This window comes from Pinus tabuliformis, chromosome 7 (genome assembly GCF_031772625.1).
Source record: "Pinus tabuliformis cultivar Carrire ecotype Pingquan chromosome 7, CPIR1, whole genome shotgun sequence".
NCBI lineage: Eukaryota > Viridiplantae > Streptophyta > Pinopsida > Pinales > Pinaceae > Pinus > Pinus tabuliformis.
Window position 1 is genome coordinate 636,300,045 of NC_142293.1, and position 72,089 is coordinate 636,372,133.

Below are 72,089 nucleotides of genomic sequence, written 5' to 3' on the forward strand. Positions count from 1 at the left end.
GAAAGAGAGCGAAGTGACCTCACCTTCCAGTTGGGTTCTCTCCAGAAAGGGTTTCCCATAACATATCATGTGTCTTATGTGTGTGTGTGTGAGATTATTTTGTCATTGTATATTTTTTTTGCATAATTTCCATCTACATGTATGCACCAATTACAATTAAATCTATAAATCTTGAAGTATAATAAAACTGTAACAATGTAGAATTTTCAGATTTTTAATATAATATTATCAGACATGTTGTTGCGAACTATCTAATGGAATATCCACGGTAATTTATAGATCAATAGGGTGGAACTTTTAAAACCTTTGAGAAGCTTAGGATAAAGATATGAAAATATTGGAGGAAAAAGAGTTCAGGATGATAGGATGTGCTGAGATTTCTAGAGACTTTGGTAAGAAGAATTGGTTTTAATTTTTGAAGATATTTTGATGAAGTTAAGTGAATGGATTGCTGTAAATAGAGAAAAACATAGAATGAATATTGGTTTCCAAGGATTAAAATGCAGAGATACAATCCTAACAATAGATCGATGATCGCAAAGGAAATTGGAGAAAGTGTGTGATAGATGACGTGTTTCATTTAGCTAATTGAAGCTGTTGAAGTAGGTAGTTGGAAACGAAAGAGTGTAACATAAGATTTCATAGTAAGAATATTGTAAGGAGATTTTAGTAGAGACTGAATCAAAGAGAAGACAATGAAAATCCTTGCAACAACCTAGAGCAAGGAGTGCTCATTTGGTTCCAGAGAATAGGACTAGGAAGGTGCCAAAAGACTAAGCTCAGAGGAGAAGAAGCTTGGTGAGGTATCATGTGGCAAGAAGAGGAGAAGCTTACTACTAGAGAGGTTGGTTGCAACTCACAGTGGGCATGGAGAAGCTCATATAATAAAAGTTGAGGAAGATGACTGTAGACAATCAAAGAGGAAGTCCAGAAGGAAGACACAACAACAAGAAAAATGATACTAGAACAAAGGCTACAAGATAAAAGAAGAGTTGTGAAGAAAGAGAGAAAGAGTTGGGTGAAATGAAAGAAAAAATTAGTGAAATGAAGCAACAACTACAAGAGAAAACAAAGTGGTGGCAGAAAGAATTGTTAACATAATTGAGGAAATGAATTTATGTGGGAAAAATAGTAAGGTGGCCTGTCAGAGAATTGTTTGCTCATAAGTTAATACAAAGAGTAGAGGAGGAAGAAATAATTAGAGCATTTGAGTCACAGAGTGAAGGAAGTTATTTTTGAACTAGAGAATGGACCGATCCTTGGAGAGGAAGATGATAAACAAGTGATGCTAGAGACATCCTTTGAGACTAAACAGTATGATGATTTTGGTTTTAACTATTGGTGTAGTGGTTTATTTGCAAAAAGAATAGAAGAAATGGTGAAAGTTCCATAAAGGAAAAGCCATACTAGTGGAGAAAAACAAATAACAATGGAGCTTGGAGAAAAGTAGTTCTAGGAAACTATTATAGGAAGAAGAAATTATAGAAGGGTTTGTGATGAAACTCTTCAATTTTGTAAAATGAAACTTAGAGGTATGATTGGCTGGACTTGTTTATTTTTGATAATTGTTTATTTATTCATCCTTGAAGGAGTTATAAATCTTTGGAAAATGGGAAAGGAGAGATAGAATGTCTTGCAATGGAGATGGTGGAAAATGAAACAATAGGGAAACACGACTTAAGAAGATAGAAGAAGACAAGGACAAGGAAACAATAGGGAAGATGTGAGGATAGAAACTTGTGCCATCATGGGAGATGGTCAAGGAAGATGATGCATACCTGAAAGAAGTTTTTTTGAACAAAATTGGTTATTTAATGCAAAAGAAGGAAAAAATATTAAGGGATAGTTTCTTAGTAGTCTAATGGACTATGAAAATAGTTCAGATCAGTTTGGAGGAAAGGAAAATGAGGTAGCCAAAGGAGAATACTATATTTCTAAATTTGACTTTTGGTGTGTTTTCATGTTTAACAGGTGAAAACCAACAATTTAATGAAGTGCTTACACAAGTAGAAGAATAATTGAGAGTCATAGAGGAGGTAGTTGTAATGGAGGAGTTAGGTACGTATTTATTTGTTATTTTTGAAGTTAATAACATTGTTATAATAGAAGGAACTAAAGTAGAGAAGACCTTGATGTCTGTTATGAAGGAGGATGAAACAACATCATCTGAAGTAGCATGTAAAGACATGCTTGAGGGGAGTCTCATACCTGAAGAGGGGAGCATGAATGAAGTTAGGATCAAACCTTTGGAGGAATGGTTGGTAGAAGAACTAGGTGATGGATGTTGAATAGAGGATGAGGATACAATTCAAAGTGATTTTAAATTGTATGAAGAACTAAATTATTTGGAATAGAGGATAGAAACCCAAAGAATGCACATACATATTGCAAGGACAAATTGGAGGAGGAAGGATTTGTGTTAAAAAATAGTGAATAAAGAGTTGTCCAGTGTGAGAAACAAAGATATGAACAATTGATTGGTAAGAGTTTTGTAACTCTTATAAAAAAGGAGGATGTGCAACAACCTAAGGACAAGAATAGTAGCAGTGGATATTAACCAAAGATAAAGGTTGATAAGGTGATTGATGAAGTGTGTGAGTTGATGAGAAGACCATTTAAAAGGAGGAGGTACAACATGCAAAGGAGGATAGGTAGTAAGGAAGAGCAACTGAGAGAATAACTTTTCATCAATAGAGCAAGTGGGAAACAACAACATAATAGATGGAAGTTTGGAGAAGAAGAGACAACAGGGAAACATCACCATAACGAGGAAATAAACTAGTTATAGATTAAAGTTTTTGATGTAGGAGGACCTTCAGCAGAACATGAAAGCACATGGTTAGGATACCATGATATTTTTCTACCTTGGGAGTATGATGTAGGATCATTCCACTTCCAAGTCAAAATCTACTTTGACTAGACCTAGGGGTTTTGATTTATCAAGGAAGTTAGTTATCTAATTGAGTGCAATTATTTATCTAATTGTATTTTCTTATGTTCCCATGATAAATGGACATAAGTAATGAGAATGAGGATATTTTAACTAGATATATATTTTAGAATATAGATCTCGTTAATATTTGTGAGAGTTAGAGAGAAACGAGGGAAGTTAGATTGTTGAAAGATTTATGGATATGAATAACTGATTGGTAAGGGTTTTGTAACTCTTATAACAAAGGAAGATGTGAAATAGCCCAAGGACAAGAATAGTAGCAGTGGAGATCAACCAAAGATAGAGGTTGACAAGGTGATTGATGAAGTGTGTGAGATGATGAGAAGACCATCTAAAAGGATGAGGTACAATAGGTAGAGGAGGATAGGTAATAAGGAAGAGAAGATGAAAAAATAACTCTACATCAACAAAGAAAGTGGGAAACAAAAACACAAGATATGGAAGATTGGATAAGAAGAGACAACATGGAAACATCACCATAGCTAGGAAATAAACTAGTTACATATCAAATTTTCAGATGCAGATGGACCTTTAGTAGAACATGAAAGAACATGGTTAGGAGACCATGATACTTTTCTACCTTGGGAGTCTGATGCAGGAGCATTCCACTTCCAAGTCAAAAACTATTTTAACTAGACCTAGGGGTTTTCATTTATCAAGGGAGTTGGTTCCCTAATTGAGTGTAATTATTTATTTAATTGTATTTTCTTATGTTTCCATGAGAAATGTACATAAGTAATGAGAATGAGGATATTGTAACTAGATCTCTCTTTTAGAAGATAGATCTCGTTAATATTCGTGAGAGTTAGACTTAAATGAGGGAAGTTAGATTGTTGAAATATTTATGGATCTAGGAATTATAGAATAGGGGTTTAGGTGAAGATTTTGTGGATCTGAACCAAAATATAGTTTAGAATCCTTGTGTACAAATATGTAGCCAAAATAGGATTATGTGTGGGTGTGAAAAAGAAATTCGAGAGGATTTGAGTGCTGAGATGTTGAATTTTCTAAGTCTATCCATTAGAAAATTAATTTGTATTCTGTTGGTTTATTTCTTCTAGTTGTTTAAATTCGAACAAGTTATTTAATACATTTAAATACCAAAATAAACACAATACGGTCACAACATCTACAGATCAACAATTGAAAGAAAACTAGCACACAAGTGAAACTGTTATTTTTGGACAAATGTCCCTGGAAAAACCCAATGCGGGAAAACCAGTGCAACTATTATGAGGGTATATTATTATGCAATATTTCCTTGAGTACAACTTTGTGCCTAACCGACTCACCCGATAGAGAAAAATACATGACAACAATACCTCTATATTTGGAAACAGTTATTCAGAATACTTGTCCCATGAAACCCTCTCCGACATCTCTGAAGCTCAACGCTGGCCCTTCTAGCCTCTGCGTCAGCCCCAGGACCCTCTGTGTCAGCCCTTTGAAGCACTGCGTAGCCTCTGGGACCCTCTGCGTCACTCCAGTAGCCTCTGCGTGGATGACACAATCCCTCTGGCCTCTGCGCTATCTTTGCTAGGCTCTGCGTGGCCTGAACTGGCTGCTACTCTCGCTCTCCCTACTTTTGTGCTGGTCTCTCAATACTGTCTCTGCCTCTCTATCTAGTACTCACTTCCCCTCGCTGCTGATCACTGATTCACTTTTTCTTAGCAACCCTACTCTAGCAAAATGAATGACTGATCACTCTGGTGTATTCTCCAACTGACTCTTAAGCCTCCTCTTATACTTTTCTCGTTGGTCCTTCAACGACTGAGATTAAATCTCTAATCAATGGCTAAGATTATATTTGGCTTGATCCATGACTTTTGTAACCTTCTAACCAGTTTTATATTAATACCCATTAATATTTTATTTTTCCTAAGTCTAGACTTAGGAACTCCATTAAAAATATTAATTATTTTAATATCTCCCAAACCGGGTACAATCTGTCCAAACCATTTCTGGGTCTTGGAGATACTATATGCTTTAGCCTCTCCACCAGTTTTCATGGCTAGATAAAATCCAATGCTATCCCAAATCAACACGAGAAGGGCCATAAGGCCAAGAGAGGGCTTTTATCCATAAATCTGGATGAGAGGGCCTTTGTAACTATTATGTGTGGATCTTAACAGGGAAATACTTAGTTTGAATAAATCATGTTATTGTGTGGGATTGAGTCTTGTGATTATTTTCAATTAGATGTATTTCACATGTAAGTTTAGCTTAGGAGAGATAAATGTTGATCATTCATCAATAATGGATGAACGATCTGACATAATCATAGTGGCATACCAGAAGCGATCAAAGTGCACAACAGATGCATGGAACGACAATTTTTTCCCAAGAACCAATCCTTCTACAAAATCTTACATTTCATATATACTATGTTAATGCATTTTTCCAAACAATAGATCAACAATTCCTAGTTTAATTGATGGCAGGGATGAATGGGAGATCTAGTGCATATCCAATCTAGATGAGGCATGTAGAGGGGGTTGCAAGTGTGAAGGGAGCATAGAAGCGAAAGCATAAAAGGTGGCGAGTCTTCACAAAATTGAGCACTCACAAGACTTAGCTATTTTCTTATCTACATGAATACATCACTTGACGGATCATCAATAGACACGAACCGGTTAAGAGGGTCCCATTGGGGGTTCTACCTTGACAATTTCCATAAAGATATTTTCCCGTCAAGATGGGCTATTGTGAGCGGACCAAAGCATTCTAACCCAATGATTTCTTTTTCATGTGTTGCATTGGGCTTTGTTGAGCAGGCTCACGTGGTGGAGTGGACCTCGCTCATAGGGTTCACCCCAATAGATTTTGTAATTCCCCTTTCCATAGTGTTGATAAATAAGGATTAGGCTGACATGTAAATAATCACGTGGAAAAGTGAGGAATGGGCATCAATAGGAACTAATAAGTGGGGCCCTTGATGTTGAGTTATCCTGGCGGACAAAGGATTTTGCACAAATGTTAAAAGGATGGGATCCAAGTTTATAATAAGGTCATATGAATAACCTTTCGTTGCGCAGCGTTACTGAAAGAGCTTGGATCTAGTAGCAATTAGATAAAGAAAAAGGCAAAGCATGTACGATCTATTAAAAAAGACGAGATTCATATAAAGGGTCTGCTTTGATAGTTTGAATGCAGAACCCTTTAAGATCCTCCCATTAAATACTTTAAGCCTCCTATTGTAGTTTTATAAAATGGATTTATGTTTTGTAAACGAGTCTATGCACTTGTTTGAAGGAAGCACCTTTTTAGATTAATTTAGGCACCATGGGTTAAGCAACCAAGAATTTAGCAGGCTTATAATTGGGATTGCATTAAAATTAGAAATAATATTTCTAGAAATTAGAAAATTATTTTTTAATTTACAAGAAAATAAAAGTATTCAACATTTTCCAAAAAAATTGGTTAAAATTGAAAAACTCAACAAACTAATACAGACTCAACACACTTTGACTACGAGGTGAATTCTATAGTCTCCCTCCGCACAATTCTCCCACACACCTTCCTTCCACACAATAAAAGTTTTTAAACGATCAAAGCCACTTAATATCAATCACTCCACACAACATATTAATGAAAAATTACAATGCAGAGTGTAGAGAAATGGAGGAAGTTATGCAGAGTAAGAATATGCAAAAATAACTTCTTAGGATATCCAATTCAACTGTCAACGTCTTTACACTGACATAATTTAATGCTACAGTGTGTGACAATCTTTCACATATATTACTGATAATATATGTTTTTACAACATTAAGGATAAGTGTTTTAATTATGTGCAATACATACATACAATCAACGTTTTCATGGTGTTGAATGCGAGAGTAGAATCAAAACTTTTATTGTATGAAATGCTTCTCTACCTTCCCTTATCTCCACATATCTATGCTCTTTTTCACACCTTCGCACTTCGCACATGTGACTGCCCAAAAATGTGTCTTAGAATTATAACGGAATATCAAGATGTCGAGAATGCAGAGGTGCAGATTCATACATTGTACTGAACATAGTTAATAGTTATGCATTAAAATGAGACTTTATTTAATATTAGATACCAAGTCTTTGTTAAAAGTTGAAACAATTATTTGTATTATGTTCAAAGATTTGGATTTTTTGATACATTATATATGATGGCTAACTAATTGAGGTAATGTATGCGGAAGTACAAAATATCCTGAAAGAGAGTTTTTGTTCATTGATTTGGGAAACTCACTTGAAATTATTGGTTTTTGATTTCAATTGTGTGTGATCTTAGCATTTCTGTTACCAAAATAAACTAACTTGAATGCATTGAACATAAAGCTACTAAAATAAACTATTAATAGAGGATCTAACAATACTCCTAGCTTTTAAACACATTCTCCTTGCACAAGTTTCTATTTATAGTTATTATTGACAGTCTCTTAGCTAATCTGATTAGTATTGCATAATAAGTATTTGGAAACCTTGAACATAGTTTTTAAAACCACACATTGAGTCGTCAAATCATCTCTATATGAAATAAAATGTCTACAAATTAAATTTTATGTTCCTTTCTCCACGTGTTAAATTCGAATTTTGTAGAGTGCAGAGAAGAAAGCTTAATTCAATATAGTTTGTGCTCTACAAATTCCACCGCACACCCTTTCTCCTTCCACCACATATCACAAAATCAATCTCTATTGTCTAGAGATACGAAACATTACGATTGTGCTATATTCTTGTCTCCTTCTCTGCACTCCCTTATCTCCATATAAATTCACTCCGCACACATTCACGACTCCACACACCTGTTTTCCTACACAATGAAACCTAGAAAAGTTTAATATGGAAAAAATGTTTAAAAAAAATAAGAGGAAAACACACTAGTAATACCTGTCATAGTGTCAATGTTAGTGTCAGTGTCAGAGCACTTATTGATGAAACAACCCTCCCCCCGATTGCTTACGTAAAGGACCCGCCTGTGATATTTAACAAATTCCACCACACACCCTTCCTCCCACATATCGTTTCTCCTTCCTTTGCATATCACAAAATTAATATTTGTTATCCATACATATGAAACATTGGTGCACATACCCCTTCACTCACACATCCTTCACTACACACACATTCACGAATCCATGCACTTGTTCTCTTGCACAATGAAACCTAAAAAAAATTAAGATGTAAAAAAAGTTTAAAAGGAAATAAGAGAAAAATGCACTAGCAATATTTGTCATAGAGTCAGTGTTAGCATCAAAGTACTTATTGATGAAACACCCCCCTTGCTTATGTAGAGGACCTACTCATAGCAATCTCTAAATATCAGTGTTAGAGAACTTACCAATGGAATAACCACTCACAAAAATACATTTCCTTTTTTAAAATTTAAAATGAATTTTCTGGAACCGACAAATACAAAAAATAAAGCACCCTCCACTAGGGAAATTATGTCCCAACATAGCCCACTCAGCCAATTGAAAACTAAAATAACATTTTCAAAAAAATAAGAAAATTATATTTGAATTTATGAGAAAATAATATTCAACATTTTCCCAAAACTTTGGTTAAAATTGCAAAAATAAGCAAAATAATGCAGAGTCAATGCACTTTGACCGTGAGGCGAATGCTATAGTCCCTGGTGAGGCAATGACTAATAACAACATGTAAAGTAATAATGTCATGTATTCTCTAGTATGTAATCTTTTGAGGGAAACAATGGAAATTCTTGTACGATTTTGATAATTTTCGGCATAATTTTTTGGAAATCTAGTTTATAGTTGTTAAGCTTCAAGATTTTGGTGCCACAAGGACTTTTGATGGTGTTAAATCCATTTCCACCATCAGAAAAATGATTCAAACACTACTGTTAACACTCCAAGAAACTCTCCTAGGTTGTAGCTCAGAGATGCCTGGTAACATATAATATTCAATATTGTTCTCTGAACTATTGGAATAAATAGTGGTTTGGATCAAGTTAGATAACCATTTCAGCTTTGTTTTCACTCAAGGCATGCATGAAGGCTCTCACCAAGACAAGGCTTTAGATCACTAACGCTCAATAATTTATAAATTTAATGGATAGATGGAGAATACTAACTATACTAGTAGATTGCATACATAAACATAAATCAATGGCTAGCTACAGGCAACAAAAGAGAATACTGACTGTACTGGCAGATGCATATATGACCACATATGGATGGCTAGCTACAGGCAGCAAAGAAGCTTGCAAATCTAATTTATCAAAGCAGAGATAAGATGACAGTTATCTGGCCTTAGACACAAAGAAAACATGAACAAACTATTCAAGTGCAAGCATAGAACAACAAAGAGAATGGACATTGAACATATAATGGCAAAAGAATCTTATATTGCTAGAATGAAGATGAGAAGCTTGAAGGAACAGAGGAGGAATAATCTCCAGAAGTTGAACCTCTATTACATCTTACTTTCAACTATTTATAGCCTGTTTACAATGCTCCTGAGCCCTAAGAGGCTCGGAGTCTTAATCTGTCTGATCTGCCTTGTTAACTGATTTGATGCCCTCTAGGCAAGCATGGGCTCATAGTTTTCTGCTTCTGACAGCAGAATAACCACTTTCAGATATTTTTGATAGTTTGTTGTGATGTCTGGGAGTTCTCTCGTGCCAGAGATGCCCCATAATGTTTGTTGGTGTGGCTGTTGCACTGTCTGTGCTCCCTGATCTTTCTGTTTCGGGCTGCAGTGTACTGTGGCCCTTCTCTTTCCCTTTCTAGGCTCTGTTTCCCTGCAAACTGTCTCATGCGCTCTGTTATATGGTGGAATGGGTCTTTGGGCCTTTGTTTTTCCCTTTAAACTGCAAACAGTGACTGTTTCTATTACAAACAACGAAAACACTGCAACATTGATAAGTCCCGCCCATCACTGTTCATTTCGAACTTCAAAATTCCTAAAATATGGTTTAATTGTCTATTGGGTCCGGCCTTGTTGCCATCGCAAGTCGCAAAAGCCCTCCTCCTGTGTATTTCCCTTATATTATGAATTATGTGAAAACACTGAAAAATGCATAAAAAAATGGCTTTGGCGGACTTCAGTTATCAGATATTCCACTTCCCAGACCCCTTCAGGTCCGGGCTTCATCGCAATCGGCACTGGCTAAAGGTTCCTTCATATTTCGTTTAAACAACGAAAACACACAAAACTGCGAAAAAACATTGAAAATGGGCCTTCCGCGGACTTCAAAGATTATATATTTTTATTCAGGAAACCCATCGGGTCCGAGTTCCATCGCTATCACACTACTCATGTTTCCCTTTCGAAAATAGGCGTTCCCGCGAACCTGAAAACTTATCAAATATTGTATATACTTCCGTCGGGTCTAGCCCATTGGGTTGCACACATGCCTGTGCCTAGGCCCCGCCCCATAATATAGTGCCGATGCGATATAGCGATGCAATAAATCACAATCGCTAACCGCTCTCGGGCCTTCATATAATGTAGCATATGCTCCCTGCCGATCCGATCATCGGCGATCGCTAATCAACGATGTCATGTGCACACCTTTAAACTATCCCTTCTGCTTGTCCGATTACGATTAGCCTATTAGATCTGGGCCGTTGATCTGCCAGATCTAACGACTGCTATTCACTCCTCTGTTCAAGCCTACGATTGTGGGTTTTTCATCGTTTTCAAGCGTTTTTGCCTCCGGATAGTGTATTTATGCCCTTCCAAGGGCTCTCCTCTTGCACTGATTTTGATCATTGGATGATCTTTGAGCAAAAATTGAAGATTTCAAGAGCATTAATGGATCCATTGGCATATTTTAAAGCAAATTTAGAGACTCTAAGAGCCTATATGGATCCATTTTTGGGCCTTTTTCCTGCAAGGCTAACAACTACCACGGTCATATTTTTGTAAAAATATAACAAAATTATAAAAAACAAATATACAAAAATATAACCTTGGTAGACAACACCATAGCTTTTTCTTTAGTTGCAGATAATCTTTAGCTTTTAGGCCATGTGACCAATTAGTACACAACTGGCCTTTAAACAATATGTCCAATTATACTTTCCAAGGAGTTTGCTTTGGTGCATTCATTTTTTTCTTGGATCTTTATAAGAGTTCCATTCTCCTTGGTCCATGCATTTTTTCTTGGACTTTCGTCAAAATATCATGCTTCTATTGTGCTATCTGATTGAAGTGAGAAAGTTATTTCTGTTATGAAAGAGTTCAAAATCCAAATCTCTCCGGAGAAAAGTTTTTTAACCTAATGCAACGTTTTAAATTAGATGTTAAGATATTTGGAAGTATTTATATAAAAAATATAATATATAAGTGGTGAATAATATAAAAAGTTATAATTAGGCCGATAGGCCTTCCTATGCATCAACTTCTTTGTCAACACTTTTACCCTACTCCGTTCGATCAGGTGACACACTTTCAACTGTTGATTTGAACTAGAAAATGAAACAACGGAAAATCAAGAAAGCACGGAAAGTCAAGAAAGCACAAAAGCTCACAAGAAAGGATTCTATGCAGAAAATCAAGAAAGCCCACCCCTTTTCCTGTGGAAAAATCATCAATCCCATGCCTTTCCGCCATGAAGCACTATCATTTCCTATTATGGAACTATAGGAACATGTTACGAACAGAGGCAACTGTAGCTACTCATGTTTTACTATTTTTCTTGTTGTCAAATGATTTTGATGGAATACAAGTTTAGTTTATTAATTAGTCTCCACTGGTTGTAGTAAAATAGTTGACAACACAAGGAAAATGACTCCCGCCGTGAACAAGCTCGCCCTTTGTCAAAGCCTCCTTTAAACACCATACTCCCACATACAATTCCACTCTGCAGTTTTCATGCAATTGACGACATACTGGCTGTAGCCACTGTGTAATAAGAGCCTTTTGAAGATCCACCCTTAGATATTCAGATTTAAGCCAAAAATGGCTTTGAGCAGCACTGCGGCTGATACGGATGGATCGGTTCATTCAACTTTTGATTCAAGATATGTTTAGGAATCCTTGCCTCGGTACGTCTTCCTTCCTTCCTTCCTTCACCCCCATTCTACTGCTTTGCTTTTTCCAAGGATCGTTTTAATTCGACTAGCAAATAATGGGTGCATTCAGGATCTTTGCCATCTATCTAGTCTGGTTTGAATGTGTGCGTTCTCAAGTTTCGAATGCCGGATAGGTCCATTACCAAAGATGCTGCTTATCAAATCATCAGTGACGAGCTGATGCTGGATGGGAACCCCAGGCTCAATCTTGCCTCTTTCGTGACTACATGGATGGAACCTGAATGTGATAAGCTCATCATGCAGGCCATCAACAAGAACTATGTTGACATGGACGAGTATCCTGTCACTACAGAATTGCAGGTAATGGAAGTTCTTGTGATAAACTTCTACTTTTATTATTTCTAGATCTGAAATCCGCTCTCAGATCTGTTTTGATCATTTAGGCCCTCAAAATTTTCTAAAGTTTTGGGTGCTTTCCTCTTTTTTTTTTGGTTTGGAAAAGAATCGATGCGTGAACATTATAGCCAATCTGTTTAATGCCCCACTCGGCCATGGAGAGGAAGCTGTTGGCGTGGGCACGGTTGGATCTTCAGAGGCGATCATGTTGGCAGGCCTTGCATTCAAACGCAAATGGCAGAACAAGCGCAAGGCAGAGGGGAAGCCATGTGACAAGCCAAACATTGTTACTGGTGCAAATGTGCAGGTAATATCAAGTTTTGAGGTCACTGTTGTCTGGTACATATATTATGTTCCTAAATCTGACCAAACCATCTACTATGAGATAATAATCCACATCCTGATCACTTGTACCCTGCTATAACCTGTGCATAAGCTCTAAGTACATGTCATCCTGTTGACCTACCTATGAGATCCAATCCTGTAAATATGTCCCATAAGAACTCATAGGTGCTATGTGGTTTACCTATATCCTCCTGCTAAGAGAATCTGCAACCTTGTTCTCTTTTCCCTTGATGCACCTGATCTCAAATTTAAACTCACTAATCATGGCCAACCATCTAGATTGTTTGGAATTCATATTTGGTTAGTCAAACAAATATCTCAACCCATTGTGATCACTCATCAGTAGAAACCTCCTACCAAGAATATAGTGTCTCCACATCTTCAATGCATGGATGATCGCTGCCAACTCAAGATCATGTGTCATATAATTCTTCTCATGCTCATTTATTTTTTGTGATTCATAGCATACTACTTTTCCTTCTTACATAATAACTCCACCAAGTCCTCTCTTGCAAGCATCTGTGCATACCACAAACTCTTTGTTCGGATCTGCAATCTTTAGCATTGGAGCATTTGTCAACAACTACTTCAATTATTCAAAATTGGCTGCACATTCATTATCCATTCAAACTTCTTACCTGTTCACTGTGATGACGTGTCAGGATATGCAATGCAAGAGAAGTTCCTGAAGAACCTCCTGTAGTAACTAGCTAACCCCATAAATGATCTTACCTCATCCAAATTCCTAGGAATTGCCTATTCCATGATAGCCCTTATCTTTTCTAGATCTACTACTATGCCTTCTTAGAAAAAATATGTCCTAATTAATGTACCTATGTCTGAAAGACACTGCATTTTCTAAGATTAGCATACAATTGTTGATCTCTTAGAAATATCAACACTGATGCTAAATGCTCGACATGCTTTTCTTCATTTTTAGAATATATCAAGATGTCATCAATGAACACAATAAAAAAAATGTCCAAATAAGGACACAACACACTATTCATCAAGCACATAAAGGTAAATGGAGCATCAGTCAAACCAAATGGAACTACAACAAACTCATAATGTCCATAACTGGTCCAGAAAGTTGTCTTGCGAATGCCATCTTCTTCAGTGTGTACCTGATGATATCTGGATCTCATATCAATCTTGAAGAACATTGCTGCTCCCTTCAACTGATAAAAAAAATCATCAATCCTCAGCAATGGATACCTTTTCTTGATGGTCATCTTGTTCAATTTCCTATAATCAAAGCATAACCTTAGAGTACCCTTTATTCCTTGCACTAATTTTCTAGTTCGGTTTAGTCTCATATCTTCGTTTTGATTACTCATAAAATTTCTTTATCTTTTGGATGGCCTCCTCCAATGATCTAGGTTCAGCAAACTCAATCCTATCTTTGAATTCTATCGGAAACCCACTGATGAATCTCTGAATCTTGGCCTTCTCCTCCTTGAGGTAAGGAACATATCTCAACAACTCCAGAAATCTGCTAGTGTACTCCTCATTGGTCATAGAGCAACTTTTAGTTCATATAGCTCTTTTTCCTTATCGTCATAGTATCTCTTCGATAGATACTTCTTTCTGCATAGTCTCTCGAACTAAATCCAAGTCAACTCCGACTCATAAATACCTTTGATGTTCTTTACATCTTCCCACCATATATTTGCTTTACCTTTAAGACTAAATATAGCTATTTTGGCCTTGATGTTCTCTGAGTAATGATGCAATCTAAAGAAATTATTTAATCCAAGCAACCATGCTTCTACATCTTGTGTTTTTTTCACTTCACCATTGAATGTAGGTGAATTTGCTTTCTTGAAATCACCAGGAAAATATCCCCTATCACTCCTCCTGTAAGGATGATAACAATGATGACCATGATATATATCAAAACCAGAACTAGAATAGTTCTTATGTTCATCACCTCTCCTATTCGAAGTATCCAAGTACCTGCCATCTCTGATCATGTCTTCTCTATCTAACCTGTACCCACCAGCAGACCTATTTCCATATGCCTCATTAGTTCTATCCTCCTGTCCATGGATGATTCGAAGTGGTCCCTGTCCCTGCAGTTCTAATAAACTTTGAAGGATTATTGCATTAACCTCTGCTTGTTTCTCTTGTGCCTGCATGATTCTATCATTTTCTTCTTTGCAACTCCTTATTTCTTCCTTCAATATTCTCAATGTGTCTTCTAAGTCAGAAGGGTGCCTAACACCATGCTGCTCCTCTAATTCATAGGGAGAATCTTTGTAGCCTACCATCTTGTTAGTCATATTGATCTCTTCCTACAAGGCAAGCTATGTCATCTAAACTAAATCATAAACAAACCAATGTACATTAATATAGATCAAGGAGGATATCTCATCTACAAGGCCGACTAGATTAGCACAATACATGTATAAACATAATCATAACAACATGTAGATACCATCCTAACCATAGTCCAATCATTAACGCATGACCATATTAACCACACATCTTGACCTCATGCATGAAAACTACACCCATATCAGTGTATGCATAACGACATATGTATGACATACACGCATACACCTTACATACAAACATTGACATGAATATTTAGTGCATAATTGACATAAACTCATGATAAACACATCCAACAACAACACCATTAAATTTTGACATGGAAACACCATTGCAATAATAACCAACACCATGCATACACATCTAGTACATGGAACAAGAGCATGAGAACACATATGCAACCGACATAAATGCATGACCAACACATTACCCATCTAGTCTAAGGGGTGAACCATGCTCTTCTAATACTCTCTAACACCCTCCTCCCACATCTACCCAAGTAACTAGCTAACCGGGTTAAACATGTGACAAAGAGTTATTATGATATGATTCAACTCCATATGTAGCAGTTAAGGAAGTGGAATTTATGAAACACATACAACCTAACCTTCTGCACATGCAACATAAGCCCCAAGAGCTATCCAACCGATCCATGTGACCAACCCCAGAGACAAAATAACTTTTTGATGTATTAAAACCTCATTTTCTCCCTTGACATAGGCATGCATGCAACTGGGACCCTCCAGTCGCTCCCACGGCAAGGCATGTGTGCGAATGGGGACTTTTCTAGGTAGTTATGTGCCAGCGACTCCAGATTCTATGCCACTTTTTTATGGCTAGGAATTAGGCCACTTCGCAAAAGTCCATGAAACTTCCATAAATGAAAAATAACATCGAAACAATGATACAAATGCAAATACTTGAATAAGGACTTGACTGGACCCCTACTAGCCATGACAAACATTTCATCAAACATGTCACAAATATGCATCCTATAGGTTTAAACAACAAATCTGAGCATATGGGTCTCAAACTTATTTGAGAATCGCTAAGAATCATTGTTTCCTCATCAAAATAACTGAATTACCATCTATTAATCCACATATTCATTGTACATTCAGTGATTAACCAAAACATGATGAGAGCCATACATTTTCACTGTCATAAAACTCATTCATAACCAAAATATAACAAACAAAAACATCAAGCATATAACAACCATATAAGCCACATATAAAAAAGTATATTTGCCCATAAAATACCAAGGAGAAAGAGAGATCTTATTGATGATTGCATAAGTCAACCAGGTATTGGACTTCCATGAACCACCTGACTGTAGACTAGGTTGAACCAAATCTTTCTTTTAGCCAGTCACTCCCATGCCATATTCAAAGCATGAATATGGGATCTCATAAAACAAATCAATCAAAACCATCTAGGGCATCCAGAGGCCAAACCAACTCAACCTCAACCAGTGATTCTACCTCATGGTTGGACATCACTGACCATCACCATATTTGTCTCTACCTAAGCTGTCCAAGGCTCTAGAGCATTTGTTTCTACCAGGGCTTCTAGGACTAGTAACACAATCCACAACCATTGTCGGGCTTCTAGAGAATTTGTCCAATCAGGTCTTTTAGGACCAGTAACTCAACCCACCAAGGGATTCCAGAGAATTTGTCCAACCAAGGCTTCCAAGACTAGTAACTCAACCCAAGTCGTTACAAGGCTTCTAAAGCATTTGTCCAACCAAGTCTTCTACGAACTAATAACTCAACCCACATCCAAAGGCACAAGAAAACCAACGAGGAAAAAAAGAAGTAAAACTCATAACACCATGACTATCCAGGAAATGGCAAAGCTAGGAAAAACCATTGTTAATCTAGGAAATCCTCCATGCCAATGATAGATCATAACCAAATAACCACATGCATATGTCATGCATGCAAAACCAATAAGGAAATCATACATGCAACTCAGTACCTGTAAGAAAAATTCATTATACATGCTAATGTTGATGTCCTCTTGCATTTTCCTACTTTTCCTTTGCCTTCTTACTCCAAATTCCAAGTATGCCACTATCCTCTAAGAGTGCTCCAAGAAAAATCTAAGTGTCCAAGAGTATGAGAGAAAGAGAGAAAAAAACTAAGAGCTCCAAAATTGAGCTGATCAAAGGACATGAAATGATCTTCAGAAGCCCTTTTATTAATGAGGCCTCTATTTTCCTCATTTTTCCATTATTTTCCTTCATTTTCCTCCTCACATGCAACGGGTGACCTTTCACCTTCCTTTTCTCCTATTTTTCATTATTTTCATAAATAAATGCCAAAATGTCATTTTCTCTTTCCAAACCCTTAGCCATTGCCTTTGTAAATTTCCATAGACATTAATTAATCACACGTGATCCCCATCACTATGTTTCAACCCAACATTCAACTTGGAATATGTGTCCCATGACCAAGGTTTTATTTTACCTTTATTAACTTTATTAGATGAATTTTGAACCAGAGTTGTTACAAGTTCAACAATAAAAGAAGTTACCAGTCAATTTGAGGTATTAGTGATAAGATTGGTATGTTTTCAAAATAATAGTTCTATAAGTGGATGGACAAGCATAGAAATGTTTTGGTTTTAAGATGAAAGTAAGTTGCATCGTTCTCATTGGAAAAAATAATGCTACCAACTTAACGAGAACTTTACTGACCTCATTTTTTGGAGGTTCCATCATATCATGAATTTCATGATGATTTTGAAAAGTGGTGATGCAAAATCACCTTTTTTCATTTTAGGCTTAAAATTCCAACATTTTTTTAGCCATGGCATTAAGACCAAATATTGTGAATGACATGAAAAATCAAAGTGAAATTCAAAAGTGGAGATATTATGTTTAACATTATAATATTATAATACTATGTCTAATATAATATAATAGAATCATAAGGCTAGAACATAATCATGCTATTTTAGAATACCATGTACATTTTTTCTTCATGTTTCTCTTCAAAATATTAGTATTCAAGGATGAATGCCTCCCTCTCACAAAAAAATATACCACTTCCTAACGCTGAAACTTTTGCTATAAATAAAAAAAACTAAGTATTATTTGATGGATCCACTTAACATACCCTACCAAAAGGAGGAATCGATGGTCAAATCTTCATAAAAAACTCACATTTCTTCCCTTTCTATGGAAACGTAGGCACAATCACTAACAATTATGCAAAAATGTTCATTGTGAACATACTTCTAAGAGTTGCAGAAGATCTAAACCTATCCACCATTCATATCTATGGATATTCCAAAGTTGTTATTGATTGGATGAATGACACATCTCCATTGAGGAACTACACATTACTACCTATATATCAAAGAGTTATTATGTCTTATGCACTTCACTCATATCTCATTTGATCATATTTACAAGGAATTAAATCAATGCGTCCATGACCTCTCGAAGAGTGGAATAGAAATGGATGAGGGAAGTGAAAATATTCTCGACCAAAAGGAAGACCACATCCAGAAACATATTCTCAACCTATAGCAATAATTAAATAAATACATCTCAAGCATTTTTACTTCATTTTTGCTATGCAAACTCAACTAGCCAATATTTTGTTTTTTCTTATTCTAGAGGAGGATGTATGCGAGCAACTTAGAAATCAAAATATATATTTTAGATGCACACCCTTGGGAAATTTTAGGACTCTTCCCTCTGTTTACATTTTGCCATTATTCAACTTTCTCCATCGATATCATATCAACAATGTATAAAAAAATGAAGGAATTACAAAATTTTATCATAAGGCAAGGATAAGATCGATTTCTAAATAAGAATGAATAATTGATGCCATTTGGACATCCTTTTTTTTTTTTGCTACAATAGCCTCCAAAATGCAATAGATGATACCACTTGGGTGTCCTTTTTGGGCTACAATAACTTCCAAAATTCTATAGGCATTTTTTTCAATTAAATAATATTACTGTTTTTTCTGTGGAAAAGGAAACAAATAATACAATATTATAATATTAATATTTTTTATTATTGTATTATATTATATTAAAGATATATAGCTTAAGACATTAATATATATTATAATGTATTAAACCTAATATTATATTAAAGTTAATATTATATTAATTAGAATTAGTAAACCTAATAGTATATTAAACCTATTAATATTGATATAAAAATATAATAATATTAATATTTTGATATTAATATTAAACCCAATATTATATTAAAACTCTTTCTATTATTCATATATCTAAAGTTGGAGCCATTTATCAACAACAATTTGATCTCACTTAAACAACTTAATAGGATGGAAGATATATTGCTTATATTAAAGCTATTATGATAATGCTATAAATAATTAAAATATGATAATAGTTATAAATTGTAATCATTAATATATATTGATGAGTGAGAATCTTAATTTATTTGTACTTTAATTATATAAATTAATAAATAATAAATAATTATTATTTTATTTTATATAAATATTTTTATATGAATTTGTTTTTATGAATCAAATTTATATTTCCATTATTTTTGTATTAAGAAATACAAAAATAATGGTGAATAGTAACTCCTAGTAAGTATGTTTAATTATATATAAATATTACTTAAACATGTTTAATTACATATAAATCTTATTTATTTAAGACTTATTTAAATTATGATAGACAATAAATCTAGGTAAATATATTTATTTACATAAATATATATTTATTTGTCATATAAATAATTGTCATATGTTATATATGTTATATAAAATCTTTTAAAAGAGCGTTTACTCTCATTTACAAACTACACATTACACTTCACTCATATCACATTTGATCACATTTACATACACATGAATCAATGCATAAAGACCTCTCTAGGAGTGCACTAGAAATGGATAAGGGCTGTACAAAGACCGTGGAACAAAAATATGGCCACATGAGAGAACATTTTCTCAACCTATGGCAATGATTTAATTAATATATCTTAATCATTTCAACTTATCTTTTGATATGACAACTTAGCTAGGTAGTATTATGTTTTTCTCATTCTAGAAGCGGGATGCATGTGAACAACTTATAAAATAGAAAACATATTTGAGATGTATGGGATATTTCAAGTTTTTATCATTTATTTACATTTTATGGTTGTTCAACTATCTCCACCAATATCATATCCATTATGTCAAAAAAGAAAGAACTACAAAAAATTATTATCATAAATCAAGGATACGATCCAATATCATATCCATTATCATAAAGCAAGGATACGATCCATTTTTGTATAAAAATGAATAGATGATGCCATTTGAGCATCCTTTTTAGCTATAGTAGAATTATGCTATAGTAGCATGCTACAGGTATATACAAATATAAATTATTTTATATAAATAATATGGCTAACTTTTTTATTCGAAAAAAGAAATATATTTTATTATAGTATTATGTTATATTATATTAAGGCTATTTACTCTAATGTATTAATATATATTATAATATATTAAACCTAATATTATATTAAAGTTAATATTATATTAATCTAGAATTATTAAACCCAAATTATATTAAAAATGGTGCATTATTCATACATCTAAATTTATAGTCATCTCCCAAGTTACAATAAGGACAATTTAAATAAAAATGTCTATATGGGTCCTGCTTTCACCTCATTTTCTATCATTTTGACATTTATTCCTGTTACACTGTCCTTGAATTCCATGAAAGAAATATCACTTTCATCTCCAAAACATACAACAATCTTATCTCACTTAAATAACTTAATAGAATACAAGATATCTAACTTAATATCATGCCAGATATCTAGTTATATTAAATCTATTATCATAATATCATAAATAGTTATAATATGATGATAGTTATAAAATAATCATTATATAATGTCATAAAATTGAGTTGATGTATGTAGGCTTGTCCTATTGAGTTGATGTCTGTGGGCTTATCCTATATGTATTTATATATGAAACTATTGAATTTTCACTTCTATCTATTTTTGTGCTAAGAAATGCATTAATAATGGTGGGTAGTAACTTCTCGTAAATATATTTAATTACCTAAAATATACTTAATTACCTACAAGCCTTACCTATTTTAGTAGAAATACTTGCTTAAATCCGAATAAATATACTTAATTACATAAAAATCCTACCCATTTTAATAAAAAAACTTAAGTTATAGTAAATAATAACTTTACATAAATATATTTATAAATATAATTCTTTGTCAAATAAATATTTAAATATTTACACTCATTAACATTATAACATCTATTTTTACATTTTTATTAAATTATTGTTAAACTATTTATTTATACACATTACAACATTTTCAACCCTCTATATCTATATCTATATCTATATCTATATCTATATCTATATCTATATCTATATAAAATAAACATTAAATAAAAAAAATTCCATCTCACAAATTTGTGCACACTCAATCTAATAATGTGATCATACGAAGCGTAAATCAGCAATTAATACGTAAGTACTCAAATTTTCTTTGTTCAAACCTTAACCCTGATGAATATGTGATTTTGGGAAACTTTTATGCTACCTCAACAAAAAAGGGTTTTGAAATCAATTTAAATAAATTTATTAAAGGTATATTAATAATAGATAGTATATAATTTTATTTTTAGCAAATTTATTTCTAATGAGTGATATAAGTTTTTTTAATGTGAAAGTTCGGTGTTCATTACTTCTTGTGTTACTGGTTTGAGATTACATTGTCTTCATGGCATATAAAACAAAAATATTATATAATTTTTGAGAGAGATAAAGCAAAAGCTATAAAACTGGAGAGTAACCACCGTATCCAATAGAGCATTCTTGAAGACCATCGAGAGTCTAAAACCACCAAAATAGAATTCAGACTCACTGGGCCATGCAAGCACATATCAAAGCTGTGCTAAGTAGCCACCAGATACATGAATTTAATTATAGAAAAAATGAATTATTAAAAATAAATATGTATTTAATTAAATTATTATTATAATTAAACAAATTAATATATGAATTAAATATATATACATTAAAAAGATACTTAATAATATTTTTAATTATGAAGATTTTTTTTATAATGGAGACTTTTAATTTGTAAATAGTTTTTATTACAATATCATGTGCTAATATCATGGTTTGCCAATATTAAATTATAACTCATGTTCATGTAACATTTTTATTTTAATTAATCAATTTAATTAAAAAAAACATATCTATTTTAAAAATAAATCTATGCTTTTGATTTGTAATTATTAAAAATATTCTATAATACTGCAGGAAGATCAAATCCTTACCATGCACCTAATAAATTTTTATAATTCAATTAAAATTTTATAATCTTATACTTGGAGTGAAGGTCATCACTTGCAAACGCATTCTAACTCATTACCTCTATATGCATTCTAACTGATTACGTCTATTTAAGGAAAACTAGGCCATTTGGAATGACTAGTTAATGATCGACAAAAACACAGGTTTCATGTTTGCCAAATACCTTTGGATCTTGAGTTATTATAGCCAAGCATAAATGATTTGATGTCATGCTCTATTACATTTATTTTTTAAACAGTAAGAAAACTTATTATAAGTCATGTCAAACAACCGATGGAGACAACCATCACTGACTACTATCATCTAATGCAGGTTGGTTCATCACTATTATTTAAGGAAAATCACACCACTTATAAAGGGAAAGTCCATCACTTGCTACTATCCACTAATGCAGGTTAATTCACCATTATTATTCAAGAAAAACTACACCACCTATAAGTACCTACTAATATTTATTATAAAAACTTACCAATAATATTAATAAAAAAATTCTATAAATTTATAAAATAGTAAATAGATTTCCAAAAAATTATGAAGATATAGTTTCTATCGGATTAACAAATTAATAAATTAAAATAAAATAAATAAACAATGTCCTTTCATCCTTAGTTTAGAGAATAAACTACTTCCTCAGTCAAGTGTCGCCTAGTACAATCTCGATAAAAGAATAGTCACTCTCTCAAGCAACGATGGCCTAGAACAAGGCTTTGATCTCGGCGAACACCTGCCTGCAAATGCTCACACATGCCTCTACTGTTTCTACACATGCCTCTACTGTTTCTAACAATGCTATAAACGCCGATTAAGAAAAGGAACACAATCTGATCGACACCAATTAAGGAGAAGCAACAATATTCCCACCACCAGCTCTTCCACCATGGATGGTCTTGCTTTACCGTATCTGTATGCAGAGGGAAGCATTTAACAAGTGCGAAATATTTAATAACCATAGTAGGAGATTAATAACTTGTTGGGATGGACAATAACGGAAACGAGAATAACTTCTTCCGAGCCATCGGAATCGACAGGAGTGATGGGGTGACATCTTTTTCTCTGGTTCCAATGTCTTTCATGATAAATGATATGTTGTTAATGATAAATAGGTGTTAATGGCTTTCCTCAACTAACAGTGTTACCGAGATTCACAGCATCGGATCATGGAAGTGATACAGAGTCTCTTGAAATGTAATAGGATCATTTTTAACACCTGGAACTCTGTTGTAATGAATTTTGGTTTATTCATATTGGAAATTATCATAGTCTTAGATAAAACCCAACAGCTATGTACGTGCAAAAGCTACCGTGAAGAAATTGACTTTTTCATATAATTCTGAGCAATATTCTGTATGTAGTGAGGATCCCAACATCCAAAGCGCATTTTATGTGAAAACCGTAAAATGTTAATAATAATAATAATAATAATAATAATAATAATAATAATAATAATAATAATAATAATAATAATAAAAGAAGAAGAAGACAACGGAGGTGAGTCTGATAAGGGAACGGAACTTTAAAGAAAAGTTTCGATACAAAGCGTTTGTCTATGAAAAAATTCACTGTAAAAAATATTTAAACTATCTCTATTATATTTACTTTTTATTACTATATTTTGTATATAAAAATATAATTGGTTATATTATCATGTATACTAGCATTTGCACCTGATGTTGCAAAGGAAACGCCGTAAGGCATAAAGTGTGGAAGAATAGGAACATGTGAATGGGCATTGTTGAAAGCAAGGGTGGATGATAAAGAGTTGCAATTGAGATTGTTAGTTATGTGTACGCTGAATATAAATATTTTATAAATAATAGTGTGTAGAAAAATAGTGACATGTGAATGGACATTGTTGAACGCAAAGGTGGATGATATTGAGTTACACTTGAAACTATTAGTTATGTGTGTTTTGAATATGGATAAGTAATAGTAGTGTGTGGAAGAATAGAAACATGTGAATGGACATTCTTGAAAGCAAGGGTGGATGATAATGAGTTATAGTTAATGTTATATAGAGGTTATCCATTATTCATGTAACAGTTGTTGTTTATGTGAACATATTTTTGTACATTATTTTAAGTTTCTTTTTGTATTTGGAGATTTTGTTTTTCCATATGTTACATATTTAAGAACGAATTGTCACTTTTAAAGAGGGCACACAAGGTTGCTAGCTGTCACAAACCATCATGAAAGTAAAAATTAAATGTCCTTTTCCTACTACATGGTTCTGTCAACTAGGTGTTTCGAAAAATACAAGTGAAAGCCATCAAACTCCTTGCTGAAATCAAACTCTCTGGTGAAATTTTCGTAAATATAGGGATGCACAAATTCCTTAACTTGCCAGAACTCTATTAAAATGACATTTTTCACTACTAACTTCATATGAGATGTTATGAACTTTCTTTTGGATAAAACCTCAAATGTGAAATTTTCGTAAATATAGGGATGCACAAATTCCTTAACTTGCCAGAACTCTATTAAAATGACATTTTTCACTACTAACTTCATATGAGATGTCATGAACTTTCTTTTGGATAAAACCTCGAATGTGTTTTTAATATCCCAATTCAACTCTCGGTGACATTTTCGTAGATTTAGGGATGCACAAATTCCTTAACTTGCCAGAACTCTATTAAAATGACATTTTTCACTACTAAGTTCATATGAGATGTCAATTAAACTGTTTTATTATTATTATTTTAGTTTAATGTTTCATTATGCATACTAAATATTTTTTCATATAAAACTAAATTTGAATGTTTACTCATTTACAAATACTACAACACATACTCCTTTTTTGGATTGATGTTTATGAGTAGTAGGCCAAAACTTGCCAAATGCTTAAATTTCTTTTCCAAAATTTTAGAGATGCCCATTTAAAAACCTTGGATATATTAGTGTCTGATATGAACAAGTTTCGAGCTTACTAGTTGTTGGGGTACAAAGTTTTCTGTAAATTGCTACCAAGCAAGGAAGAAGTCAAAAGTGGATTGGTATTAAAACCATGGCCGCAGCTCAAGGACCTGTGTTCTTGTCCCCAAATAAGGATGCATGCCAAGTGTTTGACACAATCCCTGAATGAGATGTCTGTTCATGGACTACGGTTCTTACAGGCTATGCAAAATGTGGGTATGTGGAAAATGCACGATGTCTGTTTGACAAAATGCATAAACGTAACATAGTTTCCTGGAATGCAATGATTGTGGCATATGCCCGATGTGGTGATCAGGTTGAAGCCATGGATTTATATGGCCAGATGCAATGGATGGGCACAAAACCTGATGAGTTCACCTTAGCCAGCGTTGTAAGTGCATGTGCAAGCATGGTGGATTTGGGATATGGGAGGAAAATTCATGGATAGGTTGTTAAGCTCGGATTTGAGTCAAATGTATTTGTTGGGACTGCTCTTGTTGATATGTATGCCAAATGTGGGAGAGTAGATGGTGCACGCCAAATGTTTTATTTAATGCCGGTTCGAAACAATGTTTCTTGGACTACCATGGTTGCAGGATATGCCCAAAATGGGCAAGCGGACGAGGCCACAAGGTTTTTTAATGAAATTCACCAGACCGGTATGAAGCCAAATGAGTTGACATTTGTCAGTGTCGTCAATGCGTGTGCTATTCTCATTGATTTGAGGTTTGGCAGACAGGTCCATGCGTACATTATCAAAAGTGGATTCCAGTCCCAAGTTTCCGTGTGCAATGCTATTGTTACAATGTATGCCAAAACTCAAACCATAGAAGATGCACTATGTGTGTTTGATAAAATGCAGGAGACTTAATCTCATGGAATGCAATTATTGCAGGATATGCACATAATGACCATTATCAAGAGGCCTTAAAGGTTAGTTTCCAAATGAAACAGATAGGTGTGAAACTGAATCAATTCACTTATGCAAGCATTCTCAGTGTAAGTTGCAGCTTACCTACTTTTGAAGAAGGTAAACAACTTCACGGCCACATTATCCAGACTGGTTTTGACTCAAATATGTTTGTTGGAAGTGCTCTTGTAGACATGTATGTTAAATCTGGCAGCCTACAATATGCCCGTCAAGTGTTAGACAAAATTCCTGAACAAGATGTGATCTCTTGCAATGCAATGATTGCAGGGTATGTGCAGCATGGGTATAGTGAAGAGGCTCTAAAACTCTTTTGTCAAATGCAACACACTGGTTTGAAGCCAAATGAGGCAACTTTTGCTAGCATTGTTAGTGCGTGTACCAACCTAGCAGTGCTTGAGCATGGAAGACACATCCATGCCCACATTCTTTGTATGGGGTTTGAGTCACCCATGTCTAGATGTCTATGGTCAACGCCCTAGTTACTATGTATGCCAAATGTGGAGGCATAAAAGATGCACGGAAAGTTTTCGAGAAGATGATTGAGTGTGATGTTGTCTCATGGAATGAAATGATTGTTGGTCATGCTCAGCATGGGGATGGGGTGGAAACCTTGAAACTTTTTGAGCAAAATGCTACTGACAGGCATTAGTCCAGATGCCATAACCTTCCTTGGTTTCTCTCTACTTGCAGCCATATAGGTCTAGTAGATTGAGGACATTATTACTTTCATTCCATGAGGCATGAACATAACATCACACCAAGAATGGATCATCATGCTTGCATGATTGACCTTCTTAGTCGTGTTGGTCGTCTAGACGAGGCAGAAGATTTCATCAATAAGATGCCATTTGAACCTTATGTCTGTATCTGGGTGGTACTACTCAGTGCTTGCAGAGTTCACGGCAATATGGAAATAGGAAAGCGTGTCGCACAATTTCTTTTCGATTTGGAGCCGAAAAATACTTCGGAATATGTGTTGCTTTCAAATATCTATTATGCAGCTGGCAAGTGGGATGATGCAGCCAAGGTTAGAAAAATGATGAAAGACAGAGACGCTAAAAAGAAGCCAGGGTTCAGCGGGATTGAGGTCAAGAATAGAGTACATGCATTCATGTCAGCAGATAGATCACACCCACAAATAGAGGAAGTTCATGCAATGTTGAATACATTGGCCGGGCCAATGGAGGAGGCGGGTTATGTACCGAACAAAAACTTTGTCCTCCATGATATGGAGGATGAACATAAGGAACATGTCCTCTACCATCACAGTGAGAAGCTAGCCATTGCATTTGGGCTTATGAGCACACCTCCGGGGGCCCCTATTCGAATAATAAAGAACCTTCGTGTATGTGGTGACTGTCATAATGCTGTCAAGTTTATTTCTAAGATTGTTGGACGTGAAATTGTAGTAAGGGACGCTATACGTTTTCACCATTTTAGGAATGGAACGTGCTCTTGTCAGGATTATTGGTAATACAAGATGAAGTTTGAGCACTATTTGGGAGTGGGTTGAATGCTTCTCTATACTATCCTCTATTGGTCTAGAAGTTGCTTCTTGTGACACGTGGAAATAAGGAGAAACATGCTGAGAATATGTCAATTGTCTCGTAGCTTCTTCATGTGGAGCAAGCTCACCTCTGGTAAGTTTCATACAAGATTCTGCATTGCTTTGATAGCATGAATGGATGCGTTAAAAATTTAGTATGTTAAGCTTGATTATTGACAAGACGGTTCTGATCTTGTTGCATGACACATAAGACACTTTCTTTTATAGTACTCATTTCTAACAATTTTGGCTGTCTTTATAGCTGCACCAGTTTGGCAAATTGTCAAAATTTCCCTTTGGATAAATGTTAGGAACATCACTTTCTAAAGAGAACAAAAGCATGGGTGAGAAGCAACATTACAAAACATATGTTTTTTCACAATTCTGCTTTTTATATGTTGAAGTGTTAATTCAGTCATTTATCATTATTGAGTTGCTAAGAAGGAGGGATGCAATCGATATTTCTTGATCAGGAAACCAAGTTGAACTTTTAAATGGAAGGGAACAAATGGCATGTTGATTAATGTCAAACATTGATAAATCCCAACTTTGGAACGGCGCGACATTGTTTATGTAAGCCCCCATCATTGTAAGTCAGGTTTATACTAATTTTATATTATTTCAGAATCAAGTTTTGATTTAATTTAATTATAATTTTAAGCTAGTAAAATATCAAGTACCCTAGAAGAATAAGACCTTTAAATTATGGTCCAATTAAATGTTTAAAAATTATTATTATTTTTAATAATATTGAAATATAAATATTTGTTTTTCAAAGTTAAACATTATAAATTACATTGGTCAATAAATCAATAAACAAAAAAAATACTCGAATCTTATCTCAGTAAAAACTAATAATAATTATTTGTTTTTCAAAATTAAACATTGCATAATTACATTGTTCAATAAGTCAATAAGCTTTTTATATTGTAAAGTCACTTTTTATATTGCAAAGTCTTACCTCAGTAAAAACTAATAATAATCCAATTACTATAAGAAAATAGATCCTTATATCATAAACAAATTATCTTTATACTAATTCAATATTTAACTTCACCATAATATTATATAGAAACTTAACATATGTTCTTTCTCAATAAAGAAAGAAAAAATTACTTGTTTTATATGGAAACTCATTTAGAATTGAAGTCACAGAGGCTTAGAAACAAAAATGGGATATTGCCTAAAACAGCCTGCATATCTTGACAATTGTGAGTTATATTTGCCTAAAACAGCCTGCATATCTTGACAATTGTGAGTTATATAATCCGTGGTATTATCTTGTTCTAAGAAGACAGAAGGCTCGGAAAAAAAAATGGGATATTGCCTTAAATAGCCTGCATATCTCGACTTATTGCGAGCTATATAATCCGTGGTATTATCTTGTTTTAAGAAGACAGAAGGTGCACTGGAGCAACAATATCATATAATGGATTGAAAATAGAATGTGTTGTAATCGGATCGAATAACGGATTGAAAATATCAAAATTAGCAGACTGAAAGTAGATTCTGTATCCAGTAACAAATTTGGCATCAAAATAGTAAGGATGCTAGATTAAGCGACATAAAAAAATTGACAGAAAACAGATAGAAAATATCAAAAAATTGAAAATAAATACTGTGCACAGGAGCTCCACAATATTTCAGAACTGTGAATAATGGATAACTTTGTGTGATCATGCCTCGCATGCATAAAAGACAAAGAAAGAAGTTATTTAACCTGAATTTTAAAACCCTCCAACTCAGTATACTCTCATAATATAGAGGATCCTTTTTTTTTTAAAAGCAAAGGAATATCAATGCATGTATGGTATCTGCAACTTTGAATAAAAGGCATGGTTTGACCACTGAAAAAACCTTGTGTTCTTTAAAATATTATTCATACAGTTTTTGTCTCCATGGACAAAAATAGTGCTTTCAACAAGTCAGCCAACCAGCTACCCTTGCAAAGGACAGAGGAGGTTCAAACATATCTAGAAAGAGCAGATCTAATTTTCTCAACCAATCTCTCATGCAATCTAAATTGACATGATTTGCCAAGAAGACAAGGCTCCCAAGGAGTCAATCATGCAGCTTGTTGGACTTATTTATATACTAGATCTTTATTACACAACACCTCACATGTACTATTTTCCATAATAATAATTTGAAAATTTTAAGTAGGGAGTCAAGATGGCTTTACAAATATGGCACTGTTTAGGCCTGACACCTGGTTAAATTAAAATATATACCCTTTAACGAGGAATATGAATGGCACACAGATAAGGCACACAGCAGCAATGGTGGGGACAAAAACTCCCTGATCAAAAGCCTTTTTAATACCCCTGTCCTGGTGACATGTTGATAGATCAAGTATGCAGAAGCCGCTATGGAAATGACCATTCCAGCTTGAGTTCCTCTGCAAACCAACAACATCCCATAAACTACCATCCACATTTCCAAACACCAATCCAATCATTTGTTAAGGAAAACAACAACTTGCCTCAGGTTCATGGCTTGATAAGGAGCAATAATCACCAGTAACACAAATAAAAATGGTAGTTCCAATTCCCCTCTTCCCAACAAATTAAGTTTGTCAAACACTACAGTTATGTCATGCAATTCAACTCAATATACTGTGCAGGAAAGAACGACCAAGTAAGTAAAATAGGATGGCATTTGAGTTCTTGTGACTCACCAAGAATGTAGTAAAATAGTCTAACAAGGAAGACCAAAAAGGCAGTGCACAAACCATAATCACCTCTGTAATAATGTAGACAAACAAATCCAAATGTGGGGTGAAGTTTAAACTCTCAGTTCACTTTAATGGAATTTGTCTAATTTTGCAACTGGGAAGAACCTGGTCACCTGATCCAAGAAATGACATCTCCAGGTGCCTCTAGGGCCAACAGTGGAGCAAGGAAAGATTTGTCGATGGCTGTGTGCTTTGATAACATCAAAACCCTGCAACACCATAATTGAATCATTTTTTGCCTCAACAACTACTTGAGTCCCAAAAAAAAAAGTTGAATTATGACTCAAAAAATCCTAATGCCTTTTTTAGAGTACTGACCTTTGGATACATTCTTGGATATGTGGGCACATTGTAATATTTTCCTACTGCTATTTGGATTTGAATCCATGAATACATTCTAGGATATGTTGGAATTTCTGTACACCCTACAACTGTTAAGAATGTTTTTTCTTGTCCCATTTAATGACAACAAGGAACCCACCTGTTTTTGAGGAATTAAGTAAGCTAATGTGGGTGTCCTAGCAAATAAAAATGTATAGCTTGTTATAGTTAAGTGTTTCTTGTAATGGATTTTGTTAATCTCAAGGTAATGGACTGAATGTTTATATGATGTGCATAGTTGACTATTTCCAAATAAAGGTATGCAAAGAGTGAACAATGCAGAAATATTTTTAAATGAAAACTATCAACTGATTTTTGATGGACATGAGCAAAGTTAACTGTTTGACTTTGATCATACCAATCATATCAGGTATTCCACTATAATAAGATAGCTTGCCATCACATATATGACAACTACAAGTTAAATTGTATAAGAGGATTTGAAATCTTTTGCATCCCCGTTGATGAAAATTGTTTCACCATTGATTGCCTTTAGGTTCAAGGATTATATCAGAGGACACGCCGATAACATTTGTGGATTATATCTTCTACTTGCTGCATGTTGTAATCTATGTACTGAAGGAATTTTTCATAAGCTAATGGTTCATCTGAGGATCTAAATGTGTAGATTACAGAGGGCTTGTTTAGGCCTGCCTCTGAGGGAAGTCTGAGGATCTCTTATGATACTTGGAGAAAAGACCTACAATTGACACAAAGTCAAACGCTTGTTCACTATCTATGCAACAAATTCCAGGTGATCAATGAGAGGTTTGAAATGATATGATGGCATCCAATATTGACTACAGTAGCATAAATTTGCACATGTCAAGTCTGATGAAATTTTGGGCTTCGGGTTTGTAAGCCCTAGAAGATCTGAAGCAAATCTTGAGTTAATTCTAAATTCTGTGGCATTATTGAAGCCGTGGCATAAAATCGAATACTTTGAAACAAAACCTGAGCCCCATTCTAAATTGATCTTTAGAATTTTGTTGTAGCGAGTTTGTGCTCGTTGCTGTTCAAGGGTTCATTAACAAACTCATGTTTAACTTGCCATGGCTATGTTGAGCTCATAATGATGCCATTGACTATAGTAAGGTTGTTGGTTGTGTCACGATTAATGCACTTAAGTATGCTGAGTGAAAAAAACCTTGTGTTCTTTAAAATATTATTCATACAGTTTTTGTCTCCATGGACAAAAATAGTGCTTTCAACAAGTCAGCCAACCAGCTACCCTTGCAAAGGACAGAGGAGGTTCAAACATATCCAGAAAGAGCAGATCTATTTTTCTCAACCAATCTCTCATGCAATCCAAATTGATATGATTGTCCAAGAAGATAAGGCTCCCAAGGAGTCAATCATGCAGCTTGTTGGACTTATTTATATATTAGATCTTTATTACACACCACCTTACATGTACTATTTTACACAATAATAATTTGAAAATTTTAAGTAGGGAGTCAAGATGGCTTTACAAATATGGCACTGTTTAGGCCTGACACCTGGTTAAATTAAAATATATACCCTTTAACGAGGAATATGAACGGCAGGCAGCAGCAATGGTGGGTACAACAACTCTCTGATCAAAAGCCTTTTTAATACCCCCTGTCCTGGTGACGTGTTGATAGATCAAGTATGCAGAAGCCGCTATGGAAATGAAAATTCCAGCTTGGGTTCCTCTGCAAACCAACAACATCCCATAAACTACCATCCACATTTCCAAACACCAATTCAATCATTTGTTAAGGAAAACAACAACTTGCCTCAGGTTCATGGCTTGATAGGAAGCAATAATCACCAGTAACACGAAAAAAAATGGCAGTTCCAATTCCCCTGTTCCAAACAAATTAAGTTTGTCAAACACTACAGTTATGTCATGCAATTCAACTCACTATACTGTGTAGGAAAGAACGACCAAGTAAAATAGGATGGCATTTGAGTTCTTGTGACTCACCAGGAATGTAGTAAAATAGTCTAACAAGGAAGACCAAAAAGGCAGTCCACAAACCGTAATCACCTCTGTAATAATATAGACAAACAAATCCAAATGTGGGGTGAAGTTTAAACTCTCAGTTCACTTCACTGGAATTTGTCCAATTTTGCAACTGGGAAGAACCTGGTCACCTGATCCAAGAAATGACATCTCCAGGTGCCTCTAGGGCCAACAGTGGAGCAAGGAAAGATTTGTCGACGGCTGTGTGCTTTGATAACATCAAAACCCTGCAACACCATAATTGAATCATTTTTTGCCTCAACAACTACTTGAGTCCCAAAAAAAAAAGTTGAATTATGACTCAAAAAAGCCTAATGCCTTTTTTAGAGTACTGACCTTTGGATACATTCTTGGATATGTGGGCACATTGTAATATTTTCCTATTGCTATTTGGATTCGAATCCATGAATACATTCTAGGATATGTTGGAATTTCTGTACACCCTACAATTGTTAAGAATTTTTTTTCTTGTCCCATTTAATGACAACAAGGAACCCACCTGTTTTTGAGGAATAAAGTAAGCTAATGTGGGTGTCCTAGCAAATAAAAATGTATAGCTTGTTATAGTTAAGTGTTTCATGCAATGGATTTTGTTAATCTCAAGGTAATGGACTAAATGTTTATATGATGTGCATAGTTGACTATTTCCAAATAAAGGCATGCAAAGAGTGAACAGTGCATAAATATTTTTAAATGAAAACTATCAACTAATTTTTGATGGACATGAGCAAAGTCAACTGTTTGACTTTGATCATATGAATCATATCAGGTATTCCACTATAATAAGATAGCTTGCCATCACATATATAACAACTACAAGTTAAATTGTCTAAGATGATTTGAAATCTTTTGCATCCCTGTTGATGAAAATTGTTTCACCATTGATTGCCTTTAGCTTCAAGGATTATATCAGAGGACACGCAGATAACATTTGTGGATTATATCTTCTACTTGCTGCATGTTGTAATCTATGTACTGAGGGAATTTTTTCATAAGCTAATGGTTCATCTGAGGATCTAAATGTGTAGATTACAGAGGGCTTGTTTAGGCCTGCCTTTGAGGGAGGTCTGAGGATCTCTTATGATACGTGGAGAAAAGACCTACAATTGACACAAAGTCAAACTCTTGTTCACTATCTATGCAACAAATTCCAGGTGATCAATGAGAGGTTTGAAATGATATGATGGCATCCAATATTGACTACAGCAGGATAAATTTGCACATGTCAAGTCTGATGAAATTTTGGGCTTCGGGTTTGTAAGCCCTAGAAGACCTGAAGCAAATCCTGAGTTAATTCTAAATTCTGTGGCATTATTGAAGCCGTGGCATAAAATCGAATATTTTGAAACAAAACCCGAGCCCCATTCTAAATTGATCTTTAGACTTTTGTTGTAGCGAGTTTGTGCTTGTTGCTGTTCAAGGGTTCATTAATAAACTGATGTTTAACTTTCCATGGCTATGTTGAGCTCATAATGATGCCATTGACTATAGTAAGATTGTTGGTTGTGTCATGATTAATGTATTTAAGTATGCTGAGTGAAAGGCTGCCTGAGCTAAGATGGCAATTGTTGCCATGATGACCAGGAAGAGGTTTTATACTGCGATGTGTATTGCTCTATCCAAGAATCTTTTTTACTAAAGCCTGCTACTGCCAGTTTTGTTGAAACAGGAAGGGTATATGGAAGAATCATTTATAGCAGGAGTGCTAACAGGAGAGTGGTGATACAAGTTAAATTTTCTAAGAGGATTTGAAATCTTTTGCATCCCTGTTGATGAAAATTGTTTCACCATTGATTGCCTTTAGCTTCAAGGATTATATCAGAGGACACACAGATAACATTTGTGGATTATATCTTCTACTTGCTGCATGTTGTAATCTATGTACTGAAGGAATTTTTCATAAGCTAATGGTTCATCTGAGGATCTAAATGTGTAGATTACAGAGGGCTTGTTTAGGCCTGCCTCTGAGGGAAGTCTGAGGATCTCTTATGATACTTGGAGAAAAGACCTACAATTGACACAAAGTCAAACTCTTGTTCACTATCTATGCAACAAATTCCAGGTGATCAATGAGAGGTTTGAAATGATATGATGGCATCCAATATTGACTACAGTAGGATAAATTTGCACATGTCAAGTCTGATGAAATTTTGGGCTTCGGGTTTGTAAGCCCTAGAAGACCTGTAGCAAATCCTGAGTTAATTCTAAATTCTGTGGCATTATTGAAGCCGTGGCATAAAATCAAATATTTTGAAACAAAACCTGAGCCCCATTCTAAATTGATCTTTAGACTTTTGTTGTAGCGAGTTTGTGCTCGTTGCTGTTCAAGGGTTCATTAATAAACTCATGTTTAACTTGCCATGGCTATGTTGAGCTCATAATGATGCCATTGACTATAGTGAGACTGTTGGTTGTGTCATGATTAATGTACTTAAGTATGCTGAGTGAAAAAACCCTTGTGTTCTTTAAAATATTATTCATACAGTTTTTGTCTCCATGGACAAAAATAGTGCTTTCAACAAGTCAGCCAACCAGCTACCCTTGCAAAGGATAGAGGAGGTTCAAACATATCCATAAAGAGCAGATCTAATTTTCTCAACCAATCTCTCATGCAATCCAAATTGACATGATTTTCCAAGAAGACAAGGCTCCCAAGGAGTCAATCATGTAGCTTGTTGGACTTATTTATATACTCGATCTTTATTACACACCACCTTACATGTACTAGTTTCCACAATAATAATTTGAAAATTTTAAGTAGGGAGTCCAGATGGCTTTACAAATATGGCACTTTTTAGGCCTGACACCTGGTTAAATTAAAATATATACCCTTTAACGAGGAATATGAATGACACACAGATAAGGCACACAACATCAATGGTGGGTACAACAACTCCCTGATAAAAATCCCTTTTAATACCCCCTGTCCTGGTAACGTGTTGATAGATCAAGTATGCAGAAGCCACTATGGAAAAGACCATTCCAGCTTGGGTTCCTCTGCAAACCAACAACATCCCATAAACTACCATCCACATTTCCAAACACCAATTTAATCATTTGTTAAGGAAAACAACAACTTGCCTCAGGTTCATGGCTTGATAAGGAGCAATATTCACTAGTAACACAAATAAAAATGGCAGTTCCAATTCCCCTGTTACCAACAAATTAAGTTTGTCAAACACTACAGTTATGTCATGCAATTCAACTCAATATACTGTGCAGGAAAGAATGAGCAAGTAAGTAAAATAGGATGGCATTTGAGTTCTTGTGACTCACCATGAATGTAGTAAAATAGTCTAACAAGGAAGACCAAAAAGGCAGTCCACAAACCATAATCACCTCTGTTATAATGTAGACAAACAAATCCAAATGTGGGGTGAAGTTTAAACTCTCAGTTCACTTCACTGGAATTTGTCCAATTTTGCAACTGGGAAGAACCTGGTCACCTGATCCAAGAAATGACATCTCCAGGTGCCTCTAGGGCCAACAGTGGAGCAAGGAAAGATTTGTCGATGGCTGTGTGCTTTGATAACATCAAAACCCTGCAACACCATAATTGAATAATTTTTTGCCTCAACAACTACTTGAGTCCCAAAAATGAAAGTTGAATTATGACTCAAAAAAGCCTAATGCCTTTTTTAGAGTACTGACCTTTGGATACATTCTTGGATATGTGGGCACATTGTAATATTTTCCTAATGCTATTTGGATTCGAATCCATGAATACATTCTAGGATATGTTGGAATTTCTGTACACCCTACAATTGTTAAGAATGTTTTTTCTTATCCCATTTAATGACAACAAGAAACCCACCTGTTTTTGAGGAATAAAGTAAGCTAATGTGGGTGTCCTAGCAAATAAAATTGTATAGCTTGTTATAGTTAAGTGTTTCTTGTAATGGATTTTGTTAATCTCAAGGTAATGGACTGAATTTTTATATGATGTGCATAGTTGACTATTTCCAAATAAAGGTATGCAAAGAGTGAACAATGCAGAAATATTTTTAAATGAAAACTATCAACTGATTTTTGATGGACATGAGCAAAGTCAACTGTTTGACTTTGATCATATGAATCATATCATGTATTCCACTATAATAAGATAGCTTGCCATCACATATATAACAACTACAAGTTAAATTGTCCAAGAGGATTTGAAATCTTTTGCATCTCTATTGATGAAAATTGTTTCACCATTGATTGCCTTTAGCTTCAAGGATTATATCAGAGGACACGCAGATAACATTTGTGGATTATATCTTCTACTTGCTGCATGTTGTAATCTATGTACTGCAGGAATTTTTCATAAGCTAATGGTTCATCTGAGGATCTAAATGTGTAGATTACAGAGGGCTTGTTTAGGCCTGCCTCTGAGGGAGGTTTGAGGATCTCTTATGATACGTGGAGAAAAGACCTACAATTGACACAAAGTTAAACTCTTGTTCACTATCTATGCAACAAATTCCAGGTGATCAATGAGAGGTTTGAAATGATATGATGGCATCCAATATTGACTACAGCAGGATAAATTTTCACATGTCAAGTCTGATGAAATTTTGGGGGTTTGTAAGCCCTAGAAGACCTGAAGCAAATCCTGAGTTAATTCTAAATTCTATGGCATTATTGAAGCCGTGGCATAAAATCGAATATTTTGAAACAAAACTCGAGCCCCATTCTAAATTGATCTTTAGACTTGTGTTGTAGCGAGTTTGTGTTTGTTGCTGTTCAAGGGTTCAGTAATAAACTTATGTTTAACTTGCCATGGCTATGTTGAGCTCATAATGATGCCATTGACTATAGTACGATTGTTGGTTGTGTCATGATTAATGTACTTAAGTATGCTGAGTGAAAGGCTGCCTGAGCTAAGATGGAAATTGTTGCCTTGATGACCAGGAAGAGGTTTTATACTGTGATGTGTATTGCTCTATCCAAGAATCTTTTTCACTAAAGCCTGCTACTGCCATTTTTGTTAAAACAGGAAGGGTATATGGAAGAATCATTTGTAGCAGGAGTGCTAATAGGAGAGTGGTGATACAAGTTAAATTGTCTAAGAGGATTTGAAATCTTTTGCATCCCTGTTGATGAAAGTTGTTTCACCATTGATTGCCTTTAGCTTCAAGGATTATATCAGAGGACACGCAGATAACATTTGTGGATTATATCTTCTACTTGCTGCATGTTGTAATCTATGTACTGAAGGAATTTTTCATAAGCTAATGGTTCATCTGAGGATCTAAATGTGTAGATTACAGAGGGCTTGTTTAGGCCTGCCTCTGAGGGAAGTCTGAGGATCTCTTATGATACTTGGAGAAAAGACCTACAATTGACACAAAGTCAAACTCTTGTTCACTATCTATGCAACAAATTCCACGTGATCAATGAGAGGTTTGAAATGATATGATGGCATCCAATATTGACTACAGCAGGATAAATTTTCACATGTCAAGTCTGATGAAATTTTGGGCTTCGGGTTTGTAAGCCCTAGAAGATCTGAAGCAAATCTTGAGTTAATTCTAAATTCTGTGGCATTATTGAAGCCGTGGCATAAAATCGAATATTTTGAACCAAAACCTGAGTACCATTCTAAATTGATCTTTAGACTTTTGTTGTAGCGAGTTTGTGCTCATTGCTGTTCAAGGGTTCATTAACAAACTCATGTTTAACTTGCCATGGCTATGTTGAGCTCATAATGATGCCATTGACTATAGTAAGATTGTTGGTTGTGTCACGATTAATGCACTTAAGTATGCTGAGTGAAAAAAACCTTGTGTTCTTTAAAATATTATTCATACAGTTTTTGTCTCCATGGACAAAAATAGTGCTTTCAACAAGTCAGCCAACCAGCTACCCTTGCAAAGGACAGAGGAGGTTCAAACATATCCAGAAAGAGCAGATCTAATTTTCTCAACCAATCTCTCATGCAGTCCAAATTGACATGATTGTCCAAGAAGACCAGGCTCCCAAGGAGTCAATCATGCAGCTTGTTGGACTTATTTATATACTAGATCTTTATTACACACCACCTTACATGTACTATTTTCCACAATAATAATTTGAAAATTTTAAGTAGGGAGTCAAGATGGCTTTACGAATATGGCACTGTCTAGGCCTGACACTTGGTTAAATTAAAATATATACCCTTTAATGATGTACCCGTGCAGATAGAAGAATGGAGAGGTCAATTGGACTTCATAGCGATGGAGATGAATGACTTCGATATGATACTTGGACGAGATTTCTTGAAGGGCAACAAGGCTATTGTTGTCCCCTTCTATGATGAAGATGTTGCAGACATGACTACGATGAAGGATGGACTTGAGACTGATCAAGTTGAACTGGGGTCGTGCAGTTTGTCAACATGGATGAATGAGGAGGAACCTCATGATGATGAAGTAAGTATTGGTACTTGTGTTTCATTTGGGCATTTGGTAGATGGACCGTGTGTAGTGAAAGGCAAAGCCAGTTTGCCTATGCTATGGAGGATCTTGCCATGGATGACTATGATGGAACCTTGTATGGAGAAGCAAGGATTGTCAACTATTGCAGGACTTGTTGGGGCTACTTGTGACCTTATGGTTGAAGGTACAGAGGCCCTTGACAAGGGTGGAACTTGATGATCGTTGTGGATGATTGGGTCATGCTTTAGCTACTTTGGCTAAGTGCTCGGCATGACTCATGGACAAACTGAAGGGCACACCCTTGGGTGGACTTCTCATGGTCGAGACCAAGAGATAGTCTTGGTGGACACCTTGGTGGAGGAGCTATGATGGAAGGGACTCGTGATGATGATGATATGGTTGGGTGACCGAGTTCACTAAACCGAAGATTGCAGCTTGGATGAGGATGACCGATGTTGTGATGTACTTGGTTGGACTACATGGGCAACATAGTCATGGACATCAGGTTGGAGACTTGAGGATGGCACATTGCAGATGATGAAGAGGGCTTCATGAACCTGAATGGGGCACATCGACAGTTGATTACTTGGATGGAGTTGTGAGCAGACTATGGAGCATTCCTACTACATGGAAAGCTGAGGCATCTTGCAGGGACCTTTTGGCCGAGACTTGTATGCTTGCTAGAGTGTTGGTTGGGGATGACTTATGGAGCTCATGATGACATGAGATTGTTGTGACTTTTAGGGACTTCATACATGGTGGACTTGGAGATTTGATGCATTGAGGAGCTGAGGTCAGGAGACTTTGATGCAGTATGGGATGCATACTTCCAAAGTACATGTATGGGCATGGCTTGGAAGAGTGACTTGATGTGGAGGATCGATGAGACACTTTGAGGTGATGGGGTTACGACGATGATGATGATGCCTTGGTGGCTACACTTGGGCATGAGTTGAGCCGAGACTCAACTATCCTTTACACACATGATGATGTTGGGATAAATGTGGCTGATCACTTGTAGCACATTGACACCAAACATCATGGACAACATGTTGCAGATGAGGTGGATGGAGTTCCATGGATCTGAGCATGGGATTATGGAGATGAGTGTTGACACATGGTTGAGGTGTGTAGCACTTGTTGACATAGCATGGGCAGTTTTGCACATGGGGTTGATGACCTGATGGAGATGGAGCCTTATATATGTTGCAGTGATGGTTGCCTTGTATAGAGAGGTCTTCATCATGGTTGATGACGGTCTTGGTAGAGAGCTACTAGGATGGTGTGTTGTCGAGGTCGACAATGATTTCGGGTGGAGGAGGATGTAAGGACCTCGCAATCTGGGCAGAAGTGTGACGGGCAAACACCCCTTCACACGACGGTTGAACAGTGGGCGCGACCCGGGTAGGCACACACGACGGTGGGCGGGCGCCCTTGCACGATGGGCGGGCGCCCCGTGCACGATGGGCGGGCGCCCTGTGCACGATGGGCGTGGGTCTACACGGGTGGGTCACCCGACGAGCTAACAAACGGGCGAGTCACCCGGCGGCGCGACGAGCTGTTGGGCGCGGGTCTGCACGGGCGAGTCACCCGGCGGTGCGACGAGCTGGCGGGCGCGGTTCTGCACGACGGGCGGTGGACGACCCGGGCGGGCGCGGTTCTGCACGACGGGCGGGCGGGCGCCCTGGCGAGTGCGGGCAGGCGCGGTTCTGCACCGCGGGCGGACAGCGGTTATGATGCGACGAAACAGCGGTTGCGGTGCGACGAAAGGTTGGCACAATGCGACACAAAAATAAACTAAGTGTGAAATAATGCGAAGGGTGAAAGAAGGTTATACCCACGTGTTGAGAACTTACATATGAGCGAAGCCGACGTGTTAATATGTGGTTATGGGCATTGAGCGAAGGATATGGGGGTCGGCCTTAAGGCTGGACACCCCTCTCCAAATGAACGCAGAAACATATATTATGGAGGCTTGTACACATATATAAATATGTGTGGTTAATTAAAACAAAATATAATAAAATAATATATATACATGGGCTTATATGTGAAATGGTGGGGTCGGCCATGAGTGGTGCACCCCCCTTAAAGCACATGAGGAGAGCGTATATATTATGGAGGATGGAGCTTCATTTCTCCATCGAACTTCGCTTGGAGTGTCTTCGCATAAGGACAAGGAAAAGTGCGAAGGTCTTAAGGAGATGCGCATTCCTCATGCGCATAAAGGTTAAGAGGATCTCGCATATTTTGGATTGGGTTATGTGAAGGGTTATCACGGTTGAGGAGGTTCTATACATGGTATTTGTGTAGGATTGTATGAGCGTCTTGGTGACCCGTGTGGGTACCCGCTCTTGGGCAAAGGTGCACAAATGTGTATGTAGAAGGCTGTCTTATGCCTTGTTGTAAATATTTCTAAGTGTTGGCCTTGGATTTTTCCAGGCACACTTGTATGATGTATTATTGAAGATTTTCATAATATATTGTTATCGGGCAGACTTGTTCGGGAGTTTCCCCTCCCTTTATACTTGTGTGCAATTGTTATGTTATCGGTTTAATTGCATATTGGATAATGAATGTGTATGGGCTTCATTAAGTATAAAGGCTAATGCATTTTACTTGGTTGAGAAAAACAAACTAAGTATGTTAACGTGGAAAGGCGTAGTCCATGTGCACGAGTATTGTTAAAAAGAAAGTGTACGGTGGTGCCACACCTCGCCGGACACGGTTGGAAGACTACCGTAGGACTGGGGGCGTGACAGGTGGTATCAGAGGAATTTTTCATAAGCTAATGGTTCATCTGAGGATCTAAATGTGTAGATTACAGAGGGCTTGTTTAGGCCTGCCTCTGAGGGAAGTCTGAGGATCTCTTATGATACTTGGAGAAAAGACCTACAATTGACACAAAGTCAAACTCTTGTTCACTATCTATGCAACAAATTCCACGTGATCAATGAGAGGTTTGAAATGATATGATGGCATCCAATATTGACTACAGCAGGATAAATTTTCACATGTCAAGTTTGATGAAATTTTGGGCTTCGGGTTTGTAAGTCCTAGAAGATCTGAAGCAAATCTTGAGTTAATTCTAAATTCTGTGGCATTATTGAAGCTGTGGCATAAAATCGAATATTTTGAACCAAAACCTGAGTACCATTCTAAATTGATCTTTAGACTTTTGTTGTAGTGAGTTTGTGCTCATTGCTGTTCAAGGGTTCATTAACAAACTCATGTTTAACTTGCCATGGCTATGTTGAGCTCATAATGATGCCATTGACTATAGTAAGATTGTTGGTTGTGTCACGATTAATGCACTTAAGTATGCTGAGTGAAAAAAACCTTCTGTTCTTTAAAATATTATTCATATAGTTTTTGTCTCCATGGACAAAAATAGTGCTTTCAACAAGTCAGCCAACCAGCTACCCTTGCAAAGGACAGAGGAGGTTCAAACATATCCAGAAAGAGCAGATCTAATTTTCTCAACCAATCTCTCATGCAGTCCAAATTGACATGATTGTCCAAGAAGACAAGGCTCCCAAGAAGTCAATCATGCAGCTTGTTGGACTTATTTATATACTAGATCTTTATTACACACCACCTTACATGTACTATTTTCCACAATAATAATTTGAAAATTTTAAGTAGGGAGTCAAGATGGCTTTACGAATATGGCACTGTTTAGGCCTGACACCTGGTTAAATTAAAATATATACCCTTTAACGAGGAATATGAACGGCACACAGATAAGGCACGCAGCAGCAATGGTGGGTACAACAACTCCCTGATCAAAAGCCTTTTTAATACCCCCTGTCCTGGTGACGTGTTGATAGATCAAGTATGCAGAAGCCGCTATGGAAATGACCATTCCAGCTTGGGTTCCTCTACAAACCAACAACATCCCATAAACTACCATCCACATTTCCAAACACCAATTCAATCATTTGTTAAGGAAAACAACAACTTGCCTCAGGTTCATGGCTTGATAAGAAGCAATAATCACCAGTAACACAAATAAAAATGGCAGTTCCAATTCCCCTGTTCCCAACAAATTAAGTTTGTCAAACACTACAGTTATGTCATGCAATTCAACTCAATATACTGTGCAGGAAAGAACGACCAAGTAAGTAAAATAGGATGGCATTTGAGCTCTTGTGACTCACTAGGAATGTAGTAAAATAGTCTAACAAGGAATACCAAAAAGGCAGTCCACAAACCATAATCACCTATGTAATAATGTAGACAAACAAATCCAAATGTGGGGTGAAGTTTAAACTCTCAGTTCACTTCACTGGAATTTGTCCAATTTTGCAACTGGGAAGAACCTGGTCACCTGATCCAAGAAATGACATCTCCAGGTGCCTCTAGGGCCAACAGTGAGCTAGGAAAGATTTTTCGATGGCTGTGTGCTTTGATAACATCAAAAACCTACAACACCATAATTGAATCATTTTTTGCCTCAACAACTACTTGAGTCCCAAAAATAAAAGTTGAATTATGACTCAAAAAATCCTAATGCCTTTTTTAGAGTATTGACCTTTGGAAATAGGCAAAATCAAAAGCAAATAAAACTTGAGACATTTATGTATAAAGATCTAAAGCTGAAATAAAATTTAAATTATGAACCCCAAGAGAGCCTTTGAGGTATTCCATTTTCTGAGAGGAATATATTGACAATTGGAAATAGCCAGAAAGCAAAAGCTAAAAATCTCAACAGATTGCTGTAGTAGAAAAATCTAGTAAATTGAGGTTGCCTATCCCAAATTAGTTAGCATTCTGAAGGAGCCCCTTGTCTCAACAGTCAGCTTGAGAGAGATTGTCCTTAACAAAGTTATCCTTAGGAGAGTTTTGAACTTGAGAGAGATTGTCCTTAACAAAGTTATCCTTAGCAGAGTTTTGAGCTGATCTTTAGAGGGGGGGATTGTATAGCTGGAAAACCAATCCGAGATGCTCTAAGAGAGATTGTCATTAACAAATTTATCCTTAGCAGAGTTTTGAGCCGATCTTTAGAGAGGGGATTGTATAGCTGTAAAACCAATCCAGGATGCTCTAAGAAAGGCTTATCTAATCATTGTTTTACACAAATTCTGCACAAAACGAAAGATGACCGAGAAAGCAATCATACTCACTTAATTGATCAACCACTAAGTTAGTAGGAGACACCACTTCATTGAAAACACCACTCTGTTATCCATATCATTAGGTTAGTAAGAAACACCACTTCATTATAACTAAACTTTAAACTGTATCTGACCAATCCTCACAACCATTGTGTGACCAACCCTCACAACCAATGTGGATCAAAAAGATTTATGCAACTACAATACAACACAACATGAATGGAATCATACTCACACGGCCGCAACGCCAAACAGCCAACGGAAAGCTTTGGTTGAGAGCGCAACTGAGCATTCAGTGGAGAGCGCACCGCCACAGCTGCTTCTTGGTATACTGTGAATGAACTTATCCACTTCCGATCTCAACAAACCCGAGTTCATGAAGGACGAGGAAGTGGATATGTCGATAAAACCCCCCATTGCTTCTTAATTCCACATTGCCCACTCATAATTTCAATTCAAGCAGCTCAAAATGATTTCAATTTGTTCAAGTAGCCCAGCATGGAAGAATCTTAAGGAAAAAACAAGAAAGCATGAATAAGTGAGTTTTATATGATAGAAAATTAAAAACCTGAGAGAGGTAGGAGGGGTTGTAAAACGGGCATTATTGATCATCTTCTGCTGCTGCTTTGGAGTCCTAATGGGATTAAGGGCAGAATTAACCTTGCAGAGCGAAGGCCCCAGATTCACCGCAGATGCGCTTCCTCCATACATTAATGCCATGCTCATCATCCTGATCAAAAAGATTTATGCAACTACAATACAACACAACATGAATGGAATCATACTCACACGGCCGCAACGCCGAACAGCCAACGCAAAGCTTCGGTTGAGAGCGCAACTGAGCATTCAGTGGAGAGCGCACCGCCACAGCTGCTTCTTGGTATACTGTGAATGAACTTGTCCACTTCGGATCTCAACAAAGCCGAGTTCATGAAGCGCACTGAGGCTAAGGTCGGTGAATTTCATATCGCCATTTTCGTCTCTCCGACTTCCGGTGATATGAACCCCGGCTATGGCAGAAATCGACCGCGCTAATCAACGGCTCAACCTCTCTCAATCGTCTAACATATAATCTGACGGTATTTGAGGGTGACAGATAGACAATAAGGGGAGTTCATTTCAGAGGGGAACGCCTTACGGCGTAATAAAAATATGATTGGTTAATATTATTATTATATTTACTTTTTATTACTATATTTTGTATATAAAAATATGATTGGTTAGTATTATCATTTATAAAATTAAAGTATATAAAAATATGATTGGTTAATATTATCATTTATAAAATTAAAATGGGAAATTAAAATGCTAAATTATATATGAGAATCAAATTTTTTTGTTTCATTTTTTATATTTGAAAATCAAAATTATTTCTATTATTTATATATATTTTAAAAATAAAATAAATGTTTTTATTAATTGTATTTATTAATAATTATTTACTATGCTTTACATGTTAGTATAGAGTAGATGTGGAGGTCTAATGTGTTGTCGCTTCTAGAGACAACCTCCGATTGCTTACAAGACCAGTGCCTGGACACATCTAGATTTTGTGTGTCTCATATGATTCTCGGGAGATTGGAGACATCACACACACACACACACATATATATATCTAAAATATATAATAAACATCATGGGTTGGTTCATTAATCTAAAGGCATGAGACATGCATTTCTGGTACTTCTTCACATATACAACTCACAGAAATATATGTATGAAACAATGGAGGCTGAGTAGTTCAAGGACCTACATTTCAATAAAGCTTTGGCAGAGCAATGAGAGAGGATAATGAGATAGAGTAACTCATCACGTAGAGCTTGAAGTGTAAGGAATTCTACACTTATCGCATAGAGCTTGAGGCCTCCAATATTCCACACTTTTGAGCTAAAGGTAGACATAATGGATGAAAGATGATGGGAGTGGTGATTCATAGAGCACAGTTTCAAGGAATCAATACAAATGAATCTGTAAGAACATATGAAGCCTTTCTACTAGCTACGATTACATGAATTCAGAGCAGAAATAGGAATATAATGGAATTTAATAGAAAGATAACATATTATAGTACTCGAAGGAAGAATCACCACCATGTTCTTCATATTCTAAAAGAAGCATATCATAAAATCATGTAGTCTTGAAAATAACATGTAGTTCTTTCTTTATAATTATGAACCTTTGTGAAGTGTTGCTTCCCCATATTTACCGTGAGAGGGGAGCATTAAATAGTGATTACAACAAAATATCTCCATCGAGCCTTAGCTATCAGCTCGACTCGATGTCTCCGCCCAAAAATGACTACAAAAATTAATTTCTTCCATAAATGGCAACACATCATAGGAAAACAAAACAAGTTAATTGATCGGGTGAACACGCCAACAAAATATCTCCATGCCCATCCTTGTGATCGCCTTTTCTTTAGGTTGTTTCTTGCCCATGGTCCGGTTAGCTGTGTCACTCATCCAATACCCAATGCTTTCACCTTTACTGCTTGGATCGTTCGTTCTTCAAAACTGGGAGTGCTCATCTATCAATTTAATGCCATAGTACAGAAGTAGAGGTAGCATGGGTAGTACTTCATCTCCCCTTTGCATGGAGCACCATGCTAGATCATCAAGTCCTCCTGACCTTCCATGTCTTCATTTACTCTGTATCCTTCGACCATGGTTTTGTGTCACAAGGGGTCTTTCTGGGTCAACCCATGCCAATTTTGAATGTTGCACTCCATCGCAGAGCTATCACAATAGGGTTTTACATTAAAGGTCCTTAGGGATGTGAGTGCCTCCCTTTAACAATTGTGATTGCCAATATGCAGGATTGGGCCCACCTGGGATATCACAATCGCAACATGGAAGAGACATAGGGGGAGGAAGGACTTTGAAGTGTGTAATCCCCGATTGCGATATCACAATCGAGGGGGGTTATCATAATCCGCAAGAGGGAATGATGATAGGTGGATATGGTAATTGGCGAGGAAACATTGCGATATGCAATATTGGAGGAGGAGGGTTCTCGCATATCGCAATCGTAAGATGGAAGGGACATTGGTGGAGGAAGGACTTTGAAAGGTGTGATCCTCGATTTCGATATCACAATCCGGGGAGAAAGGATTATCATAATCAGTGAGGAGTGTTGACAGGAGGATATGGCCATCAGCAGGGGAACATTGTGATATGCGATACCGGTCGAGGAGGGATTCCATCGTAATCGGCAAGAAGGAGTGCTGCTGGGCAGATATATATCACAAAAAAGGGAAAGGACCGATAACAATTATGGTTCCGATAACGATTATGGTTTTTGGTCCCAACACTAAAAAAGGGTTTCAACATGATCTCCAAATGTTTGAAAACATTTCAAAGGGGAATGGAAAAGATGGCGAGAGTTGGATATACAAGGGCTTATGTCTAGAGTTAGAAATTGGTCATTGCGGCTAGAGTTTAAAAGACAAAGGAAAAATGGTGTTTGTGAAAGAAATGGATTTTAGAGAATATGGAAATTTCTCCAAAATTATTTAAACTAGCCCTGTTGTTACCCCTTTTAATCTCCAATTTGCAAGGCACAATAACCTCCTCTTTGCTCTTTCACCCTCTTTGTGCAACTAGGATTCCATTTTGAGAAGGTGACAACATTGGCTCCAACTGGGTACGGGGTAGTGGATTGTAATGCATCGATAATCTACAGACCGTGAACTTCTCCTTTGGGCATGGAGTCTTTTATAAACAAATGATAATTTTATGAAAGTGGAATTTTCAATAGAAATTGGAATTTTCATATAATAATTACAATACACACTAATATTTACAATGAGTGCAGGACATGTGCCTCTAATTTTGGAAATAGAGTTTGAGGAACTGACCATTTACTGGTAGTTCCAACAATTCCCCATCCATATTTTTGAGCAGGTATGTGTTATTTCCTCTCTCTTCTGAAAATTTGAAAGGGTTGAACCAGAGTGGATTGAATTTTCTTTGTTTTCCCTTTTCTTCCCATTAGACATCCCATCGGAGAACTAAATCTCCTGGTTGAAGAGGTTGATGCTTGGCCTTCTTGTCAGATAGGGATTTCATCTTCTATTGGTAATTTGACAATTTAGCACCCACCTGTTCTCTGTTTTGATGAAGTTCGACCAGTTGGTTTATCCTTCGTGTCAAGGCACTTAGCTCTTCCTCAACTTCTTGTAGTAACTTCGCCACTGGCATTCCTAATTGGATTGGGAAGACTGTAGCCTTACCATACACTAGCTTGGAAGGCGATTTTCCAGCGGACCATTTAGGAGTTACTCGGTTAGCCTAGAGGGAAAATTTCAATTGGGAGTCCTTGTTCCTCTGATACTTAGTGATGGTCTTTTTTAGCACTCTCACCATAGTTTTGTTTGAGGACTTAGCCAAGCCATTACCTTGAGCATAGTTAGTAGTGGAGTTTCCAATGATGATATTGAATTTTTGGAAGAAGCTGGTGAAGTTTGCAGATTTGAGGACCTTGGCATTGTTACTGATAATTTTGATAGGACAACCAAAGAGAGATAATATGTTATCCTACAAAAACTTGATTACCAATGAGTAGAGAGCATTTCTGGCTGGGATGGCCCCTACCCACTTGTTCAAATAATCCGTGGCCGTTAATATCCACTTGAGTTGGCCAGTAGAAGGTCAGTTTATTTATCCTATGAAGGTTCTTCCACATGCACTGGAATCAGGGGGAGAGGAGAAAGTTTTTCTCTCTCAAAGAACACTTAGCACCTCTGACATGACCTGAACTAGGAATGAACATTTCCAAACAGTGTAGGCTAGTAGAATCTTGCCTTGAGGATTTTGTGAGCTATGGTCTTCCAGCTGTAATGACCTCCACAAACTCCTCCATGAAATTCCTCAATCACTTTATGAGTTTCACCTTCTACCAAGCATAACAACAAAACTCCCATTGGGTCCTTCCAGTAGAGTTTACCATTGGATATGATATACTTTTGAGCTTGTAGTCTCAGAGTTCTGTATTTAGATTTATCTAGCCCTAGTGGGCACCTCAGGAATAAGAGATAATGGATGATATTCTTATACCAGGGTGATCCCTCATATTTAGCATAGATCTTCTGCTATGATGTTTTAATCCCATTCTGTTGAACCTCTAGTCTGCCTTCCTCTGTTATCAGGTTTATCCCCAAAGCTTGGCAACTAGATTCTGATAAAATCTTGGCCAAACCCTGGCCTTTTATGAGCTTAGTGGGATTTATGTCTAACTCATATTCTTGTATCTTTGTTATCCACCTACCCCTTTTTCCTTCATTGTATCCTTGCACAAGGATGTCCTTGACCACTGTCATTAGGACAAATGCTGTGATTTCCGATTGTAGCACATACATTTGAAATGCATTCAAAGCCTTGACTAGTGCATAGGATTATTTCTCCAAGATGTTATATTTCAGCTCGACATCCCTCAAAACATGGCTGAAGAAGGCAATGGGCTGTTCATAACCATCTTTATTCTTCTGTAGCAGAACTACGACAATAGTATGTAGAGAAGCAAAAGAAAAGATATAGAAAGGTGCTGAGTAGTCAGGGCTGACTAGTACTGGGGCTTCAACCAAAGCTTCTTTAATTCTAGTGAAAGAATCTCAGGGGGCAGGGCTCCACTTGAATTCATTTTCCTTTTTTAGCATGTATGTAATACCCTTTACTATTTCTACATTGTTGGGTATGAACCTCCTCAAGAATTTGATTTTCCCCAAACAGGCTTGGACCTCTTTCTTATTTCTTGGTAAGGGGATATGACTGATAGCTTTGACTCGCTTATGATCGATTTTCACTCCTTCTTGTGCTACTATGTGCCCTAGTAGCTTCCCCTCACTTAGGGTGAACTGATATTTCTTGGGATTCAAAGAAATACCATACCTCCTACATTTCTCTAAGGTGAGCTTCAAGTGGAGGATGTGTTCTTCATCGGTCTTAGAGAAAAATGTGATATTGTCCAAATATATCACTACGAAATTGTCCTTCTCCCCTACAAAATCTATATCCATAGCTCATTGAAACGTGGCCCCTGCATTAATAAGACCGATAGTCATGTGAGCATAAATGAATGTTCCCCATGGGGTGGTGAAAGCAGTCTTCTTCTGATCATTAGGGTGAACTGCCACTTGGTTGTAACTAGAGAACCCATCCATCATGGAAATTTTGGCTGATCCAACCACCTTCTGCAATATGTAATCCATCTTAGGTAGCGGGTACTTGTCCTTCAATGATTACATGTTAAGGTTCCGAAAATATACACATAGCATTATTTCTCCATTCTTTTTCTGGATTGGGACTAAGTTGGCCACCCACTCCGAGTACCTTAAAGGCACTATGATTTTAGCATGTAGGAGTTTCCTCACTTCTTTTTCAATGGAGGGGAGTAAGAGTGGATTAGTCTTCCTGAGCTTCTACTTGCATGGTTTTATACCACTCTTTAAAGGAATCTTATGTTATATGATGTTGGTATCAAATGATTTTAAATCTTCATAACACCAAGCATAAACATCTTTATAGATTTTGAAGAGATTTAAATACCTCTGTTTATATTGCAAGGGGATTCCTTTTGATAGTCTGACCATCTGGGGTTCATCCTCTGAGCTGATATTGCAATATTCTACTTATTCGTCCATCTCCAGATCCATTAGTTTGGAGCCTATGTCATCCTTGTTAAGGAATCTTTCTAGCGGGACTAGCCCACAAGGAATGGTATTCCCTTTCAGCTGTTGTTACACTAAAAAATGTCACCATGGCTATTTACAGTTAGTATGGCTCTATCAATAGTCATGCTATCCTCCTGGGCAAGTCTTATGCCTCTGCTCTCCATGTCAAACTCCAAAAAGAGAGAAAGTCTTTGTAAATGTGTTTATCTCTGGGTACGCAGATTCTCTCGGCCTTACCTGCGTGTACGCACCTAATGTTCACAAAAACTGTGTACTTGTACGCTCTGTATGTAAAGGGGCAGGTGCGTACCCCTGTAAAGGTCAAAAGGTGCGAGTTTCATCTTTAAAAAGTTACTTGTGGTCATTTCTAGAGTATTCTAGAAGGTTGTTCGACGTGTATTGAGCGCCTCCAGATGGTTCATGTACCCCTATGAAAGAGGAACTTATCCCATCAAGAGAGGAGCTATCCCATCCAAAGAGGGGATTATCCCATTGATGGTGGACCTGATTAACTTCCTCTTGAGCACTATAAATACAGGCATTGGGCCAGAAGGAGGGGAGGTTGAAAGCTAAACATTTCTAAGGGTAGATGCTGCTGGAATTAGGACTCCCATTTAGAAGCTTGTGAGGAGAGATTGTCATCTTTGCTTGTTCTATTTTGGAAGTGGGTGAGCTTTGTCAAAGTAAAGGAGAACTCTTGATGGACCCTGGGAGGGACTTGCACAACACCAAGGCTCAGGTTGTAATTGTTCCTTTTGTTTCCTATTAATGCAAATGAGTCCATTCTTCTCAATAACTTGTTATTTATGAGTTGTTTCATGTACTCCTTGGTCTATATGTTAAATATGTTTTATTTTATGAGATTATCAAGTGCTATTTAATCGTTTGATTGTTAGTGAATGCAGGTTTCGAAGTGAAGGAGGAGCTCATCCGGATCAGCGAGACTGGACTACTACAACAGCGTTGGACTACAGGTAGGATCTAAACACTTGATTTCTTGTATGGTAAATGCATGTTTAGAGAAGGATTGCTCTTGTTTGTCTTGTTTGTCACTAGAGAGTCTTAGACTCCTAGGGAGGTTGGTTGTGTCCGCACTATCGACTCTTTCCGCCTGACAAAATGGCGACTCCGCTGGGGAATCCATTGATGTGAATGATTTTTCCTTTGTGTGAAACTTTGCTCTGAGAAAAGTGGTTTATTTTCTGGTTTTTGGCTGTGTGACTTTGTATTTGGGTGGGCTAGCTTAGGGTTAAATTAGATTTTAGTTTTTCTTGGTTTTTCCAGTAGTACGCACCCTCTGAGTAGAGCACAGTGCGTACCTGTACGCACTGTCGCTTTGTGCACAGAGCGGGCCCGCACCTGTCTGAACAGGTTGCCTGCGTACCCTGCTAAAAATTAAGAAAATTCCATTTTTTCCATTTTTCCTCTTAGATTTTGTCTTTAATTAGTTTTTACTGCCCAGATCCACTGGTTACCTGCCACAAAATCTTCATCTAAGCTTGTTTCATTAGCATTCCTGCTCTAAGCTTTCATCAATTGGGTGTTTTGAGTCTCTTTTTGAGAAATTATTGATTTATTTTCCTTTGGTCATTACTTGGGGGGGCTAAATTGTGTATGAGTGTTAATCGCCTTTGAGTGTTTTTATTTTTTGATCTTTGGAACTCTCACCCAATTTTCTCGACTTGCACTTGATTGGTTCTTATATCACATTAGAATCGTCTTGTGTTTGAGAATTCTCTTGCATAGATCACATTTGCATAATTAGAATTCTCATTTTCAGAATATGAATGAAAAATGTGCATAGATTACATTTGCATACTTTTCAAGTGAATTGTGCATAGATTACAATTGCATAGTTTACATTCTGAAAAATCAATCGTAGATTTAGATCAGTTTTCTTTGGTTTGAATTTACACAAAAAATAAAAAAATAAAAATTGGTTTGGAATTGATTTGCATTAGTTTTTCTTGATAAAATTAGTGCATTAGAGAATTTGTTGTATTCTCTCTTAGTGATCAATTTCTTGCATTGTTGGAAGTGAATGGAAACTCTCTCCTTACTTTAGTTAGGATTCATCGAATTGAAAAGATTACATTATCATATTCGATTGCATTCAGTTGAGTCGGGTCATAACACCATTGGTTTCATATCCATTTACCCATTTGAGTAATAACAACCTTAATAACACAACGCTTAATTAAAATTCATCTAGTAATTTTTACATTTCTAGGGCTCTGAAACACCAATATAGATCAGGCTAGTGTCTTGGAGTAGGAGAGTAATTAACTCTCCAAGACAGCAAAACCAAACAAGTAGCTCATCTTGTGGTAGGATAAATCCAACTGTTTCATTTGTACTCTGGGAAAGCTCCTCTTAAAGGAGAAGCACGAGACCGTGTCCGAACCAGTGAGGGAATCAATCCTCCTTCATTGGGAAAGACGCCAGATACGCACGTACTACAAACAGTAAACCTCGGATTAACCATTGTCGAGGAGCCAGGGGTCACTTATCGGTAAACCTTGGATTGTTGTCAAGGAGCCGATAAGGGGATTGAGCTTGATACTCTGCCCTTGCGTGCTATCGGGTCGTAGACTGTTCCCCCAGGTATATTTGTTGCTGTTGGTAACCTTACTGACCATTATCTTTAGGATTCTACCCGAGGTGACGGTGGAGGGAAGATCCCACTGTACCTGGAGCAGACGTCGGCTAGACTCACTTGGATTTTCTGGGGGGTTCACTTCACTCAAGACGGTTAAAGTGGAGGAACTTGGTCCAGTCTATTCATTAAGCAGGTTGCCGGGGTAACTGTTCCACCCGCCACTTCTGTACTGAATTCTGCGATGTTGGGCTTCATCACCAACTAGTGTTTTCGGTCTGGAAGGTTACTGTTTGTGTGTGGTTTGACTCCTAGATTTGATAGCGCGTGTTAATTTGTTTGTTTTTACTTTTTGAAACCATAGGTGTGAATTGTGAATTTTAATTGTTAAGTGTGAATTGTGAATTGTTAATTTTAGTTTTAAATTGTTAATAAAATTCACTAAAGTTGAATATAATGGCAAATGTTCCGGAATTTACCAACCTAGGAACCCCTCCTAATGAGAATCCTAGTACTTTTCCTTACTTTGGAAATGTTGGTCCTCCTTATATGGCTACTTTGTCATTACCTGGATTTACAATAGGTTTACCGATATGGTTATTTTCAACTTCGTTGGCCCAAAATGCTCCAATTGTTCCATCTCAACCGGATGCTTCACCTCAACAGAGTTCACCATCTCAACATCACCAACCTTCTGTTGACCCTTTACCTTCTTCGCCTAATTTTTCTTCCTCCATTTCTTCCTCTTCGCCTGGTAAAAGCCTTGATGCTAGTAACCAGGAGGCTAAGAAGAAGAAGAAAGGGAAGAAGAAGAAGAAGAAGAAGAAGCAAGATAAGAAAGAAGTCAACCAACCAACCGCGACTGTAAGTGTTAGTCGTGTTGAGGAAAACGCCGACATGCATCGTAAACCCAAATACCCTTGCAGGCTTTGTAAGGGTGACCACTTCCTTGTCAATTGTCCTGGTATTCCAAAGGTCTTGGAAGTATGGTCAGAAAAATCTCATCAACTTTCCATTGATCCATCAACCAGTGATAGTCAGGTTCCTGGGAAAAAGGGTAAAGTTAGGTTTCCTTGTAAGTTATGCAAAGGGAGTCATCAAACTCACATTTGCCCTCACATGGATGAAGCCTCAAGATTGTTGGAAAACCTTACTGTTCCACAGCAAGAATTTCCAACTGGTTATTGTAAACTTTCTCCCAACCTACCGTCAACTGACGGAGTGATTGATCTAAATTCAAGTACAGTCGATCACACTCTTCCATTGGAGAGTGAAACTCATGTCACTCAGGTTGATGATCCATTAGTTGATCAAGTGGTCGATTCAATTTCACATTCGGTCGATCCCACTTTCCCTTTAGAGAGTGAACTTCATACCGCTCAGGTTCTTCTTGTTACATCATATTCTTCTATGCCGGGGGGCATTTCACCTATTTCTACAGAACCCCCTCCAAGTACTGAGGTCTTTTCCTTTGATTGGAATAGACTGACAGAACCTCGTCTTCCTTCCTCCATCCCTTTCCAAATCATTGTCAAGGTTGGTGGTAGGGACATACATCGTACTCAGGTAGATGAAGGTGCTTCTGTTAGTATTTTATCCTCAACTATTTGGAAGGCTTTGGGTTCCCCTCAGCTTGCGCCTATTACGCAGAATCTGAAAGCTTTTAACAGAACCATTAGTGAACCTTTAGGGATCCTTCCTAAGTTTTCTATTACCTTGGAAGGTAAAACTGTCTGTATTGATCTTATGGTAGTTCGAGGTCCCTTGGATTTCAATTTACTCCTGGGGCGAGACTATGTTTATGCAATGAAAGCTGTCGTATCGAGACTCTTTCGCGTGATGTCTTTCCCTCACAATGGCAGTATTGTGACTGTAGACCAGCTTTCGTTCCCTAGTCTTGTTTCGACTACCAATAATATGACACCCCTAAATGTTCCTGATTTTAAAGTGGTATCTACCCTGCCACGGGTTAATTATGTGGCAACTGGTCCCATGTTTTTAGTTACCGATGTAAGTGAGCCTCTCACTGTTGATTTAGATCCGGTAATTGACATGGAAAACTCTATGGGATTATTTGAACACGATGTTCTTATCCCTTTTGAGTCCCTTGACATGTATTCCTTCCAGAGAAGTATTCTTCCTTCTGATGAAGACCTCTTGGAAGCCATGATCAAGGTGTGTCCATTGACATGTCTTTCTTCCAGTTGGAAGCCATGATCAGTGTGTGTGAGGAAAGTTCCTTTTACTGTGTCAACCTCGTTAAAAAATGAATCAGTGAGTGTGAGGAAAGTTCCTTTTACTGTGTCAACCTCGTTAAAAAATGAATCAGTGAGTATGAGGATAGTCTTTTTACTGTGTCAACCTCGTTAAAAAATGAATCAGTGAGTATGAGGATAGTTCTTTTACTGTGTCGACCTCGTTAAAAAATGAATCAGTGAGTACGAGGAAAGTTCCTTTTACTGTGTCAACCTCGTTAAAAAATGAATCAGGTATGAGGATAGTTCTTTTCTTGTGTCAACCTCCTTGAAAATGAAACAACTCCCTTTTCAAGTTAAATATTGAAAGTAAACCTTCATTCCATCCACCTGGTTGAATGCAATGAAGCCTGGGGGGCATGTACCTCGCTTTGCATCATTATGCTGGGGGCATGCGAACTTCTGGAGCATAGTTCCTTTTCTTGTGTCAAGCTCGTTAAAAAATGAAACAAGGAGTTTTGAGCATAGTTCCTTATCTTGTGTCAAGCTCGTTAAAAAATGAAACAAGGATAGGTTAGATAGGTAGATTGTAGAGAGTAGTCATGAGCATAGTTCCTTGTCTTGTGTCAAGCTCATTAAAAAATGAATCAAGGATTTTAGAGCATAGTTCCTTGTCTTGTGTCAAGCTTGTTAAAAAATGAATCAAGGTTTTTAGAGTAGAGTTTTTTGTTAGGTAGATTGTAAAGAGTAGTCATGAGCATAGTTCCTTATCTTGTGTCAAGCTCGTTTAAAAAATGAAACAAGGGTTTTGAGGATAGTTCTTTTCCTGTGTCAACCTCACTAAAAAATGAAACAACTCCCACAAGTCTTTCCAAGATCTTGAAAGTAAAGCTTCATTCCATCCACCTCATTGAATGCAATGAAGCTTGGGGGGCATGTACCTCGTTTTGCGTCATTATGCTGGGGGCATGTGAACTTATAACAAGCATAGTTTTTCGTTTCAAGCTTGCGTAAACATGAAACCGAATCCGAGCATAGTTCTTTTCCTGTGTCAAGCTCGTTAAAAAATGAAACAAATCCTCCTCTAAATGAGTTGCGAGGTTGTATATTTAGGTTAGTTTTTTTCATAATTTTCTTATAGTTTTAGGTCGAGTCTTTCAAATGATCTCATAACTCAACCTTCATTTCATCCAACTGGTTGAATGAAATGAAGCTGGGGGGCATGCGCTCTAGCAGTTACGCTTAGGGGGCATCAAGCACAGTTTTCTCTCTGTTTCAAGCTTGTGTAAAAATGAAACTACTTTGAAGCATAGTTTTTCTCTGTTTCAAGCTTTTGTAAAAATGAAAACTATTTTGAGTCAATTTCAGTTATTTTCAAGACTCGTTAAACTCATGAAAATACCGAGATTATTTTGCTATCTTTCATTCTCGTAAAACAAATGAAAATACCGAGTTCTTTCCGTCTTTTCCTGCTCGTAAATTAAATTGAAAGTCGGCCATATGAGTACATTTTTATCATTTTTTCGAACTCATTAAAACTTACGAAAAGTGAAAACCATGAGTACATTTTTGTCATTTTTTCGAACTCGTTAAAACTTATGAAAAAATGAATCCTTGGAGTTCTCTTTTAAGCCCTTTTCAGACTCTCAAAATATGAAAAGATTGCCGAGTTTTTCTTTTAAACTCGTTAAAACGGAATTAAAAGACGGTCCTCTTACAGCCCTTTTCTGACCGTAAAAACATGAAAAGATTGCCGGATTTTTGTCGTTTCAAATTCAATATTGGAAATAAAACGACGTGTCCTTGATCGCTTTCTACTTTTCAGATCAGAGACACTAATCATGAAAGTACTCCTTGGTCGTAAAGATCAAGCGGTTCTCTCAAGTATTATTTTATACTTTTTCGGGCTTGGGAGACACAAATTTACGAAAAAGTTCAACCCTGGAGTCTTCTTAAGTTTTTTTCAGACTCTCTAAAATTGAAAAACTTCGAGTTTCTCCTATACTGGGCTTGTTAAAATTTCACAGTAAAGGGCCTATTCAATTACAAACAGGAACGAACCACTCCTTCCTAGGGTTCGAATCAAAACTAGGTTGGACTCATCCGAAGGATGAGCTTATAATCAAGCATATGTTATCCTCCTCAAGCTTGTAAAAAATAAAGAGGTACTTGCCAGAAATGGTGGGGGAAAAGAGAGAAGAATGAGCCTATTTGTTATCCTTTGTCTCAGAAGAAACCTTATTACCACTCTTGAACACGACACTTTTCATTCACCTGGGTTGGGAAATCCTTTGCCTCACAGTTGATCAAACCACATTGAAAGTCTTCAGCCGGGTTCCGGGGATTAACTTTGATTCATTCGTTACCAAGCCATCTATTGTGTCGTTATGTGTTCAAGAGGTCTGCAAACAAAACTTTCATCTGCAAAATACTTGTCATCCATTTTGACCATCCCTGAGTCAGTCCTTACAGCAACATTTTCTCCAACTTGGACTATGATTTCGTGTTGTGGGCTTGCCTGCAACGGGTCGCTTTCTATCGACATCAACACATTATCTAGAGAGATGACTTAGAAATCATCAGTACCTTGAAGTCTGCATGCATCAATGGCAGGTTTCTCGCCTTTGACGTCAGTTTACATCATTGACTTTCGATCGAAGGATTCCGTGAAATGTTCGACATCAACTCATTCATTCACATCTCATGGATTGTACTGGGTACTTTGAGAACCATTGACATTACTGGTGGTCTCTCTCACACTTGTTAACAGTTTACATCATCGACTGGTAATCAAGTGGTTTCTACCATGTTCAACATCAACTCATTTATTCGCATGGCTAGAATCGTACCAATTCAGGAAGTAGAAATGAAGACCCTGGATCTAGTTCCCACCATCCAGGCTGCGAGGAGTTTTGTATTCATTATATAGTAGACCAATTATAAATAGATGGTTGCGTCCATACTGTGTCTACGCAAGTCTATGATTATGATGTACTGCAAGATCATTCCTGTATCAGAGTAGTTATTCTGTTAGTTAAAGTTTTGATCTGAGTATGGGAATGCCTACCTCAGCGATGATATAATCTTATACATGTATTTTGTGTTGAAAATTGCAGGTTCTGACCAGGCTCTCCACGAGATAATCCTTGAAATGATAAAGCGCTTCACCCTTCCTAGATAATACAAAACCCTAATCTACTACAGGCTTCGCACTTTAGGGGGCAATCTGTTACACTAAAAAATGTCACCATGGCTATTTACAGTTAGTATGGCTCTATCAATAGTCATGCTATCCTCCTGGGCAAGTCTTATGCCTCTGCTCTCCATGTCAAACTCCAAAAAGAGAGAAAGTCTTTGTAAATGTGTTTATCTCTGGGTACGCAGATTCTCTCGGCCTTACCTGCGTGTACGCACCTAATGTTCACAAAAACTGCGTACTTGTACGCTCTGTATGTAAAGGGGCAGGTGCGTACCCCTGTAAAGGTCAAAAGGCGCGAGTTTCATCTTTAAAAAGTTACTTGTGGTCATTTCTAGAGTATTCTAGAAGGTTGTTCGACGTGTATTGAGCGCCTCCAGATGGTTCATGTACCCCTATGAAAGAGGAACTTATCCCATCAAGAGAGGAGCTATCCCATCCAAAGAGGGGATTATCCCATTGATGGTGGACCTGATTAACTTCCTCTTGAGCACTATAAATACAGGCATTGGGCCAGAAGGAGGGGAGGTTGAAAGCTAAACATTTCTAAGGGTAGATGCTGCTGGAATTAGGACTCCCATTTAGAAGCTTGTGAGGAGAGATTGTCATCTTTGCTTGTTCTATTTTGGAAGTGGGTGAGCTTTGTCAAAGTAAAGGAGAACTCTTGATGGACCCTGGGAGGGACTTGCACAACACCAAGGCTCAGGTTGTAATTGTTCCTTTTGTTTCCTATTAATGCAAATGAGTCCATTCTTCTCAATAACTTGTTATTTATGAGTTGTTTCATGTACTCCTTGGTCTATATGTTAAATATGTTTTATTTTATGAGATTATCAAGTGCTATTTAATCGTTTGATTGTTAGTGAATGCAGGTTTCGAAGTGAAGGAGGAGCTCATCCGGATCAGCGAGACTGGACTACTACAACAGCGTTGGACTACAGGTAGGATCTAAACACTTGATTTCTTGTATGGTAAATGCATGTTTAGAGAAGGATTGCTCTTGTTTGTCTTGTTTGTCACTAGAGAGTCTTAGACTCCTAGGGAGGTTGGTTGTGTCCACACTATCGACTCTTTCCGCCTGATAGCTGTAAAATTTTATGTCCATCCACAGTGTCTTCCCATGAAGTGGGTTATTGATCTGCCTCTTTTTCCTCTCCTTGATTAATGGTTGAGTTAGAGAATTCCTCAACGAATTCTATGAATCATTTGGCCTGCTCATCATCCTCGAATACCTGCTAGTGCTTGACATTATCAGGTATGGAGGGTCTATGTCTGATCTCCACCTCATACTTGAGAAGCAGATTTTCAGGGGGTTTGAAATTGCTTACTGCTACAACAAGGGAATCAACCATTCTATTTCCTTCTCTAGGCAGAAATTGGATATTAAAGGCCAAGAAAATTATCAATCAAATCCCACACTTCATTCCTATAAATCCTCAATCTAGGGTGTTTTTCTTGTCACTGATTTCGAATTTTCTTTACAATCATCTTGAAGTCTTCGTGCACAGTTAAGCATTCAATATTCATATTCCTTTCTATTTGTAGCCCAAGGAGAAATGCTTCATATTGTGCCATGTTTTTGGTTGCCTCAAACTCTAGCTTGAATGAGAGAGGTATCAAGCTACCCTCAGGACTTACCAACAACATTCCTGCTCCATTTCCCTCTTTGGAATTCAATCCATCAAAGTATAATTTCCATACTTTCTTTTTATCTGTGTGCTAGTTGTTTAATGTCATCATTAGATGTACTTTTGTTTCTTCTAAGATGGTCTCATCTTCTTCTAGGAACAAGAAGGAGAGGTCAATTTCTTTTCCATACACTAGAGATTTTTTAGAACCTTGAGCTGGGGTCATAATTTTTACAATTCTGGACTCTTTGTACAACCTCCTTTCTTCAACTCCAAAGGTGGAAATAGTGGCATAAGTTAGATCTAATTTGATAGAGCCCCCCACCTTGGAACCCCAATACCTAGATAGGATCATGCCAAATCAAGGGGGAATATCTTCCACTATGATGTCCATCATTGCGCTCTTCACAGGGATCTGGGCCAGGTTTACTACTAGATATTTTATCATTCCCAAACATTTCACCCTTTTAGAGACAAAGGAGTATAGGTCCTTGTATGGCCTAGTATATTCAAGCCAAGTTGTTCCATCACGGCTAAGGGCATGAGGTTATGGGAGGCTCCAAAGTCCAACATGCAGTTATGCAATAAGAGGTCCTGAATTACCAGGGTCACATAGAAGGCTGCAGTCGAAGGATCAAGTTCTTCAACTTGAGGCCCAGGAACAACCATTGGTATTCCTTCTTGAAGGTTTAAATAGTCATGGGTTGGTGCTGAGGTGGATGGAAGCATGAATTAAGAGACTTGATATTTATAAGTGGGATGCTTTACAAGTTCAATAAGAGGAACATGAATCTTTACCTTTTCGAGTTCCTTCTGAAGATTGAATGCATGTTAGAATTTTTCTACACCTCCTAGCTCTACTTCTCTTTCCTTATCACTGGTAGTTTTTATCATAATAGGTGCCTTCTTTTCTGTGTGTTCCTTGGAGATATTGCATTCTTTATTTGAGGAGCGTTTTATCTTGGAAGAGTCAGAATTTAGTTTACCTTCTCCTTTGTCCGGCACTAGAGGAAATATATTGGGGAGCAGTTCTCTCTTGTTGTTCTAGTTCCCTTGACCTCTTTCTTGAAGATCTTAGATCATACTTTTGGTGTAGCTGTGCTTTCATGAAATATGCAAACTACTTACAATAATCACCTATATCCTCTACATTTGTTGCTGCTTACCTATCATGACATGTCTCCTGGTGAGCCATATTTTCATGTTATTCTTTAGAGAAAGAGGAATACAAGTTTCCCTACACCTCATTTGTGTCTGATGATTGTTCATCCAGATCCTATTCTAAATATAGAGGATGAGGGATCTGATCAATTTGGTCCTTTCTTTCCCTTGGAATTATCTGCAATGGTGGCCTTATGTACTGTGGGTAATAACCTCGGTTGTTACCTTGAGTATTCAGTTTCATAAGACTCTTGTTCTCTAGCTCAAGCTTCACCACCTTATGTGATAAACTCTTGATGAGTTTATCCATTTCTTTTTTTGCTAAAGCAAGTGTGGATCCTTCTATTTCATTAAATCGAAAAATAGTGTACAATTTTTACAACCGTCCTCTCGACGTCAAGGAATCAGAAAAAATTGAGCCTAAGCCACCAAGGGAAATACCTCAAAGCCTTACAATGAAAAGCTTAAACTCAAGGAAAACAATCCAAAATGCAACCCAACCCTTGGGAAACCCGCAAACTTTCCCGCTTCCTAACTCCCTGAAAAGCTCGAGCCATCTGAGCCATCCGAGTTTTCCCATAGATCTACAGCTGAGGAGGATATCGTGCCCCCAAAAAGCCCGAAGTTTAACGATCCTACCCCCCCCCCAAGCTGCCCGATCAAACTAAACCATTGATCATCAATGACTAAATCCAACGATTGAGATTGATATCGCATCGGACGAGATGGTCGGACATTAGTGTGCGATGAAGGGCGGTTTACGGATCCGGCTTCCTGCCATGTGTTGGAGGCTGAATGGAATCGTTGCGAAATCACCAAAACCATTTTCCACATGAAAGTGCTGTGATCAGCTGAAAACCACCTGGGAGGCGGTTTTGCATGCTGAGCTCCCGAATTATGAAAACTATGGCTACCAGAAAAAACAGGGTTCTTCCCTCGCCTATTAATCTTCTTCACTCGGACCTGGAACCCTATAAAGATAAGAGGTTTTTCTCTAGACTAAGCCCTGTGATATTCGTTCCTCTCCCCTTGTGATATATTTTTCCTTTGTTTTGCATCTTTTGCAAGCTGACATCTCTGTCAAATCCCTGCAAAATCTCATTTATCATTTAATACATTCATTGAAGTGCGTTGCATTGGAGCTAGCTGTTGAAGCTGAAGGTATATATACCCTTTCACATTGAAGAACCAAATATCCTTTTTCATATTCCCTTGAGCCAGATCTCAAGTATTATAAACCCATATATATAAATATCATCAGGTCTGCTTTTTAATCCCATATCACAAATATCTTGCCCCAATCAATACTGATGCATGTTTGCGATGCGATCATACCCTTCATTAAACCTACTTGGACACAGTTCCTGAGGTTTCACTTTATCTGGCTCGTTCTCCACCATTGATCTCAACCTCCAGATCCGATGGCTGACATTGATTTTGGAGGGGACCAGCACGGCAGTTACGCAACCGAAAGGTGCCTTTTAATCTCCACCGTTGATCATAACCTCTAGATCCAACGGTTTATAGTGATTTTGGGTGCATTAGTTGCACGAGAGTTTCCCACCCAATACGAGTGGTTTTTCTCTCTGCCCAAGTTGCTAGGTGTCAATTGATTAGTGGAATTGGGTGCTCTCCTCCCAATACCACTTACCATTTAATATCCACCCGAAATCCCACTTGTAACTGGAAATCCGCCTTTAGCCGTGGTTATCACCCCGACTTGTTTTGCTTGTGATAACTGTTGATCACTCACCATCGATAGCCCTCCTCCGTTCATCTCCTCTGCTCATCTCTACTGTTCATCTCTTAACACCATTCATCTCTTAAATGTCAAACTCTTGTATACGGGTGAAAGAAGGTGATACCAGGTTGAACACTATTGGTATAACACTGTGGGTATAACGATATGCATTCAATCATATCTATTGTGGGTATAGTTCTCACTGGCAAGGAGAATTATCCTAAATGGTTGTGGAAAATCCAACACTCTCATTTTTAATGAGCTATGGAAAGGAGTGTGTGTTGGAGAAGGAGACGAAGCATCAGTCCAGCCTACCTCAGACAAGGAGCTCACAATTTGGGAAAATAAGAACAACAAAGCATATGCATTGATTGCAGCATCAGTAAGTGAAGAGGTGAGTCAACACATTTCACCATTTTAAAATGCATTCAAAGCCTTACAAAAGCTGAAGGAACTCTATGACTCACACTCTGCACTTGAAGTTGTTCAACTTATGATTAAACTCTTCACCCTTGAATTACAAAATAATGATCCTCTTGCTCTTGTATCCGAAGTAAACTCTATAATGCATGATATCAAAGTCACTAAGGTTGAATTGGATATTCCTCTGATTGATTTTCTCAAGGAACTTTATCCTACTTACTCCAATTATCTTGAGTCATTGCAAGCAAATGGAAATCTCAAAGATATTTCCTTTGACTCCCTTGTGAAAAAAAATTGCTGAAAGAGAGAAAGATTTTGGAAAGAAGACAACCCATGAATATTTTGAAGAGGTTGTGTGCCTTGCTCATAAAGAAAAGATTCTTACCCAATATTCTTCTAGAGGAAGAGGTGGTCAAAGAGGAAGAGGAAGATATTTCAGAGGCAGGGGGACAAACACTCTCATGGAGGAAAGTCAGATTTACACTGCATATGTTGCAAAAGAAATGGATCACATGATGCCTCCACATGCAAGTTACCTTGGGACAAAATTGAGCAGCAAAGAAACCAACCCAAGGGTAAAACTAGTGACACAGACAAAGGTAAAGCACCTGAATCCCCTCATTATGTTGTGGCACAATGCAATATTGGAGTAAATGAAAACTTATTTAATGCTTCACTTGCTTCTTCGAAAAATGATTGGTTTCTTGATTTAGGAGCAAATTGCCACATGACTCATAGAAAAGATTTTTTTTAAGAATTTACTGACAATGTTGATGGAGTAGTATACTTTGCAGACCAATCAAAACTCAAGCCATCAGGGCTTGGCACAATCAAGCTTAAATTGCATGGTCTTCTAGAATTTCTTCTACATCATGTTCTATATCTCCCACAGATGAGGAGAAACTTGTTGTCTTGGTCCACATCTGCCAGCAAGGTCACTCCATTCATATGTTTGATGGCATGCTTGAGGTGAGAAAAGCATCTGACCACTCACTTGTGATGACGAGGATAGAAGAAGAAAGGCTTCTCAAGCTACAGGATACCTCTGCTCGTGCACAACATTTCTCATACAATTCTCATTATGAAGAAGGTACACTTCCATCAAGTTTATTATGGCATGTTAGATTTGGACATTTGAACTATGACAACCTCTGCTTGTTGAATAAAAATGGTGTTTACGGTTTGCCTACAATTCCTAGGAAGCTTAAGCAATGTGATGCTTTCATTCTAGGAAAGCATAGCAAATAATCCTTTCATGATTCACACTCCAGAGCACATAGAAAACTTGAACTCATTAATTCAGATTTATGTGGTCCAATGCTTGTCTCTTCTACAAATGGAAATAAATATATGATGACATTTATTGATGACTACACCAGAATGTGTTGGGTTTATTTATTAAAGAACAAATCTGATGCTTTTCAAACATTCAAGAACTTTCATACATGGATTGAAAATGATGCATAATCTCATATTGGCTCTATTCGCACTGATAATGGAAAAGAATACACTTCAAATGAGTTTGAAAACTATCTTCGCCAACATGGGATCAAACATCAAACAACTGTGCCTTATAATGCCCAACAGAACGGTGTAGCTGAAAGAATGAATAGGACAATCTTAAATATGGTATGCTCCATGTTCTTAAAAAATGTAAAAATGATGTTTTGGGTTGATTCAGTTCTATGTGCTGTATATATAAAGAATAGATGTCCATCTAATGCTATCAGAAACAAGACTCCTTATGAAATGTGGTATGGGCACATTCCTTCGGTAAAGCATCTCAGGGTCTTTGGTTCCCCCTATTATGCCTTGATACCAAAGGTACATATAAACAAAATTGGTGCAAGAAGTCGTAAGTGTATCTTCTTGGGGTATTCAAACACCTCCAAAGCATACTGTCTCTATGATGAAGTCAACAAAAATTTTGTTGTATCTAGAGATGTAATCTTTCTTGAATCATCCAAAACTGACAATGTTGTTGAAAGGCAACTTAATCGCTTGGATAGATTCACAAATGCAAAATCATTTCAAGAATTTGATAATTAGATTCCACATCTTGAAGGGGGGATTCCTATACTAGATCAATCTGTGGAATCTTCTTCTGAAGCACTCTCTCCCCTACATGAAACTCCAACAACGGATGATACTTTGAGTGATGTGATTGACAAAACTGGGAGAATCAATATTGATTCAGTCCAAACTCAATCAACGGAGTAGCCTGGACCATTTGAGAAAGGTCCCCCATAGTGGTTGACAAAGACACTTAAAAGTGTTCATCCCGATGAGGTTGGAAAAACAGGAACTAGAAATTCAAACCGGAAAAGTGAAGATAATGTAGATGACTATGATTCACCTGTTGATATGGATGTTTCTTATGATTGTGAATTCAATTTGTCTACAGATTTTGAACCAACTTCCTTCAAAGACGCTGCTTCTCATGATGAATGGAAAGAAGCAATGCAAAAGGAGTATGATGCCCTGATAAAGAATGGCACTCAGAAGCTGGTTGATCCTCCATTGGGAACTAAACCAATTGGTTGCAAGTGGGTCTACAAGAACAAGTATAAAGCTTATGGTTCACTTGATAAGCAGAAAGCTAGGATTGTGGCAAAAGTTTTTGCACAGAAGGAAGGGGTTGATTATGAGGAAACTTTTGCCCCCATAGCAAAATGGGCTATCATCAGGACGCTCTTTGCCCTAGCAGCTCAGAATGGTTGGAAAGTCAATCAAATGGATGTGAAAACTTATTTCTTGAATGGAGATCTAAAAGAAAATGTTTTATGTCCCAGTCTGAAGGATTTGCTGTGAAAGGACATGAACATAAAGTATGCAAACTTGTGAAATCCTTGGATGGCCTCAAACGAGCACCACGAGCCTGGTATGAAAAACTGATTGAGCATCTTCTGAAACTCAATTTCAAACATTATGATCTTGATGATGCAACTTTTTTTGTCAAGAAAGTTGGCAAAACAGTTGTATATCTTGTGGTATATGTAGATGATCTTTTGATGACAGGGAACAATGAAAGCTACATTGCATCCATAAAGAAGGAATTGAAGAAAGGTTTTGAAATGAATGATTTGGGCTATGTTCATTACTATCTTGGTATTGAAGTAACTCAACATCCGAAGTCCATATTCATTTCTCAAAAGAAGTACATTGGTGATCTGTTGAATAGGTTTGGCATGACTGAATGCAATCCTCTGACTACTCCAATGGAACAAAACTTAAAGCTCACATCCACTGAAGGAAAATAATTTGAGGATGCAACAAAGTATAGATAGCTTGTAGGAAGTCTCGACTACCTAACTACTACCAGACTAGACATTTCGTTTGCTGTTGGAATCCTCTCCAGACTTATGCAAAAGCCTTGTGAGGGACATTGGTCTGCTACAAAAGGAGTTCTAAAGTATTTGAATGGAACTCAAGACTTTGGAATCAAGTATACACAGGTGGGCGACTTCAGCTTGATTGGATAGTTTGATTCAGACTTTGATGGAGACAAAGAAACTGGGGTATCTACTTCAGGTTATGCTATGAGTCTTGGATCAGGAGCTGTCTCCTGGAGATCATGTAAACAATCAGTTCCAACAGATTCCATAATAGAGGCAGAATATGTGGTAGCAGCTGAGGAAACAAAAGAAATTGTGTGGCTCAGGAAAATTCTTGAAGATTTGCAGGTAAAACAAGTATAATTGACTCCACTCATGATTGACAATACCTCTGCAATAAAGTTGGCCAAGAACCCAAAGTTCCATGATCGAACAAAGGACATCAATACTAAATATAATCTGATTCGACATCATGTTGAGGCCAAAACAATCCATCTCCGACATTGTTCCACTAATGAGAAAATTGCAGACATCTTCACCAAAGCACTTGGAAGAGAAAAGCTTGAAATATTTAGAATGATGCTTGGACTCACCAATTTCCCTTTTGATTGGGGGGGGGGGGGAATGCTGACACCTAATAAAAGGGATTGGGTGTACAACTGTAATTAATGTAAATAAATAATAGAGATGATAGAGAGTCATCAGGAGATGAACCGAACAATTACTCCCTCTTGTATATAATAATGAACAACCTGAATGAATAACATGAGTTTTGATTTGAGGAGTTACCTCCTAGTCTGATAGTAATAAAAAATATATTTATTTATTAATGTACGTTAAACATCAAAATATTTATTATTTTGATTTCATAATAAATTTGAAATTGTTAAGATAGAAAAAAACACTAAATTGATGAGAAAAAATAAATCATAATATTAATATCATAAAATAATGAATGAAAAACACATAATAATGAGAATTCATATATTACATACCAGTACACGGGATGTCAAGATAGAGTAAGGTTGACAATATTTGACTCAGGAAATTATCTCTTATGTTCGAGACAATATGAGGGTAAACTTAACTCAGGGAGCAATCGATTTTATGGAAGTGTGAATAGAATTCTCCACATGGTAAAGAATAATATGTCATATTTGTATCTTACAGTCTAAAGCCCACCCCACCGGATAGAAGTTAGGTGGAAAGGAAGAAAATGAATCTTAGTCTACCTTTTTCCGTGAACAAGCTATTTGAGAGTGATAGTGAACTTATCTATCCCCTTTTCACATTTGGACCTTCAATGTTTCAATCTGTGAACCATACAGATAGAGTGTATATTCTCCATATCTTCCATTCCTCACCACTCCATAGCTTCTTCATTTCACTACATTTGTTGACCGTTAATTCAACGATTTGCAAGTTCGGTCGATATTCTCTAGCTTTATTATATTTATATATTATTAAAATTATTTATTTTTGTGAGAGGTTTATTTTACATTGTAAGTCTGCTGAAATTTTTTTCACATCGACTAAAATATATATATTTTAAATCTAAAAAAATAATTAAATAACTATAGAAAACATTTAAATAATAACTATTTATAAAAAAAAAATGCAAACGAAAATCATTCTAAACTCATATTAGATCCATATTTAAAATAAATCTATACAAATAGGCTCATGTTAGATCCATATTTAAAATAAATCTATACAAGTAAAACAGACCACTAACCTCACCAAAAATAAAAAGACCTTCACTTCGGGAACAATAATCGAAAAAGGGAATAGAAAAAGATATCCAGAATTTGGCCCCACCAAAACATCAAATTTTTTCTAGGATCATTAAAAAATAGATAGTAGTTGGGGTTGCATTTAGCTTCGATTTGACACGAGCATGTTGTTATGTGTGAATCTAAAAACATAAAATAATAGTTTTGTAAGTTATTATTTTTCTCGAATATAATGGAGAATTCTCTTTGATGTAAAGAATGTTTGTACTCGAGTGTTATGGAGAGTTATTAGAGGATCCAATGGTTTGTGAATTATGGGATCATAGACATAGCATTGGATTTATAATTTTGTTTTTGTTTATTAAAATAACTTATGGATTTTCATAATCTCCAAATCATTCAAGCTATGATGAATGTGTTTACATGGTGAAAGGGTTTGGGTGCTTTATGTAAAATTATGGTAACATAAATATGCCCAGTGGGGTACTTGCATATATAGTTATGGCCTACATTATTATGTGAATCAAAGAAACTTATTGATCTGAAATGCAGAAATTAGATCGTCCTCTCAATAAGTGCAAGATTAAACTGATGGGCGATTGTCTTTTAAACAAAGAATTGAACCATGAATTGCATAAATGAGAAGTGCAAGTAGAATATTAAGTTGTCTTTATGCTTTAAAACATCAGAATTAAATGACGCATAAGAAACAAAATAAAATATGCAAACTCAGTAAGAATTTGATGACGGAGTTCATCCCTCCTGGACTACGTCTCCGAGTCCACTTCAAAATGTGTGACCGTTCTATTAGAAGAGCTTCAAGAGTTTCTTTACATGTGATTTTTCCAACTGATCTGTGTTGGCAGGCACTGCTGGTCACTATAGAAAGAAAGCTATCTGCAACAAATTTCTAGTGCCTATCTCTGTTCCTAAATCGGCCCAAGGATGCACAGGGAAATGCTCAAAAGAGCCTCTACACATGAATGTCAAAACGATGACCCTGAAGCTTCTTTCATTGAAATGTCGCTTGAAAATTGAAGCGCAACCTCCTTCTTGAAGGGCTTTGCCTCTGGAAATGGAAGAGACTTGATGGGATTTTGAAATGCCTCTCTTCTCTTCTAACATAAGGCTTCTTGATGGAAAACTCTGGATTGCATTTCTCTCCCCCTGAATGCTCCTTCACTTAGTGCATTTATAAGGTTGTACGAGGCTAAGTTTAGGAGTATTTTGTTATAAGTCTAATTTTAAAAAACTCTAAATTTAGAGTTTAGCTATATAACAAATCTTATTTAAAACGCATTTGCCTTTAGCGCTTATCCAAAACATATCATATTGGCTCATAAACTATTTCCTATAGTTTTTAATTGGCCAAAACTTAATTTGTAGTGCAATTACAAAATGTATGAGGTCTCGGTGCATTTCTATGTTTAAAAACCATATAACATATGTCATGGTGCATATTTAGGTTTTAGTTCTCAATGTATATTGGTGGTGCAAATTGGTTGGACCGACGACAAGACTCCGATAGTGATGACATACCAAAACTCGTGGCATATGCCTATACCACCGCATCGTTGGATTTCCACCTACCTTGCCGCATCGCAGGACTACCACCTTCGCACCTATGGATCCGATGTGTTGACTGGGCATACATTACAAACCTCATGGTATGTGAGCTTCCCTAGTCCCCACCAGTTAGGCACACTCCACATCATTGACACAATAGGTGGTATTTGTGTCCCGATGGTGATGCCATGAAATTGGTGGTAAGTGCAATAGCTTGGAATTCTGGCGATGTGGCGTGCTATGTTAGCACCCCCGTGGCATAGGTCACAAAACTTTGTGCCAAATAGATAGCACCAACCTCCTAGTGGTTTTGATATGCTCAACCTCCTCCGAGATGTGTTACGATTGTCTGTTGACTTGGTAGTGGCGGTGTTTGCTGACTAGACCTACAACAGATTTTCATCTCTGCAATGCATCATACTTTAATATGTCCACAATCCTCGCCGGTTTTTGCACCTGTGGCATCGTCGGCTTTGATATCATGCCACGTTGGACCACTTGTGTTGGATTTGACCAAATCCATGGGGATGTTGTGTTCTCAGCTACATTGGAGAGACAACACATGTACCTATTCCCGCTACTTGCTAACTTCTTAACGATTCCGTGCTTCCGATGGCTGTGTTGGACTGCCACCTCATGCATTGGTGGTTTCCACTGTGCCTTCTGTGGACTCTACCATATGTTTTGGCAATGACGTGGATTGCACTAAAATTTTGATGCAACAATATTACATATAACCTTTAATAATGCCATCGACATAGTTTGAATGCGTCGTAATAACACCATTTGAAAACTATAGCATATAGTTTTTTCTTAAGTGCACCATATTAAAATGTATCACATACTATTTGCCACCAAGTTTAACATATGCACCCTAATTGAAATGCAACCTATTATGAATGCCATCTTAGGTTTTAGCACCTTAGGGTTTTTGACATCATTATCATTATTGCACCTTATTATTTGTGCCAATTACAAATGTGCCAAATACAAATCAACCTTTGATTCTTACCACATTTCTTCTGCAGAATTTTGGAGATGAAGTTTTGTGCCCCATTGCACTGCAAAATGTCACATGGCTGACAAGGCCCTCTACGACACCTCAACTTTGACGGATGTTTCTCCATCATCGGGAGGCCAAACGGAAATTTGGAGACATCACCGGAATTAGTGCATCGAACCCTTCGTCTTGGCACTAGTTTTTGCAATCAATTGAGACAATCAAACTCTGCACAAGTCGAGAACAACTTTTCCACCTAGGACCATCTTGGTTGTCAACATATGGTAATATTCTGACTTGACTTACAAAATCCATTCTAGATCACTTACTAATTTATGGAAAATATATCTATGATTAGTCATAATGGAAAATATATTTTATTCGAAATATATATCTATATCTATATATACATATATACATATAGACACACACACACACACACACACACACACACACACACAC

General features: G+C 36.9%; 4 protein-coding genes, 1 long non-coding RNA gene and 1 pseudogene across 5 annotated transcripts; 3 read left to right on the forward strand and 3 right to left on the reverse strand.

The window, feature by feature from the left end:
* Window positions 1-12,099: 12,099 nt before the first annotated feature.
* On the forward strand, window positions 12,100-25,737 carry LOC149249051 (glutamate decarboxylase-like). Its single transcript, XM_089451836.1, has 4 exons — window positions 12,100-12,297; window positions 12,440-12,640; window positions 23,507-23,561; window positions 25,490-25,737. Exons 1-4 carry the CDS (start codon window positions 12,100-12,102, stop codon window positions 25,735-25,737), a joined length of 702 nt encoding a protein of 233 aa, XP_089307962.1.
* Window positions 25,738-25,791: 54 nt separating this feature from the next.
* LOC149249052 (pentatricopeptide repeat-containing protein At4g39530-like) lies at window positions 25,792-26,869 on the forward strand. The gene is made up of 3 exons (XM_089451841.1): window positions 25,792-26,050; window positions 26,185-26,585; window positions 26,678-26,869. The coding sequence occupies exons 1-3, from the start codon at window positions 25,792-25,794 to the stop codon at window positions 26,867-26,869; spliced, it is 852 nt and encodes a 283-aa protein (XP_089307967.1).
* Window positions 26,870-26,983: 114 nt separating this feature from the next.
* On the forward strand, window positions 26,984-27,694 carry LOC149249053 (pentatricopeptide repeat-containing protein At2g22070 pseudogene; annotated as a pseudogene).
* Window positions 27,695-29,594: 1,900 nt separating this feature from the next.
* On the reverse strand, window positions 29,595-33,151 carry LOC149249054 (cold-regulated 413 inner membrane protein 1, chloroplastic-like). The gene is made up of 4 exons (XM_089458606.1): window positions 33,003-33,151; window positions 32,833-32,897; window positions 32,689-32,711; window positions 29,595-30,296 (listed from the first exon to the last, which is right to left on the reverse strand). Exons 1-4 carry the CDS (start codon window positions 33,119-33,121, stop codon window positions 30,228-30,230), a joined length of 276 nt encoding a protein of 91 aa, XP_089314732.1. The 5' UTR covers window positions 33,122-33,151; the 3' UTR covers window positions 29,595-30,227.
* A 2,536-nt stretch (window positions 33,152-35,687) lies between these two features.
* LOC149249055 (cold-regulated 413 inner membrane protein 2, chloroplastic-like) lies at window positions 35,688-44,818 on the reverse strand. Its single transcript, XM_089451848.1, has 5 exons — window positions 44,622-44,818; window positions 36,318-36,413; window positions 36,148-36,212; window positions 35,953-36,022; window positions 35,688-35,868 (listed from the first exon to the last, which is right to left on the reverse strand). Exons 1-5 carry the CDS (start codon window positions 44,801-44,803, stop codon window positions 35,688-35,690), a joined length of 594 nt encoding a protein of 197 aa, XP_089307974.1. The 5' UTR covers window positions 44,804-44,818.
* LOC149249056 (uncharacterized) lies at window positions 42,913-43,630 on the reverse strand. Its single transcript, XR_016266721.1, has 3 exons — window positions 43,493-43,630; window positions 43,235-43,304; window positions 42,913-43,150 (listed from the first exon to the last, which is right to left on the reverse strand). It is a non-coding gene; the product is annotated as an uncharacterized LOC149249056 (long non-coding RNA).
* Window positions 44,819-72,089: the final 27,271 nt, after the last annotated feature.

Excerpts from the sequence above, each read along its gene's own strand:
- LOC149249051 (XM_089451836.1), top strand. The coding sequence starts at position 12,100 with ATGCCGGATAGGTCCATTACCAAAGATGCTGCTTATCAAATCATCAGT. Across the intron at positions 12,298-12,439 it reads CTGTCACTACAGAATTGCAG|AATCGATGCGTGAACATTAT; the intron begins GTAATGGAAGTT and ends GGTTTGGAAAAG. Across the intron at positions 12,641-23,506 it reads TTACTGGTGCAAATGTGCAG|TGTTACCGAGATTCACAGCA; the intron begins GTAATATCAAGT and ends CTCAACTAACAG.
- LOC149249052 (XM_089451841.1), top strand. The coding sequence starts at position 25,792 with ATGTATGCCAAATGTGGGAGAGTAGATGGTGCACGCCAAATGTTTTAT. Across the intron at positions 26,051-26,184 it reads CCATGCGTACATTATCAAAA|GATATGCACATAATGACCAT; the intron begins GTGGATTCCAGT and ends CAATTATTGCAG. Across the intron at positions 26,586-26,677 it reads AGGCAACTTTTGCTAGCATT|ATGTCTATGGTCAACGCCCT; the intron begins GTTAGTGCGTGT and ends ACCCATGTCTAG.
- LOC149249054 (XM_089458606.1), bottom strand. The coding sequence starts at position 33,121 with ATGATTCAATTATGGTGTTGCAGGGTTTTGATGTTATCAAAGCACACA. Across the intron at positions 32,898-33,002 it reads GATGTCATTTCTTGGATCAG|AGGTGATTACGGTTTGTGGA; the intron begins GTGACCAGGTTC and ends ATATTATTACAG. Across the intron at positions 30,297-32,688 it reads AATTGGAACTGCCATTTTTT|ATTTGTGTTACTGGTGATTA; the intron begins TTCGTGTTACTG and ends ACTACCATTTTT.
- LOC149249055 (XM_089451848.1), bottom strand. The coding sequence starts at position 44,803 with ATGGGGGGTTTTATCGACATATCCACTTCCTCGTCCTTCATGAACTCG. Across the intron at positions 36,213-36,317 it reads GATGTCATTTCTTGGATCAG|AGGTGATTATGGTTTGTGGA; the intron begins GTGACCAGGTTC and ends ACATTATAACAG. Across the intron at positions 36,023-36,147 it reads ACTATTTTACTACATTCATG|GGGAATTGGAACTGCCATTT; the intron begins GTGAGTCACAAG and ends TGTTGGTAACAG.